At 46.3% G+C, this 72,089-nt stretch overlaps 1 protein-coding gene across 1 annotated transcript; it reads right to left on the reverse strand.

Moving 5' to 3' along the window:
- Positions 1 to 34,828: 34,828 nt before the first annotated feature.
- LOC147105081 (fibroblast growth factor 4A-like) lies at positions 34,829 to 59,324 on the reverse strand. The gene is made up of 3 exons (XM_086011149.1): positions 58,972 to 59,324; positions 45,528 to 45,631; positions 34,829 to 43,496 (listed from the first exon to the last, which is right to left on the reverse strand). The coding sequence occupies exons 1-3, from the start codon at positions 59,273 to 59,275 to the stop codon at positions 43,320 to 43,322; spliced, it is 585 nt and encodes a 194-aa protein (XP_085867275.1). The 5' UTR covers positions 59,276 to 59,324; the 3' UTR covers positions 34,829 to 43,319.
- Positions 59,325 to 72,089: the final 12,765 nt, after the last annotated feature.

Here is a 72,089-nt window from a genome sequence, read left to right on the forward strand (position 1 = left end):
TTTTTTTCGTTCAATTCCCTTTTGAAAGCCATGATTGAATCTGCCTCCACCACCCACTCAGGCAGTGCATTCCCAATCCTAACCACTCACTGCGTAAAAAAGTTTTACCTCAAGTCGCCTTTGGTTCTTCTGCCAATCACCTTAAATCTGGGTCCTCTGGTTCTCGACACTTCCGCCAATGGGAACAGTTTCTCTCTATCTACTCTGTCTAGACCCCTCATGATTTTGAACACCTCGATCCAATCTCCTCTCAACCTTGTCTGCTCTAAGGAGAACAACCCCAGCTTTTCCAGTCTGTCCACTTAACAAGTCTCTCATCTCATCATGACCACTAGTTTTTTTTTAATGAGTACAGCACCCTCTCCAAGTATTCTCAATTTTTTTTTGCATTCAAATCAAAGTAAAAAGCAAACAAGGGAGATTTGGCACTGTTTGCTATATTTTAAGAACATCTGCTGTTTTTGCAAAATGAGAGCAGTTAGGTGAGCCTTCCGCCCTTTTTTGTCACAGTTGCATCCTGTTCAAACAGTGCCAAAACCCTGTTCCAAATAGAAATGGCACAATTGTAATCATGGGTTGATTGTAAGGCAAAATAAATAACTGCAAATGTTATTGAGGTCATCAATGTCAATCGAAATTGTAGTTGACTTCAGGCCAGAATTAAATAACAGACGTGCACTTTCTGTGGCAGCACTGCAGCGATTGCAGGGTCTAGTCTGCAACCCTCGTCTCAATCTTTGTGGAGCAATATTTAGTTTCAGATTGGCAGATAAGCAGGTTTAGACAGAGACAGGTGCCTTAGTTCACAGAAATTCATAAAGAGTACAACATTTTCAGTTTCTTTTCAGTTCCAGCCATGTTACAGCTTTGGGCACCCAGAATTCATAATTTAGACTTGGCCCCGATTTTAACTCCAGGTAGATTCCCCGCTCAGGCCTGAGTTAAAATTACAGTCGGGTCTCAATTATGTCATTGGGCAGCAACATGCATAGATAAAGAAGGGCCCTGTTGGCTCTGGGCGCGCGTCCTTGCTGCCTGCTCATGAGGTTAAAATTGCAGATGTTGCAATCGTGGGGGCTTTCGGACAGGTAAGAGCCAGGGCGATTTTAACTGCCCGCCAATGTTTCCTGTAATTTTTTTTTTTGGTGCCGCACGGCCCCTTTAAGGGGCTGCACAGCCCATTCAAAATATCGTGCGTGCGCAGTTTTTGCATTGAAAAGCTGGCAAGCCAGTTGCGCAGGATCCCTGGAGCGCTGCACGCCAGCTTAAAGGGAACATTGCTGCCCACCCGCCAGGTTTCTGCTGAGCGAGTAGGGTTAAAATCGCCCCCAATTCTGTTCGGTATTTTTACAACAATGAGATCTCACTGTGGTTTCTCACCAGTTTTCTCCCTCCCGAAGCCCAGAATTCGCTGGGAAAGTAACAGCGAGTTTAATGCGTATGTCATTAATAGTGTGTAAAGAACCCAACAAATGGTGGCGAGGAAGAGATACCCTGCAACTTGCGAATTGCTACAAATTGCTGGACGATTTGCGCCGTCTCTGCAGTCAGCCTCACAAAAACCTCCCAATGTGTCTCAAGAAATTGCTGAATTTGTGTGGTTAAAACAAATTAAACTTGTCGCTGAAAGTTAGGGCTGGTACTTAACGACGTGAGGACCTTTTTAATGGTGAGATTTATGTTCCTGCAATGCCACTCAAACTCGGAGGCCCAGAAAGAGAACATTTGAAACTGTGAAGTCTCACTCCTGCAGGTGGTAAATTGTTCCTAGAGGTTTAGAGAAAATTTTTTTTTTTAAATTCTCACCTGTCCTTTCTGTCTCTTTCTCTCTCTCTCTCAATCCAATCTTTCATTCCCTGTCTTTATTTCTCTTTCTGTATCTAATTTGACTCTAATTCACCCAATTTCATTCTCCGTCCTTTCTCTATTGCTTTATCCTTAAATCCCATTGGGTAAGGAGGGAGACTGTTCGTCACGTTGTTTGCTAAGGTCCCAGTGTCAGCTGTGGCTCAGTTAGTAGCACCCTCGCCTCCGAGTCATTGAAGGTTGAGGGTTCTTAGACTCCAGAGACTTGAGCACAAAAACATCAAGGCTATCACTCCAAGGGAGTGCTGCACTGTCGGAGGTGCCGTCCTTTGGATGAGACGTTAAACCGAGGCCCTGTCTGCCCTCTCAGGTGGATGTAAAAGATCCTATGGCACTATTTTGAAGAAGAGCAGGTGTCTGGCCAATATTTAACCCTCAATCAACCTCACAAAAACAGATTATTTGGTCATTGTTACATTGCTGTTTGTGGGAGTTTGCTGTGCGCAAATTGGCTGCCATATTTCCTACATTACAACAGTGACTGCACTTCAAAAAGTACTTCATTGTTTATAAATTGCTTTGGGACGTCCGGTGGTCGTGAAAGGTGCTACAGAAATGCGAGTCTTTCTTTTCAGATTGCCTGTTGACCTCGCTGCACCGTTATCAGCTCAAACTTCCAGCAATATGTGACGCATAAAGTTGTCAAGCTGAAGAGTGAGGGGGAAAAAATCAAACTTTGTCGGGCTAAAATTCCACAAGCGTTCCTCGCTCGCCAATATTTCGTCGTTTGAGGCTTGAAAATCATCGTTGGCAGCCAATCTGGCCACAGAGGGTGTCACTTCCAAAACAAATTCTGTCTTCATCTGACAATCATACATGTGCAGTTCCAGCAGGGGTGAGGAGCAGGATACCTACCGATTTCTCCTCCCTCCCTCCCTCCCCCAGGGCTGCACAACAACAACTTGCATTTATATAGCACCTTTAACCTAGTAAAACATCCCAAGCCACTTCACAGGAGCATCATCAAACAAAATTTTACACCGAGCCACAAGTCAAAGGCTCTACTGTCAGCTCAGCTCAGCTGTTATTTGTGCAGAGCGCAGGGATTACATCTTGTGCCTTCTTGGTCTCAGCTCCTCACTAGAATTTTTTTATTTGTTCACAGGGTGTCAGCGACACTGGCAAGGTTACTTTTTTACCCCATCAATTATTGCCCTCCTGTGCATCCCCCATCCACTCGCCCCCACCATTGGTAGCTGTGCCTCAAACACGTAGGTCCCACTCTCTGGAATTTTTTCCCTAAGCCCCTCTATCACCCCAGCTCCCTCTTTTCCTTTAAGATCCTCCTTAAAACCCAATTCTTCCGTTCTAATCTCTCCTTTGACTCATTGTCCATTTTCCATACGCCTATATGAAGCGCCTTGGGACATTTTTCTATATTAAAGGTGCTATATAAATATAAGTTCTTGCTTTTCTTTTATTCGTTCATGGGATGTGGACCTCGCTGGCAGGGCCAGCATTTATTGCCCATCCCTAGTTGCCCTTGAGAAAGTGGTGGGGAGCCGCCTTCTTGAACCGCTGCAGTCCGTGTGGTGAAGGTACTCCCACAGTGCTGTTAGGGAGGGAGTTCCAGGATTTTGACCCAGCGACAATGAAGGATCGGCGATATACTTCCAAGTCAGGATGGTGTGTGACTTGGAGGGGAACTTGGAGGTGGTGGTGTTCCCATGCGCCTGCTGCCCTTGTCCTTCTAGGTGGAAGAGGTCGCGGGTTTGGGAGGTGCTGCTAAAGAAGCCTTGGTGAGTTGCTGCAGTGCATCTTGCATATGGTTCACACTGCAGCCGCGGTACGCCGGTGGTGGAGGGAGTGAATGTTCTTGCTGTTATCCCTAGTTGCAGTGAGAAAGTGACGATGAGTCTTCTTCTTGAATTGTTGCAATCCTTGTGGAGATGTTGCTGCCATGATAGTGTTAGGTAGGCAATTCCAAGGTTTTTACCAAGTAACAATGAAGAAGTGGTGATAAGTAACTTGGAGGGGAATTTGGAGGTGATGGTCCTCCTATGATATTGCTGCTCTTGTCCTTTTCAGTGGTGGAGGTCATGGGGTTGAGAGGTGCTGTTGAAGTAAACTCACTGAGCCTTAGGGAAGCCTGTTCTTGCTACGGGAGTGAAATTGCTCTTGGGTGGTAGCTCAGAATGGGTGATAACCAATTGGCAGCCCAATTTATACCCCGCCAAAATCAATGGGAAAGGGAATCGGGTGGACTGTAAAATGGGCTGGCGATTAATTAAAGCCCGTTTTGCGCTACTGCGAAGACCAATTTCACCCACTATTTTTAAAAACTGTTTCTAAAAACTTTTATGATGGTGGGTGATATTGAGGCTTTGGAGAGGGTGCAGCGGAGGGCCACTAGACTAATTCCCAGTTTAAAGCATCTTAGTTATCAAGATAGGCTAAAGAGTTGGGCCTCTACACTTTAGAGAAGCGTAGACTTTGAGGTGATCTGATTGAGGTTTATAAGATAATGAAAGAATAGATTGTGTTCCAGTTGATAGTTTGTTTGAATTAAATAGGTTAGGGAGAACCAGGGGTCACAAATTTAAGTTGTATAAGGCCAGATCTAGGTTAGAGAATAGGGGACCTCTGGAACAGGCTGCCGTCTCGTGCGGTGGATGCTGATTCGCTGAATTCCTTCAAGCGAGAGTTGGACTTGTTTCTGGCTGGGGCGGAGATCACCTCTTACAGAAGGCAGGTACTGCAGGGAATTCAGGCCCGGAATGATCTCCTGGACTAGTTTTGATCGCCTAGATGGGTCGGCGAGGAATTTCCCAGATTTTTTTTTCTCCAAATTGGCCTGGGTTTTTAAAACTTTTTTTGCCTCTCCCAAGAGATCACATGGTTTCAGGTGAGGTGGAGAGTATATATTGTGATATACACAAGATATCGCAATTGTGTGGGGCAGGCTCGATGGACCAGAGGGTCTTTACCTGTTCGCCATTGTTCGTGTGTTCGTAAATCAACAGAAGTGAACAATCTTGAAATCTGAAGAAAATAACAGGCAAACATCAACAGCTAACAATTAGCAGCCATTGGACAATTGGTGTAAGTCCAGATACAGAAATTCAACATCAATCAGTGCAACATACACAAGGCAGCATGGAGCCCCAAAAATACTCCAAGAAGGTACAAGGGGTGGAGAGAAGGACACAGAGGAGAAAGGGGAACAAATGAGGGGCGGTAAAAGATTTAACAGCACAGGGCCTTCAAAAGAGAGTGAATAAGCAAAAGCTTATTGGGGGAGGGGTATGTGAGGTTTGGAGCCACAAGGCAAGACCACCTGATAAATAGAGAAATTGAAAAAATGGGGACACTGCGGCCAGCAATCAAGCGCAAAAGTGGGAAACAGAATATGGAAAAGGGGACTTTTAATATCCTTTCATTTCTAACTTCTCAAAAATGGTATGTTTGAAGTTGTAGGCAGTCATCGCCGAAAAGGACATTAATGTGAACACTACTATATGTCAGCCAGTGGCTCAGTGGGCAGCACCCTCGCCTCTGAGTCAGAAGGTTGTGGGTTCAAGTCCCACTCCAGAGACTTGAGCACAAAGTTCTAGAACTGACATTCCAATGCAGTACTGAGGGAGTGCCGCACTGTCGGAGGTGCCGTCTTTTGGATGAGATGTCTGCTCTCTCAGGTGGCCGTAAAAGATCCCGTGGCACTATTTCAAAGAAGAGCAGGGGAATTATCCCCGGTGTCCTGGCCAATATTTATCCCTCAATCAAACTCACAAAAACAGATTATCTGGTCATTATCACGTTGCTGTTTGTGGGAGCTTGCTGTGCGCAAATTGGTTGCCACGTTACAACAGTGACTACACTTCAAAAGTACTTAATTGGCTGTAAAGTGCTTTGGGACGTTTGGTGGTCATGAAAGGCGCTACAGAAAAGCAAGTCTTTCTTTCTTATATTTGGCATGGAGAGACTGAAGTCATTCTTAAACGGGGTGGACACACGATAGGTGCACTGACAGCAAACCTGGTAACAATCTAAACAGAGAAGATTTCACTGAGCATGTCCTGAGGTTTAATCTGAGGTATACATCTGTTTTTAATATTGTTTCAAACGTGTGTAGTCATACAGCAACTAACCGTCTCCTGAAAGCAGACCGAAAGATTGCTTCTAAAAATAGTAATCAATGCAAAATTGCACTTTGATCTGTTTTACATCGTCCTGCTTCTAATTCTCAGCTTTCACATTTCATCTCAGGTTCAGGCGCTATACCTCAAAATTAAAGTGGAAACATGGTTTGTAATATGCTGCAAAAAAAAATCAAAACCTGCTGTTGGAAAATGGATGGGGGAAGCCTTTCAGCAATTCTAGCAAACAGGCCTCAGTAACGTTGTGTTTAAGGTACAGATCATCTTGAAATTGTAAGCTTAATACACGGTTAGACTGGAAATGTTTGACTTACAGAGATGTACAGCACCAGGCAAGTACATAAACATGGTCTGGTATTACAGGAAATGTACCAAACAGAGAAACATAGAAGATAGGAGCAGGAGTAGGCCATTCGGCCCCTCGAGCCTGTTCCGCCACTTAAGGAGATCATGGCTGATCATCCAAATTCAGTACCCTGTCCCTGCTTTCTCCTCATATCCCTTGATCCCTTTAGCCTTAAGAAATATATCTAACTCCTTCTCGAATATATTTAATAAGTTGGCCTCAACTGCCTTCTGTGGTAAAGAATTCCACGGGTTCACCACTCTCTGGGTGAAGAAATTCCTCCTCATCTCAGTCCTAAATGGCTTACCCCTTATCCTTAGACTGTGACCCCTGGTTCTGGACTCCCCCGCCATTGGGAACATCCTTCCTGCATCTAGTCTGTCTAGTCCTGTTAGAATTTTATAAGTTTCAAACACTAGCACCTTTGCTACAATTTATAACACCGACAACAGAAATATCAAAACTGCACTTAAAAGGAAGCAATCGTGATTCCTAGTTGGAATGTTCCATCAAATTAATGTAGTTTGTATCCTACTAAGAGGAAAAACCAATAAATAACCAAAGAAATACACAAATGCTTCATTGCGTTCCATCGTAGCCAAGAGACTTTTGGCGTGTATGTGGAGCGGCTAGGAATGTTTTCACCGCGAATAGTATCGTCGAAGTCCCCCGATGATGTAAACCGTAACTGGGCAGTTTTAGAAATGAAATGGGCGATTAATTTGACTGAAGCAGGACCCGAGGTGTATGAAATCCTGAAAATTTGGCTTGTTCCCGCCAAGCTGAAGGACACGCCACCGAAGGAGATCCTAACCAAGTTAGAACAGCACTACAGTCCTGAGCCCCTGGAAATTGCTGAAAGTTATCGTTTTGGAACATGTGATCAATTAAATGACAAGGGTATCAGTGAGTACATTGTAGCTTTACAAAAGCTAGCTATTCACTGTCATTTTGGAAACTTTCAGGACCGAGCTTTGCGTGACTGCTTTGTTTGTGGGTTGAAAAATGAACGTATCAGAAGTAAATTGTTGACAACCCCTAACTTGACTTTTAACTTAGGTTGTCAGACAGCTATGTCGATGGATATGGCCGACCGATACTCCCAAGAGTTCCGCGCCATTTCCAGCATCAGACAACCGAGGTGAATCGGCTGCAGGCTAAAAGTAAAAGGCAGTGGGCCCCAAGGCCTTAGCAACTGGCCAAGGTAACAGTGCATTGAAGTCATGCTATTGGTGCCTGGGACAACACATCACTCAAAGCTGTGCATATGTGAAGGACAGCTGGTAAATTCGAAGAAAGTGGGGGCGGATGGCAAATCCGCCCCCATCCCACCTCCTTGCCCTTTTGCCAGGAGGCGGGAAGATGTGCAGCTTCGGGTCCCATCTCCTGGAGATGGGAAAGGCATTTAATCCTTTTAACTGCCAGAAAAAAGGCTTAGTGCCATTTTACCTTCACAGGTGAAGGCTTCACGACCTCGGAGAACCCCGCCGGGTTGGAGGAGACGTGGAGGAGGTCTGCGGCGGTCGGAGGCACCTGGAAGTAAGGTGTAGAGGTGAGTGATGGGTGCAAGTATGGAGTGGTAAGTATGCAAGGTGGATCGGGAGAGCCGACATCCTCCTTGTCAATTTCACAGACTGGCTGTTGGAACCTCCGTACCAAGAGCCATGTGAAATTTACAAATCTGAAAGGTTTGATGAGTCCTGAACACAAGGACTCATCAAACTAAAGAGAATGTCAGTGTTTGACAGTTTCACAGAGCAGTCAAATGCTGACATTTCTTCTTTCAAGAAGTCTTGACAGATAGCATGTCTGATGTTGACATGCTGTCAGTGACTTCCTCCCTAATTGGCCTGCTGAGCCTGCAGGGCGGGCTTAACAAGGTCAATCAGGGGAAAATCCCTCTGGTTGGTCAGGCGAGGATGGAGGCAGGACATTGACACGACAAGCAGCTGTCCCGCCTCCAACTCACCTCCATTCACAAAATCCAGCCCAGAGTGTTTCTACTACAAGAACACTGGGCATCTTGCGCAAGCATGCCGACAGAAGAGTAAACCGACTGGCAATGCTAGAAGTAGAAATTGCCAGACATTAAATACCGTTGAAGAGAAGCAGCAGAATGAGGAGTTTTTGGAGATTCACGTCATTCGGAGCACGAAGGTATCTAATAGCGATTCGTGAGGTATCGTCATCCAAGTAGATGTCGCAGGAACCAGGATACCCATGGAAATCGACACTGGTGCATCCGTGAGCATAATACCGGAATCACTATATCTCTATATAAGTTGCGTGCTTATCGACTAGAGAAATCGAAGGTAGAGCTGCGAGGCTACTCAGGAGAGCAAATCCCTGTAGTAGGAACTGTCACCATACCAGTGAAATACAAGGATCAGTGTCAGAGCTTGCCTCTCATGGTAGTGACAGGAGACAAGCCTGCCTTGATAGGTAGAAATTGGTTGGGATCACGGAAGCTGGATTGGAATGAGATTTTTCGTGTGGAAGCGAAATTTGCATCTAAAGATGATGTCATCAAGCAGTATCCGAAGGTCTTCAGTGAAACGGGCAGTCCGATCCAAGACTTCAAGGTGAGTGTCAGAGTGCAGAAGGACGCAAGACCAGTTTACTGTAAGCCACGTTCCGTGCCATATGCACTCAAGGAGAAAGTTGAGCAAGAACTCAAAAGAAAGTGAGAACATTATCTCTAAGGTAGATCTGAGTAATTGGGCTACACCCATTGTTGTTGTACCTAAGTCAGATGGAAAGGTAAGGTTGTATGGTGATTATAAGGTAACCATAAACCAGGTTCTAGAGTGTAATCCACCCAATACGTTGCTAAATGTGGAAGATTTGTTCACAACGCTGACAGGTGGCCAGATCTTTTTGAAGTTAATCTAACAAACGCCTACCTACAACTTGAGTTAGTTGAAGAGTCCAAGTCATGCTTGACTATAATACTCACCTAGGCCTATATCAGTTCAATAGGCTACCATTTGGAGTGTCTTCCGCCCCTGACATATTCCAGGGGGTGATGAACCAAATTTTGCAAGGGATTGAAGGAGTAGTGTGTTATTTGGATGATATACTCATTTCAGCACCAAACAGGCAAATCCATGATGAGGTGTTGAATGAAGTGCTCAAATGGCTAGAGAAGCATGGAGTATAAGTGATAGTTCACAAGTGTGAGTTGTTTCAAAACTCAGTGGAGTACTTAGGGCACAGAGTAGACAAAGATGGTTTACATCCAACCAAGGGAAAGCTGGATGCAATCAGAAATGCACCCAATCCCAAGAATGTTTCTGAACTTCAATCATTTTTGGGTCTTTTAAATTATTACGGAAAGTTCCTCCCAAACTTGGCGACATTGTTATATCCACTGAATGAGCTGTTGAGAAAACAGATCCCTTGGAAGTGGTCGAAAGAATGCGACACAGCATTCAAAGAGTGTAAAAGCCAGTTAGTAGAAAGTACCATGTTAGTTCACTATGATGTATCTAAGCAGATCAAGTTAGTGTGTGATGCCTCTCCGTACAGAGTTGGGGCAGTGATCTCTCATGTACCAGATAGTGGGGAGGAGAGATCAATTGCTTTTGCTTCACCCACTCTTAGTGCCAGTGATCGGAATTATGTGCAGATTGAAAGGGAAGCTTTGTCATTGTTTTTTGGGGTCAGGAAGTTTCACAAATACTTGTTTGGTTGTAAGCTTACCATAGTTACTGACCATAAGCCCCTGACAGCAATCCTCCATCCAAAGTCCCCAGTTCCAACCTTAGCTGCAGCCCAAATGCAGAGATGGGCTTTGATTTTGTCAGCATATACAAATGACCTTGAGTACAGACGATCAGCTGATCACAGTAATGCTGATGCTATGTCCAGGTTCCCATCCCCATCACAAGTTACACCCAATAAGGAAGAAGTGTTCTATTTCTCATACATTGATGAGCTGCCAATCACAGCTGAAGAGATTAATAGGGCAACCAAATGTGACCCAATTATGTCAAAGGTGTATGATTACATAGCAAATGGATGGCCAAACCAGGTATCAGAGGAAGATATCCATTCATACTTTGTTCATAGGAATGAATTGTCAGTGGATAAAGATTGTATCATGTGGGGAGCAAGAGTGGTTATCCCAAATAGGTTCAGGTCTAAATTGTTAGGAGATCTTCATGACCAGCACCTGGGAATGTGCTTAGCCAAGAGCTTTGCACCCAGTTACTTATGGTGGCCAGGTTTAGATAAAGAAATAGAGTACATAGTCAGTCAGTGTACAACATGTCAATTGGTGAGCAAGAAACTACCATCAGTACCATTACAGCCATGGAAATGGCCTCCCAGAGTGTGGCAAAGGTTACATGTAGATTTTGCTGAGCTTGAAGGACAGCAATTGTTCATAGTGATAGATAGTCAATCGAAGTGGGTAGAGGTGTTTCTGATGCAGATAATAACAAGCAAAATACTAGTGTAGCTCTGTTAATAAAGGATGAGATCAGTGCAGTAATGAGAAATGATAGTGGCCTAGAAGATCAAGACATAGGGCTGGATTTTGATACTGGAGGCGTGTAGGAGGCCGGACTACAACTTTTGGGGTTGTAGTCCCGCCTCCATCGAGTTGTAGCCAACCTACGCGATTTTCACTTGATTGACCTTGTTGAGTCCGCCCAACAGGCTCAGCAGGCCAATTAAGGGCCACTGGCAACAGGTGACATCACAGATTGACGTTTCATCTGTCAAGAGCTTTTGATAGATGAAATATCAGCGTTTGACAGCTCTTTGAAGCTGTCAAACATTACAATCTGTACTCCAAGTTAACTCCTTCCTCTCAGGCTGATTTAGAGATCTCTCCAGAACAGAAAGCTGAATGCTGCAACTTTTGACAGCTCACGGCCATTCTGTTTTCTGTGCCGGTGAGATGAGGGACTCCCGAGACCTGAAGGAAGGCTGTAAAGGTAAGTAAAACTTCTTTAAACACTTTACACACACCAAACACACTTACCTTTGCACTCATGCACCCATCACTCACCTGAACATCAGACATCTCGAACCCTCCAAGCCCTTCAGCCCGACAGTCCGCCTCGCTAACTTGGTGTGGTTTGGAGCCATCGGGAATCCCACACTTCAGGAATAAAAAAAGGGATTAGGCTAAAAACTGCCTGTTAATTACCTCGGGGAGGTGGGTCCCAGCACAGGTCGGGTATCCGCCTCTTTTGAAACTGGCATGGAGGCGGGTTGGGGCGGGATGGGTTCGTGCCCCCCGATTTCGAGATTTTAACCCCCACATGCCTCCAATCCCGCCTCCACGGCCCAATGAAAATCCTGCCCATAGAATCAGTTTGGGTGGAGATAAGAAATAATACGGGTAAAAAGTCACTGGTGGGAGTGGTCTACAGGCCCCCAAACAGTAGCCACACTGCAGGACAGAGAATAAATCAAGAAATAATAGAGGCTTGTAAGAAAGGTACGGCTATAATCATGGGAGATTTTAATCTTCATATTGATTGGACAAAGCAAATTGGCAAAGGTAGACTTGAGGAAGAGTTCTTAGAGTGTATACGGGATGGTTTCTTGGAACAATATGTTGTGGAACCAACCAGGGAGAGGACTATTTTAGATTTGGTAATGTGTAACGAGGCTGGATTAATTAATTAATGATCTCAAAGTGAAGGATCCTCTTGAGAAGAGTGATCATAGCATGGTAGAATTTCAAATTCAGTTTGAAGGTGAGAAAGCTAGGTCTCAAACTAGTGTCCTGAACTTAAACAAAGGTACTTGGTTAAAGTGGATTGGGAAAATATATTACAGGGTAAGACTGTAGAAAAGCAGTGGCAAACATTTAAGGAGATATTTCATAATTCTCAGCAAAGATATATTCCAGTGAGAAAGAAAAACTCTAAGAGAAGGATGAACCATCCCTAACTAAGGAAGTAAAGGATGGTATCAAAATGAAAACAAAAGCATACAATGTTGCAAAGAATAGTGAAAGGCCAGAGGATTGGGACATTTTCTAAAAGCAGCAAAGGACGACTAAAAGAATGATAAAGAGAGAGAAGATAGCTTATGAGAGTAAGCTAGCAAGAAATATAAAACAGACAGTAAGAGCTTCTACAGGTATATAAAAAGGAAGAGAGTAGATAAAGTAAACGTTGGTCCCCTAGAGGATGAGTCTGGGGAATTAATAATGGGAAACAGGGAAATGGCAGAGACCTTGAACAAATATTTCATGGTAGAAGACACTAAAAGCATCCCAATAATGGATAATCAAGGGGCTGTTGGGGTGGGGGAACTTAAAACAATCACTATCACTAGAGAGGAAGTACCAGGCAAACTAATGGGACTAAAGGTGGACAAGTCCCCTGGACCCGATGGCCTGCATTCTAGGGTCTTAAAAGAGGTGGCTGCAGAAATAATGGATGCATTCGTTGTAATCTACCAAAATTCCCTGGATTCTGGAGAGGTCCCAGTGGACTGGAATACCGCAAATGTAACGCCCCTATTTAAGAAAGGAGGGAGACAGAAAGCAGGCAACTATCAACCAGTTAGCCTAACATCTGTCATTGGGAAAATGCTGGAGTCCATCATTAAGGAAGTGATAGCAGGACATTTAGAAAATCATAATATAGCCAAGCATGGCTTTATGAAAGGGAAATCATGTTTGACAAATTTGCTGGAGTTCTTTGAGGATGTAACGAGTAAGGTGGATAAAGGTGAACCAGTAGATGTCGTGTATTTGGATTTCCAGAAGGCATTCGATAAGGTGCCACATAAAAGGTTACTACACAAGATAAGAGCTCACGGGGTTGGGGGTAATATATTAGCATGGATAGAGCATTGGCTAACTAACAGAAAACAGAGAGTCGGGATAAATGGGTCATTTTCAGGTTGGCAAACTGTAACTAGTGGGGTGCCGCAGGGATCAGTGCTGGGGCCTCAACTATTTACAATCTATATTAATGACTTGGATGAAGAGACTGAGTGTAATGTAACCAAATTTGCTGATGATACAACGCTAGGTGGGAAAGCAAATTGTGTGGAGGATGCAAAGAATCTCCAAAGGGATATAGACAGGCTAAGTGAGTGGGCAAAAATCTGGCAGATGGAGTATAATGTGGGAAAATGCGATGTTATCCACTTTGGTTATGCACCTGCCTCTGCTCATGGCTGTGAAACCCCTCCTCACCTCCCAGCTCCCTGTGGGCATGAGGGAATTCCAAAAGGAACAACCATCCCATCCTGTGCAGAGAGGGAAGCTGCAGCTCTCAATTAAATTCCCTTCAACGGGAGGTGTGACAAAGAGCAAAAGTGAAAAGAAAATGCTGATTCAAACTTAAATTTCCAAAAATAAGCAATGCACCAAAAGTATTAAAAGTAAAGGAACCCCCCAAACAATTACAATTCATGTGCACGATAGTGGAGCATCAAACCTTAACAAAGATGGGCATCTCCTCTCCTGGCCGGGTGCTGTTGTGTGCCTCTTTGGTGCACAGTGATAGCATCACACAATCAGCATGTAAGAATGGCAAACACAAAGCAGGGAGGACCCTCTTTAATGGGCGTTGGTTTTTAGCAAACCATCTGCCTTCCCAACGCTGCCCAATCAGAAAATCCCTGGAAACATGGTGCCGGCACATTTCAGGCACTCAGCCCCTGATTTTCCCCAACATTTTCCATGTCTTGCATCTCTGCCAACCTGCGCATGGGGGCGGAATGCATGCAGCCGGGGGCCTAATGGGGACTGCCTTCAGTAGGTAACCTCTCTCTCAGCAGTCCTCTACTACTCTGCCATTCTTCATGTGTGAGCCCAGGCTCTTAATGCTGGAGGGCCATTTGACTGTGACTCAAAAAGAAATACAACAAGATTAGTCAAGAATCACAGAAAAGCCTGATCCTGTCCTCAACCATTGCTCACACATGCACACTTTGTGCCAGGGGTCACTAGATTGCAATTGGGCTTGGAGTGCTGACTGATGTTTCTTGTCATGGGAAGCAATTGTAATATCCCCAACAGGTGTGCCAGGAGAGATCTACAAACGCAGGCCAGGGATCATAGAATAGAATGGTACTTCTTCTTAGGCAGTCCCTCGGAGCCGAGGATGACTTGCTTCCACATTAAAAATGAGTTCTCAGGTGACTGATGAGTCCAATGCGGGACCTACAGTCTCTGTCACAGGTGGGGCAGACGGTGGTTGAAGGGGTGGGTGGGTGGGGTGCTTGGGTTGGCGTGCGCTCCTTCCGCTGTTTGCGCTTGGCTTCCGCTTGCTCCCAGTGAAGAGACTCGAGGTGAGAATAGTACAGCACAGAAGGAGGCTATTTGGCCCATCGAGTCTGCGCCAGCTCTTTCGAAGAGAAATCCAGTTAGTGCCACTCTCCCGCTCTTTCCCCATATCCCTGCAATTTTTTCTCCTTCAAGTATTTATCCAATTCCCTTTTGAAGGCTACTATTGAATCTGTCTCCACCACCCTATCAGGCAGTGCATTCCCAATCCTAACCACTCGTTGTGTAAAAATGTTTTTCCTCATGTCGCCTCTGGTTCTTTTGCCAATCACCTTAAATCTGTGCCCTCTGGTTATCGACCCTTCAGCCACTGGAAACAGTTTCTCTTTATTTACTCTATCTAAACCCTTCATGATTTTAAACACCTCTATCAAATCTCCTCTTAGCCTTCTCTGTTCTAAGGAGAACCACCCCAGCTTCTCCGGTCTATCCATGTAACTGTATTTCCTCACGCCGGAACTGTTGTGTATGTAATATGTGTGCTACTTTGAACCTATGGACAGGACTGCACTACTTGTTGGGCGTAGTGATACGCAGTACCACTCCTGGCCATAGGGGTATAAATAGCACTGTGGGTACTGATCTCCCCTCAGTTCCCGCCTGTGGGCATGAAGTAAAGACCTACGTATAGTCCCTACCTCCAACCAGTAAAGACCTGTTTTATTGTTACTGATTAAGTCTGAGTATTAATTACTTGAACAACTCACAGATTTAACACTGGCGACGAGTCTGATTCGGACCCTGCGGCAGTCACTCCACGGCAGCTTCGTCCACAGCCAGGACGTTGCAGAGAGGTTTCCACCCTCTCCACCCCACTGGAAGACATCCTGACCTCGGAGCCTCCATCGGCGACCGTCAGCTTCTTCTCCAGCTTGGTGGTGGGTAAGCCGTTGTCTGAGCCGGGCAGCGACGCGACAGGCAGTCGACCGCGTTGGCCGCATGAACGGGGCTGGGGGAGCTGGAGGAATAGGGCGCGAGAGCCGCTTCGAGCGGGAGGCGTTTCAACGGAGCGATCGCATCTCCTGATAAGAGCCGAGAGCCGCTTCGCGATCCAGCGATCGCATCCGCTGATAAGGGCCGCACTCGGGCGATCGCGGCGAAGATAAGGGCCGCACTCGGGGGCTGAAGGGAGACGGCGTCGGGAACTGGGTGAAGACCGCCAAGCGCGGGAAAACCGCCATTTTGTGGGCGGAGGACGACGGCAAGAGCGGGAAGCTGCCATCTTGGATAGCAGTAAAAAAATAAAAAAAAATCTGAGAAATTGCAAATCTACAATGCCTAAACACGGGAATATTAGCACCTTTGATAGTGACCTCAAAGATTGGGCCATATATGTTGAAAGAGTAAAAAATTATTGTAAGGCCAATAAAATTCGTGACCAAGATAAAGCTCTAACATTATTAAATTTAATGGGTGCGAAGACATACGGGCAATTGAAACACCTGTTATCACCAGATGAACCGGCGGATAAGACGTTCGATGAGATTGTTACTGTCCTGAAAGATCATCTAAACCCCACGCCGCTGATGCTAGCGGAACGATTTAAATTTTACGACAGAAGGCAGCTACAGCATGAAAGCAATGCTGATTATTTGCTGGAATTGCGTAAATTAGCGAAATATTGCCAGTTTGGAACGGGACTGACAGAGGCACTTCGAGACAAATTTGTGTGTGGTTTATTTAAACAGGATACACAAAAGCGACTGCTCGAGGAGAATGAGCTGACGCTTGAGAAGGCGGTCACTATGGCAGCAGCATACGAAGCCGCAGCGAGAGGCACGGCAGTAATGCAGCTACGGTCACCGGAGCTCAGTGCACACAAATTGGGTGTGAGTTCTGGCAAATGTTATCGTTGTGGAAAGACAACGCATGATCAGAACCAGTGTTGGTTTAAAAACCAAGAATGTAGAACTTGTGGTAGGCTTGGACATATAGCTAGAGTATGCAGGTCAGGGAAGAAGACCAGCAACAAGAAGTCACCGCAAGGAAAATACGCAAAGGTACACAAGGTGACCGAACAGGAGTCCGATTCAGACGCTAGCAGTAATGAACTGGCTAGCTTAAGCTGTAATGAACTGGCTAGCTTAAGAGTACTCAACGCTGGTAAGGGTGCAGACCTCCAGACAATTTGGGTCACTCTTCAGATAGAAGGAGTCCAAATAAAACTGGAATTGGACACTGGATCGGCATTGACGGTCATAAATAAGAAAGATTACAGAAAGTTATTCCAACATATTCCCCTACAGGATACGGGGATTATATTGAAAACATACACGGGGCAAAGAGTGTACCCCATCGGGAAAATAGAGGTTGCAGTGGTCCACAAGGGCGAAGACAGTCAAATAATGGACTTATATGTGATATCTGAAGGAGGTTCTCCACTACTAGGACGGGAGTGGATTAGGAAAATGAATATGGACTGGCATTTCCTACAAACAATAACGAGTGAGAACTCGGTGAAGATAGTCGGCCCAGACTCTGGAACGGATGATGGTAAGCCCAACTCAGGTGCAAAAGACAAAGTTTCAGCACAGAATTCCACTGAACAACAACAACATAGTTTAACTGTGGATTCTGAGTCTGGCAAGTCTACTGATGTGCCCATTTCTGAGGGACACCGGGCTCGAACTCAACTCCATTTCAAACTACAACAGCAATTAGAACAAATGCTTCGCCGTTGTGAGCAAGAGTTGAATGCAACGAAAGAGTTCTTTGATATAGAGTTGGAGAATCTGGAAAGACAACAGAAGCAGCTGATGGAGAAAATGGAGCAGGAGCACACAAAACGTCTGATGTCAGAGGAGTTAACGGTCAGCCAACTCCTGCATATGCTGAAGGACAGGACTCTGAAATGGGAAAAACTTGAACACGAACTTCAATATTCAAACGAAAGGGGTTCGGAGCTCTCAAAGGTTATTGGAAGAGCTGAGGTGGCAACACAGACTGAGATGACTGCAACAGAGCAGCCCTTGGATGCCAAAAGTACGCTGACTCACGTCAACGTAGAACAACAGACCGCTGAAACAGCTGCTCCGGTAGAGGGATTGAATAGTCCGATCAATCAATCTCCAAAAGAAGTTGAAGTAGTAAAATCTCAAATGAGGTCATTAGTAAACGACTTGCTGAAAGCCCAGAAAAAGCTGGATGAAGAGGTACGCATGAAGAAGTCTCTTCAGGAAAGATGTCTGGACTTGGAACAAAAGCTGGCTAACGCCCAGCTGGGTATGGAGGAAATAGAAGACCCTCTCGCTGGCCTAGATCAGAATGACACCGAATATTACTATGTCCTGTCCTGCCCAACTTGTAACTTCGACTCCCACCATACAGAAATCATGGAGGAGCACCGAAAGTCTACGGAACATCGGGAGAAGGTGGCTCTACTACGGAAAAAGGAGGGAGAGAAGGAGGAACTGCGCATGCAGCTGGCAGCTGACAGTGGAGCCCAGAGAGTCTCCAAGAAGCAGAAAAGGAAAAGTCGAAACAGAAGATGACCCATCTGAACCATTATTACCTCTACCAGATCACACACGTGGTCCCTCTGAACGGAGCCAATTCAGTTCGGAAGTTCAAACTGTTAAATCCATGGAAGGACTATTGAATGAGTCACTCCAGCAACGTGAACCGACTCCACCACAGAGATTGAATCTGTGAACTGTTTTCCGCAGAGACTGAATCTGTGATCTGTTTTGACATGAAGTTATCTATGTATCTATGTTATTCTGTTATGTAAACCTGAAGTTATATATGTATATATGTTATTACGTTATGTTAAATGGGGAGATGACTGTAAAGCTAGGAAGGGAGGAATGTTGTGTATGTAATATGTGTGCTACTTTGAACCTATGGACAGGACTGCACTACTTGTTGGGCGTAGTGATACGCAGTACCACTCCTGGCCATAGGGGTATAAATAGTACTGTGGGTACTGATCTCCCCTCAGTTCCCGCCTGTGGGCATGAAGTAAAGACCTACGTATAGTCCCTACCTCCAACCAGTAAAGACCTGTTTTATTGTTACTGATTAAGTCTGAGTATTAATTACTTGAACAACTCACAGATTTAACAGGAACCATTCTCGGAAATCTCCTCTGCAGCCTCTCCAAAGCCTTCATTGGTGGAACTGAAATGGAATATGTTAGAAAGCAGAATACCAATACTAGAAAAATTGCCGCAAAATGTCATTCATAGCTGCGCAAAATCTCTGCTGAAACTCTGGCTCACAAACTCCTCACTTCCACCGGTCTCGGATGGTTCTCTGGTTGGATGTATTCTTGGAGATTTCACCACCAGCAGCGGCCCAATCTTCAATTACGCTTCGCCGACGAGCTGCCTCGTACTCTCCGCAACTCGCTGGCTTGATGGAAATTCGGGGCCCCCTCGGGCATCACCATTCAGGCGAACTTGCTCTTCTGTCTGATGGCAGTACACAGAAAAGCCCATCTCCATTCACTCTCACAATCTCTTGGCGCCCTCTGTTGGAAAAAAGACCGATTATCATGACATAGGGCAAAGTAAATCTTTCAAAAAGCAAAGGACAGTGCTTAATTTTTTTTAAATTATATTAGATTATTTGTAAAATAAACAATTTACTTAATACTTGTTCCTAAAATGCATTGGTGTTGCCATAAATAATTGACCATATATATCTATAAATATATAGATGGATTGAAGTCGACCAACCTATGCTATATCAAATTCATCAGTTAGTGGGCAAATGAGCTTCTTTGCTACCATATTAATTACAAAATAAATTAGTATTTATTCAGAGTTGTGTTCAGTGTTGGAAAAAGCAACATAGTGGAGAAAGACACATAGACGTGGATGAGAAGACCCAAAGGACCCAGCATCTCATCTCACTTTTGAATTATTCTCCCCCCCTCCTCTGCTAAAGGTTGCACCCCCTTCTGGTTCCACAGGCATCAGCAGCCCTGCAGTATCTTACCCAGCGGCCAGTGTTCATACGTGAGCCTGGACAATGATTGTGGGAGGGGGTAACTATGGGTTTCATCTCAGCAGGCCTCGTCTTCACTCGCACACTGTCAGTAGAAGGTCACTGGACGAGGAGTGTAAGAATATCGGTATGTTTTAACATTACTTTCGTTTCTAAAAAAGACAAAAACAGCAACGTAGGTGGAACTGGTTTAAATTGTGTTCTCGAAAAGCCTGTCTTTTCCCCTCAATGATGCTGATAACATTATAACAGGATGAATTTCAGGACGAAGGATATTGTACTGGAAAGATAGGCAGATATAAATAAATAAACCAGGTGGAGAAATATTGAGCTTAAAGAAATATTAAGATTTTGTTTTATTCGTTCACTGGATGTGGGCATCACTGGCAAGGCTGGCATTTATTGCCGATCCCTAATTGCTCTCGAGAAGGTGAGCGACCTTCTTGAACCACTGCAGTCTGTGTATACTTCTTTGTAACAGTTTGGTGGCTTGCTGGGTCATTCAGAGGGCAGTTAAGTGTCAACCACATTGCTGTGCATTTGGAGTCACATGTAGACTAGACCAGGTCAAGACAGCAGATTTCCTTCCCTAAAGGACACTAGTGAACCAGATGGGTCTGCACAAAAATCCAGTAGTTTCATGGTCATCATTACTGACACTAGCTTTTTATTCCAGATTTATTTATTTGACTGAATTTAAACTCCCCAAGCTGCCAGTCGTGGGATTATGAACTCATGTCTCCAGATTATCAGTCCAGTAATATAACCACTATGCTACCGTACCCTGAAACATATAAAGCTTTTAAATCACAACCTTTTCATCACAACAGGGGGTAGTGTAAGAGCATTAAAAGTTGTTTTTAACAAATCTATGGCTCGGGGAAAAGCAATGATTAGAAGTAACAGTGTGGTGTGAAAAGGCATGGGGCCTCTCATCTCGGTTTGGCAATCGGTTTGAACAACTGGGTGGTCACAAAGCATCAGATAGGGTTGCATCCAACAGGAAGAAGACCACAAAAGAAAATGGCATAAAAGAGATGCCATGTTTTTACTTAGTTAGCAAGAAAGAAAGACCATTGCTGCCTTCAAGACCCTTCAATACATTAACAGGCTTAGAAAAGCCACCTTCACGGGTCCTCATTAAATCCACACACATGGTCAAGGATGGCAAAGGAGCTCCCTAGGGAGCTGCCAGCACAGGACCCATCTTGAAAGAAAAGAGTGGCAATGCGGATTCCGCCCACTAAGGGGCACAATGGACATGATCTTCACCGCACGTCAATTACAAGAGAAATGCAGGGAACAGCACCAACCGCTGTACATGGCCTTCTTTGATCTCACAAAGGCCTTCGACACTGTCAACCGTGAGGGATTATGGAGTGTTCTCCTCAAATTCGGCTGCCCTCAAAAGTTTGTCACCATCCTCCACCTGCTTCACGACGACATGCAAGCCATGATCCTGACCAACGGTTCCACCACAGACCCAATTCACGTACGAACCGGGGTCAAGTAAGGCTGTGTCATCGCACCAACGCTCTTCTCGATCTTCCTTGCTGCAATGCTCCATCTCACCCTCAGTAAGCTCCCCACTTGAGTGGAGCTAATTTACAGAACAAACGGGAAACTGTTCAACCTCTGTCGCCTCCAGTCCAGATCCAAGGTCATCCCATCCTCTGTCGTCGAATTACAGTATGCAGATGACACTTGCGTCTACGCTCACTCGGAGATCGAACTCCAAACCATCGTCAACACCTTCACTGAAGTGTACGAGAGCATGGGCCTTACACTAAACATCCGTAAGACAAAGGCCCTCTACCAACCTGCCCCCGCCACACAGTACTGCCCCCCGATTATCAAAATTCACGACAAGGCCTTGGATAACGTGGACCACTTTCCATACCTCGGGAGCCTACTGTCAACAAGGGCAGACGTCAACGACGAAGGCCAACACCGCCTTCAGTGTGCCAGTGCAGCCTTCGGTCGCCTGAGGAAGAGAGTGTTTGAAGACCAGGACCTCAAACCCGGCACTAAGCTCATGGTCTACAGAGCAGCAGTGATACCCACCCTGCTGTATGCCTCAGAGACATGGACCATGTACAGCAGGCACCTCAAAGCACTGGAGAGGTACCACCAACGCTGCCTCCGCAAGATCCTGCAAATCCATTGGCAGGATAGGCACACCAACATCAGTGTTCTTGCTCAGGCCAACATCTCCAGCATCGAAGCTTTGACCACGCTCGATCAGCTGCGATGGACGGGTCACATTGTCCACATGCCCGATACGAGACTCCCAAAACAAGCCCTCTACTCGGAGCTCCGGCATGGCAAGAGAGCCCCAGGTTGGCAGAGGAAATGCTTCAAGGACACCCTCAAAGCCTCCTTGAAAAAGTGTAACATCCCCACCGACACCTGGGAATCCCTGGCCCAAGACCGCACAAAGTGGAGGAGAAGCATCCGGGAAGGCGCCGAACACCTCGAGTCTCTTCGCCGGGAGCAAGCGGAAGCCAAGCGCAGGCAGCGCAAGGAGCGCACGTCAACCCAAGCACCCCACCCACCCGCCCCTTCAACCACTGTCTGCCCCACCTGTGACAGAGACTGTAGGTCCCGCATTGGACTCATCAGTCACCTGCGAACTCATTTTTAATGTGGAAGCAAGTCATCCTCGGTTCCGAGGGACTGCCTAAGAAGAAGAGAAGCCACCTTCACGGGTCCTCATTAAATCCACACACAGTAAGTTTTGGATGTGGGGTTAACGTGCATTACTCTGTATGTGTGTTTAAGATTAATATTTTATCAATAATAAAAGAAGTGAATTATCAAATATATTACTGTCATCGTTCCCTCTAATTTTTATTTTAGGTGCTCGGTCCCTTTTGCACGGTCTCATTTCCAACGGAACAGCTGGTGAGTGGCTTATGAGTCCTCGTAGTCCACGCAGCTTAGGGAGAACGTTGATTACTGTCTCTAGCTTGATGAATCTGTTTAATGGATAAAGGACTTGAACAACAGGGAGCAGTCTGCACTGACTTTCCTCCTTTGTAACTTGAGGATGCTGAGGCCAAGCCCTCATTGCAATCCCAGCTGAAGTCAGTGAACTCAGCACCTGCCATTGATCAAACGAGGGGCCTTCCTGTGGCTGTCTGGCTCAGTTACACCTCATGTTGTGCATTCACCCCCCTGAGAAAATAGGGGTGATCAGTACCATTGGCTTAACACGAAAGGGGACGAACTTTTCTCACCCATGTTGACCGCCACTACTGGCCGTTATACAGAATCTGAACTTTATTAATCCACTGTCAAATGCAAACTGATTCAAAAGTCGACAATAGAAAGTTCTGCTCTAACCAATCAAATATCTTATTGTTGAAAACTTCAATCACCAGGCTCACAATGATTAAAAACTCTCAACGCATTTACTACAAACCTTCGGTTTAATACACTCTGCTTTGTTCTGGCCAGTCAGCAAGGGGAGGATAGGTTCCAACCTTTGAAGGGTGAAATTTGTGAAGTGCTAACCATCATCACAAAAGAGTCAATGAATGTTTGGGGAGGTACCACTATTTAAGAAAGGGGACAACTCTAAACCGGGCAACCAGAGACCCATCAGTCTAACATCAATTCTGACGGTCTGACGAAGGGTCATCGACCTGAAACATTGACTCTGTTTCTCTCTCCACAGATGCTGCCTGACCTGCTGAGTATTTCCAGCATTTTCTGTTTTTATTTCTGATTTCCAGCATCTGCAGTATTTTGCTTTTATATTAGAGTCTAACATCAATGCCTGGTAACGGAATTGATGAACAGGAGCAAACACAAGAAATATGAGATTAATCTAATAAATGCATGTCTGCATGACTTTAGACGGTGAAGATCCAGCCTGATGAACCTTCGTGACTTTTATGAGGAAATTACATCCCAAGTGGACAGTGGAAAACCACATGAGGAAAATGCCCCATAAAGTTCTCATGAAAGGCTGCTACCAAAGCTAGAAGCAGTGTAAATGACACCACTCCCTGATAATGTTCTTCATGAAAGACTGCATCTGAAGTCGAAAACAGTGGGAATTAATTTGAATACCTCTTAATGTCTCTTCACTTCTTTTGTTCTCTCCCAGCCCTGCCTTTCGATCTATTTCATTTCCTTACCAGTTTTGAAAAAGGGTTTGACCCGAAACGTCAACATTATTTTCTCTCCACGGATGTTGCCTGGCCTGCTGAGTTTTTCCAGCATTTTCTGTTGTTATTTGGGAATTAAAAGACCCTGGGTATTGATGAGGAACTGGCTGAAGGGAAGAAAACAGCAGGTACTTGTCAGGGAGTGCTGCCAGGGTAGGGGAGAATTGGGGCCCTGGTGTTACTGATCTACATTCATGAGTTGGATGTGAACCGGTCAAGTTCACAGACAATACCAAACTGGGCCTCAGGGAGGCATTTTTAAAAATTTGTTTATGGGATGTGGCATCGCTGAGAAGGCCAGCATTTATTGCCCATCCCTAATTGCCCTTGAGAAGGTGGTGGTGAGCCGCCTTCTTGAACCGCTGCAGTCCGTGAGATGAAGGCACTCTCACAGTGCTGTTAGGGAGGGAGTTCCAGTATTTTGACCCAGCGACGATGAAGGAATGGTGATATATTTCCAAGTCAGGATAGTGTGTGAAGTGGAGGGGAACTTGGAGGTGATGGTGTTCCCATGCGCCTGCTGGCCTTGTCCTTCTAGATGGTAGAGGTTGCAGATTTGGGAGGTGCTGTCAAACTTGAGATAGTGAACCAGCTGGGGACCTACAAAAAATCTACAATTGGGCAAATTAGTGGCAGAAGAAATTCAATAGAGATAAATGCAAGATAGAACACTTTGGCAGGAAAAATGGATGTCCAAAGTTCTCCTTCTTCTTAGGCAGTCCCTCGTAACTGAGGATGACTTGCTTCCACATTAAAAATGAGTTTGCAGGTGACTGGTGAGTCCAATGCAGGATCTACAGTCTCGGTCACAGGTGGGGCAGACGGTGGTTGAAGGGGCGGGTGGGTGGGGTGCTTGGGTTGACGTGCGCTCCTTGCGCTGCCTGCGCTTGGCTTCCGCTTGCCCCCGGCGAAGAGACTTGAGGTGTTCGGCGCCTTCCCGGATGCTTCTCCTCCACTTTGTGGGGTCTTGGGCCAGGGATTCCCAGGTGTCGATGGGGATGTTACACTTTTTCAAGGAGGCTTTGAGGGTGTCCTTGAAGCATTTCCTCTGCCCACCTGGGGCTCTCTTGCCGTGCTGGAGCTCCGAGTAGAGCGCTTGTTTTGGGAGTCTCGTATCGGGCATGGGGACAATGTGACCCGTCCATCGGAGCTGATCGAGCGTGGTCAAAGCTTCGATGCTGGGGATGTTGGCCTGAGCAAGAACACTGACGTTGGTGCGCCTATCCTGCCAATGGATTTGCAGGATCTTGCGGAGGCAGCGTTGGTGGTACCTCTCCAGTGCTTTGAGGTGCCTGCTGTACATGGTCCATGTCTCTGAGGCATACAGCAGGGTGGGAATCACTGCAGCTCTGTAGACCATGAGCTTGGTGTCGGGTCCAAAGTAAACTATGGATGCTGTAGCAATAGTGAAGGTGAAACAGGAAGGGTCTTGTGCAAGATAATAGATTCTACACTCAACATGCCAAATTACTGTAGAGCAGCAATAAACAAAGCAAATAAATGCTCAATTAAATTGTTGGGTCAGTTGAGTGTAAATTGTAAAATATGCTAAAACAAAACGATGCCTTGGTCAGACTAGACCTGGAGTAATGTGTATAGTTTGGGGTCACCAACACAGAAGGGAAACATTTGAGTCATGGAAACAGTGCAGACAAGAGTCACAAGGCCGATCTCTACAAGGAAAGACTGGAACAATTGGAGCTTTTTAGATTGGATAGTAGGCAACCAAGAGGCCATCTATACAAGTATGCAAGATGTTAAATGGCACAGATAAGATCAAATCTTATCACCAATTCAAGGTTGGCCAGTGCACTAGAACAAAGAACATAGGATAAAACTACTGACATAGGGAAGGCTTAAGACAGATGTCAGGATGAATTTCTTCATGAAAAGAGAGATCAAAAAGAGAGATCAAAAACAGCACGGTGGCATAGTGGTTAGCACTGTTGCCTCACAGCGCCAGGGACCCGGGTTCAAATCTGGCCTCGGGTGACTGTCTGTGTGGAGTTTGCACATTCTCCCCGTGTTTGCGTGGGTTTTCTCCAGGTGCTCCGGTTTCCTCCCACAGTCCAAAGATGTGCGGGTTAGGTTGATTGGCCATGATAAAAATTGGCCCTTAGTGTTAGGGGGGATTAAATACGTGGGGTTACGGGGTTACGGGGATAGGGCTTGGGTGGGATGGCTGTCGGTGTAGGGACCGGGTGCTAGGGTTTGAATGATCAGCCATGATCTCGTTGAATGGCGGAGCAGGCTCGAAGGGCCGAATGGCCTACTGCTGCTCCTATCTTCTATGTTTCTATGTTTAACATTTGGAATGGTGTTCCAGTTAGAGCAATGCAGACAGAAACTTGGATTCATTCAAAAGTCAGTTAGACGGCGTGAATGGGGGGAATGTAGGCACATTGTCTGGATGGGTGATCTAAGATGGGCCGAATGGCCTCCCTCATCGGTACATATCTTGTGCTAACTTTGATGAAAGGTTTGTAGATAATGTTATTGTGGGCAATGGGTCACTTGCTTCTGATGCTCCAGAGTGTCTTCTCATCTTTTTGGAGAGAAAATAAATTTATTACAACAAAGCAAAGAGCACAATTAGGGTAGTTTTCCGATTTTGTGTGCCCAGCAGGGAGTTTCGCCCATTGGTAGTACACATCGGAAATGCGGGCAGGCGCTGTACATGATTTTCCGACCATGTATAATTAATGGCTGGAGCATGCCCCATGGCCCTTCGCAAAGGCGAGACAAGGGTCTTAGCATGACAGAAGGCGACAGTAATTCAAAAATCGAGTTAAGAAATTTGCGTATGCAGGAATATTTTTCAAAGCTGTCACATCTTAAGTGGTTCAAATGATGTTTATTAACCTGTGTCTTCTACTTCATGATGCATCCAATACCCTTTATAAAAATTTGTTTATGGGATGTGGACGTTGCTGGCAAGGCCGGCATTTATTGCCCATCCCTAGTTGCCCTCGAGAAGGTGGTGGTGAGCCGCCTTCTTGAACCGCTGCAGTCCGTGTGGTGAAGGTGCTCCCACAGTGCTGTTAGGGAGGGAGTTCCAGGATTTTGACGATGAAGGATCGGCCGATATACTTCTAAGTCAGGATGGTGTGTGACTTGAAGGGCAACTTGGGGGTGGTGGTGTTCCCATGTGCCTGCTGCCCTTGTCCTTCTAGGTGGTAGAGGTCGCAGGTTTGGGAGGTGCTGCCAAAGAAGCCTTGGTGAGTTGCTGCAGTGCTACTGACTTTGGGAGCGAGCATAACCAGTCCTGTTCTCGCCCCTCTCTCTGGTGGCCAGCTTGCAGGCTTTGCTCTCTTTTACATCAATGAGATGCTTCTGCTTTTTGCTCTGTACCATTGGGTCACTGTGTTCTAATTAGAAGAGAAACTTGTAGATGGTACACACTGCAGCCACGGTACGCTGGTGGTGGAGGGAGTGAATGTTTAAGGTGGTGGATGGGGTGCCAATCAAGCGGGCTGCTTTGTCCTGGATGGTGTCGAGCTTCTTGAGTGTTGTTGGAGCTGCACTTATCCAGGCAAGTGGAGAGTATTCCATTACGCTCCTTACTTGCCAGCGACGCCCAGATCCCATAAGCGAATTTAAAAAAAATCATAGTCATTATTAAGGATTGGTGTCCCTGCCACTGGATACAATATCCATGACCAGGTGGTTGCAGTATGTTTGATCTACAGTATGCACTGCAGCAACTCACCAAGGTTACTGCCACAGCACCTCCCTTCCTTGCGACCACTACCACCAATATTGTGAAAACACCACCACCTCCAATTTACCCTCCAAGTCACACACCATCCTGACTTGGACATTCATCACTGTTCCTTCATCCTCACCGGGCGATGATCCTGGATTCCTTCCCTAACACTACCGTGGGAGCATCGTCACCACAAGGACGGCTGCAGTTCCAAGGAGAAGGCCCACCACCACCATCTCTGGGCAATTAGAGCTGGACGATAAAGGCCAGCCTTGCTGGCATTGCCCACATTCCAACATCAGATTTAAAAAAAACTTGTGCATTTCCAGCATGTTTTGTTTTAATACCAGTCATTTTTCTTTTATTCTATACAATACTAGAATCAAATTTAATTCTTGTAAGTTCTTCAAGTTCTTTATGCATTGCAAACTAGTAGATAAACTCAGTACTCGGGCCATTTTTGGGCTAATGGTGTAATGAATAAAGTGATGTAATGATTCTGGAATAACAGTGGGTTACGTAGTGGTTCTGGAATGTTGCTGGTATGTCTCCCTGCTACATTATTGGCTTAGAATGTCCACATGCTAGGAGTGTATATATACAGTATATATATACACACACATGTCTACGTAAATGTGGCCTCTATGTGTTCAATTACAAGACCTTTGAATGCAGAATTGCAAAGAAACCTTGAGTCTCTTGAGTGCAAACCTTGAGTTTATGATTACCTGTTCTTTATGGGGACTGGTGAGATTATTATTGCCCAAGAGAAATGTGTTTTACACATGTAAGGAAATCAAACCTGATGACTTGCACATGTAAAATAATATTTAACAGCAGCACCATGTGTTCTTCCAGAGTCCATTAAAAGAAACGCTTAATAGAGTTTAGTTCTACTAATAGAGTAAACAGAATATCTCATAGAGAGTTCCAGGCATTCTTTTACTCATTAAAGAGCTTCACCCTGGGACTGAGTGGCGCAGTGGTAAGGATATTGCCCCTTTACCCCAAACGTGGGCTTCAGTCCAGCCCAGGCAGATGGGATGAAAGTTGTCCCGTCTCTATCGGTTTTAGGGGTCATATTAAAAAAAAAAAATTTCAAAGCAGTTTCTTGTGGACGCACATCCATAGCACCTACAATAACTCAGTTCGACTAGGTGTTATATTGGTAGTCTCAATCAAAAAGGCCACAAAAGTGTCTCCTGTGGAAAATGGGAGTGTAACACTGGAGCAATGGCAGCCTTCTTCTGAGTTTGGGGTTAAAACACAATTGTTAAGGCACAGTTTAAGGAGTTTTACATTACAGCAGGCTTGTGCGTAACCTATACTGGGAATTTTTGATGCTGTCACTGTGTGCCGAAAGAGAGGAAATGCTCCCATACCCCAGTATTAATATTCCATAGCTTGATCATTTGTGTGCTAAACTAAAGAATTATTTTTGAAAGAAAGATTTGCATTTATATAGCGCCTTTCACAACCTTAGGATGTCCAAAAGCGCTTTACAGCCAATAGAAGTGTAGTCATTGTTATAATGTAGGATTTTTTTAAAAGGGTATGGGCATTATAATTCATCTGTGCAAGGTCTCGCCATCGTTGCTGATATATCTTGTAAATCATCAAAGTTCTACCATATTTTCATCAAATATATTATTGGATGCATTCCAAAATGCACTTGACATGTACAAATCATCTTAGCTATGAGTTATGAGGTTGAAATTGGCACTTCTGTGAACCTGGGCCATCCTCAGTAGCAGGCTTTTGCTTGTTGACTTGGACGTGTGTAAACCCTTTGCCAGGATGACCTGAATCTCACCTGACTGTTCAACGTATGCCACCGCCTCCTGTTCACTGCTGTGTATTCCAGGCTGACTCTGATTGCTGCAATGGAATGAAAAAGGTTAACATGCACGCATGCAAAATGTGGTGCGTGCGTGTGCACATAGTAACAGCTTCCCATTAAAGAAGGAATGCAAGTAATGTGTGGGGCTGGCTGCCTGTATGAGCAGACCAGCTTTACCAATCAGTCTGGATGTGATGCGTCCTATTACTGAGCCTCAATTACAGAATAAGACATCAGTACACAGTGTCAGCTGTGGCTCAGTGGGTAGCACTCTCGCCTCTGAGTCAGAAGGATGTGGGTTCAAGTTCCACTCCAGAGACTTGAGCACAAATATCTAGGCTGACACTCCAGTGCAGTGCTGAGGGAGCCTCCGCTGCACTGTCGGAGGTGCCGTCTTTCAGATGAGACGTTAAACCGAGGCCCCGTCCGCTCTCTCTCAGGTGGACGTAAAAGATCCTATGGCACTATTTTGAAGAAGAGCAGGAAAGTTATCCCTGGCATCCTGGTCAATATTTATCATTCAATCCACATCACAAAAAATGATTATCTAGTGCATTATCACATTGCTGTTTGTGGGAGCTTGCTGTGTGCAAATTGGCTGCTGTGTTTCCCACATTGCAAGAGTGACTACACTTCAAAACGCACTCCATTGGCTGTTAAGTGCTTTGGGCTGCCCTGAGGTGGTGAGAGGTGCTATATAAATGCAAGTCTTTCTATTTACATACAAGCCAAGGGGTGTGGAAGATTCCATAAACTCACACAAAAGATTAATGTAACAGAAAGGCTAAACGTCTTTAAGCCTACTCACAATTGAAATTTACCTAGTGCCTTCATCTATCTGGACAAGCATATGAGGGAGAAGGGAATAGAGGGTTATGCTGATAGATGCTTTTACCAAGTGTAAGGGTTTCGTGGGCATTGGCTGGGCAGTAATTCCTCATTTTTAATGTGGAAGCAAGTCATCCTCGGTTCCGAGGGACTGCCTAAGAAGAAGAATTGGGCAAATAGCTCGACTCTGCACCAGCGGAAGTGTTTGTGGGGCGCATGCAGACGATCTGTCCTTGACAGATCGCAAGTTCCGGGTTTTCGCGCCTGCGCACTGCGTGCAGAAACCCAGAACTGGCGGGGCCATTCTGAGGGCTTACGACAGCATCAGCCCCGCAAAATCCAGGCCATTAAATTCATTACATGGGGGCATGTGTTTCATTGAAACTGTTCTAAGTTTCTGTTACTCCTGTAGGTGGCACCGTGATAGGTATTTAGGTGCTCGGTGTCCTGCAGATCAGTGGACATGGCGAGAGAATGCCAAGCAGCAGGGACATAGCATGGATGAGTCTGCTGCCTGTTGGGGCAATGCGTTCCTCTCCTTTAAATGACAGAAGATGTGCCAGAAAGCAGCCGGACCAGTCATACACTGGATATAGCAGCTCCCAAAACAAGCGCTCTACATGGAGCTCCGGCACGGCAAGAGAGCCCCAGGTGGGCAGAGGAAACGCTTCAAGGACACCCTTCAAAGCCTCCTTGAAAAAGTGTAACATCCCCACCGACACCTGGGAATCCCTGGCCCCAGACCGCACAAAGTGGAGGAGAAGCATCCGGGAAGGCGCCGAACACCCTCAAGTCTCTTCGCCGGGAGCAAGCGGAAGCCAAGCGCAGGCAGCGCAAGGAGCGCACGTCAACCCAAGCACCCCACCCACCCGCCCCCTTCAACCACCGTCTGCCCCACCTGTGACAGAGACTGTAGGTCCCGCGTTGGACTCATCAGTCACCTGCAAATTCATTTTTAATGTGGAAGCAAGTCATCCTCGGTTCCGAGGGACTGCCTAAGAAGAAGATAGCAGCACCAATTCCAGAGCCATCCCACAAAGCGCAAGGAGATACGGGGACGAAGAGTGCTCAGAGGCACCTGCTCACATTCAGCAGCTCCCTAATTTACTTGGAAAGCACCTAAAAGGAGCTCAAGGTGTAGAAAGGACACACATCACACAGTGTCAGCAAGGGGAAGCACCAGGGTAAACATGCTAAAAAATTCACGTCACTTTTCCAGCATTAAATTTGGTTGCTCTTTATTTCAACCTTACTGTGAGAGTCGCAGATCAAAGGATGGGCATCCATGGTAGCTGAGGTAGTGCAGCGGACAATGTGGGCGAAGGCACATTGGACCACTGTGTGATGCCCAGAGCATCGGTCAGCTCGGGCACTTAGGATGAAGGTCTGGTCTATGAGGGACTGGTGCTTGACATTTGTTGCCTTCAAAATGTGTTTCAGTGGGGATCTCTTCAGGGTCAGTCAGTGTCCTCCTCTTGCTGCTCCAAGGTCACGACTCACCCGTTGGCCAAGTTGTGTCACTGCAACAGACCACTATGATTTTGAAAACTCTAGTAGGGCTGTACCTGTAATACAACCCCTGATTATTCCAGGCTTTACAAGTGCTGCTTCAAATTCCTATACAACAAGTTGCATTTATCTAACGCCTTTCACATAGAAAAATGTCCTCAGCCCACTTTACAAAGGCATAATCAGACAAAAATACTCACTGAACAAGAAGGAGATATTAGGGATGACCAACGGTTTTGGACAAAGAGGTGGGTTTTAAGGAGGGTCTTAAAGGAAGAGAGGGAGGCGGAGAGGTTGAGGGGATTCTAGAGCGTGGAGCCTTTGGCTAAAGGCATGCCATCAATGATGGGGTGAAGGGAGGAGTACACAAGATGCCAGAGTTGGAGGAACAGAGAGGTTGGGGTGGGTGTTGTAGGGCTGGTGGAGCTTACGGTGATAGGGAGGGACAAGGCCATGAAGGACTTTAAACTGGAGGATGAGAATTTTAAATTTGAGGTGTTTGGAGTCCAGGAGCCAATGCAGTTCAGCAAGGATAGGAGTGATAGGTGAGTGGGATGTATACTCAATAACAATCTTGGTGGCTACATCTGCCTATTTACACCTGCATGTGCCTGGTGTTGCGGGCTGTCATGAGCTAGAGCCGAAGAGGAGGGTTTATATCTGTTAGAAGCTGCCCTTCCAGCCTGGTTTCTCCATCAGCTAAGCCAGGCATAGAGGATTGTCTTAAAGTGAAGAGATCACGAGTGCTGCCTGGGAAGTGGGCATTGACCTGCATGATTCTCTGTTCCTGGTCAGTGAACACCTGGATATTAATGGGATCCAACTCCTTATGGTTCAGGAAGACAATGGGGATTGCATGTAAGGGCTCAGATTGCCACAGGGATGCCATCAGTAACACTCTGGACTTTGGAGAACCGTGAAATGGGAAGAAACAGTGCGCTCTCATTCTGCTGCTGGTTTGCACAGGGAAAGTGATGACTGCATCAGTCCTGGTGAGCAATATATCCATGACCTTCTTGATACACTGCGGATTACATAGAATGTACAGCACAGAAACAGGCCATTCGGCCCAACTGGTGGTGTTTATGCTCCACATGAGCCTCCTCCCACCCCTCTTCATCTAACCTCATCAGCATAACCTCCTATTCCTTTCTCCCTCATGTACTTATCTAGCTCCCTCTTAAATGCATCTATGCTATTCGTCTCAATTACTTTTTGTAGTAGCGAGTTCCATGTTCTAACCACGCTCCAGGTAAATGGATTTATTAGTGACTATCTTATATTTATGGCCCCTAGTTTTGGTCTCCTCGACAAGTGGAAACATCTCGACTGATTGACTGATGTTCCCTGAGGTAGCATGAAATGAGCTAAGGGTATAAAAGCTCAGGGCTGCAGTGACCTTGACAGCCACTGACAGTGCGGAATCTGTGATGGAAATAGTCTGGAGTAAAGGCTCCAAGCAGACTGCACAATCCCATCACTGACTCCCTGGTGAAGCAGAGCCTGTAACTGCAGATTTCCATGATGGGTGTGTCTGGGTCAGTAGACATGCATACGCGGGCCAGGGCAAGTGCAGTCAATCCACCTCTGGTGCTAGAGAATCAGCCTCACATCCCTCTTTTTATTTTCTTCTTCCACCTGCAAAACAATTCAGAGGGGAGTACTCAATCCAATATCCATTTTAAGAAATTAGGTTACAGCAAGTAAAGATCAAATGATACAGCTTTAAATACTCACTCCCTGGATTCATTGCCTAGTTCATACAGGCGAGTTGAGATACAACACATCCCTGGGGGGAGACAGATTGTGATGAAATATGCCATTCATCACTCATCTGTATTTTCTGTGTGATTGTGCCTGTGACTGTGGTTTAGTTTCAGTTTCATTTCCCTTACCTCAGTTCCGTTTCCTCACCTTGTATTGTATTGTGTGTAGGGCTCCGCCCATACCTGGCCCCTATGTAAGCAGGCTCAGCGTGCCTCACATCCAGTACTGCAGACCTCTGGATGGAAGACACCTCTCCACTGTGTGTTACCTTCTAAGTTAATAAAAGCCTTGTTTTGTTCCGCTAACATTGAGTCTCAGATTTATTGAGGCACATCACAGATGGTGGGTGACAGAGAGAGAGACAGATGGGGGGAGGGAGACGGGAAGAGGAACATGGGAGAGACAGACGGAAGGGAGACAGAGAGAGACAGACAGGGGAGGCAGACGGAGTGAAACAGAGAGAGATGGATGGGGGGAAACAGACGGGTGGAGACAGACGGGGGAGACAGACGTGGGGAGACACAGAGAGACAGACGGGGTGGAGAAAGAGAGTGAGACAGACATGGGGAGAGAGAGAGAGAGAGAGAGAGAGACAGGCGGGATGGATACAGAGAGTGAGACAGACGGTGGGGAGACAGATGGGGGAGAGAAAACACATTGTGGAATTGAGCCTAAATTCATTTTAATATAATTTTCACATATTAGAATATTTAAATAAATCTCTCACACAAGATTCAGTGCTTGTGATTCAAGCAGTGGTCCGGTAATATTGATCGCCTCCTGATTTCTTGGCCCTCACTTGCAACAACCTGCGCCTCTCTCTCTCCTCCTTTAAGAGACCTCTTAAAATCTACCTCTTTGACCAAGCTTTTGGTCACCTGTCATAATATCTCCTTATGTGGTTCGGTGACAACGCTCCTGTGAAGTGCCTTGGGACATTTTATTACGTTAAATATGCTATATCAAAGCAAGTTGTTGTTGTTGTTGAAGGTGCTGACTCTTGTGGAGGTGCACTCTCTCATACCTCAGGCAAATGGCCGTCTAGACAGTGAATGCCAACATATTTCCAGCTACAAGGATACAACCAAGCTTCAATCCTTTCCTCAAATCACATCCACACATGTACACTTTCCAGTGGGGGCGGGGGAGGGGAAGGGGGGTGGTGGCGGTGGGGGGGGTGGGGGAATTATTGGCTCGTGACAGGAAGTGGAAATTCTGGCTGATTTTTCTCCACCCAAACCCTAGGCCGCTATTGGCTCTTTGTCGCACCTCTGCTGCCAATGTGGAATCAGTTGAGTGCACACAAAAGATTGACTCTGGGATCGTCCTGGTCTGTATGCCTCAGTACCACACAGGTGTATTTACATACCGAACCAATTGAGGTGAGCTCACAGGACAACGTAACAAAAAGCAATGGAATATTGTCATGAAATAAAGCGAAAAACATCGTAGCTCAAAGAAACGCTCATGAAACATAATTGACTTCTTGATAAAATAATTTTTAATAAATAACTTCATATATAGGTTTAAATGGTCTTGTGCATGGCACATACACAACGGTACAAAAGAAAATAAAGGCTAAAGAGGTTTCTACATTTTTTTTGCTGCACAAAGTATAATTTATGCAACTGTACAGTACAGTTTCCTAGTTGTTCATGCAGTAGTTGAGGTATCTTGGATTGTCACACCATACCAACATGATTCTGAGATTACAGTCCCCAATTAAAATGGGGGGAGCAGCATTAATATATCTTTAGAAGTCTTTGTCCGGCTCTTCGAAGAGAGACCTACAGAAAGCATTGGAGTTACCAAAATGAAAATCTTCATTCTATATTGCCTGCATCATACTTGCAATGCGTGCTGACACCATACGTATCATATACATAAATACAGACACTGTACAATGAAGCATTTCAATCACAGCAAGTATTACAAGGGGGATAAAAAGTGATCCCAGTGCAGATTCTCATTTTTTTTTTAAAAAGTATTACTTTCTTTCTTTGTAACAGCTAGCAGCTTTGATGGACGAATTTCTGGGATGTTTCATTTCGGTCCCAAGGCGTGCAGGATTGGGAGCCATTTTCTGTGGCTTCCTTGGACACAGAGATTTGAAAAAGCATAATATTAACCCTTTCACCCATGTGGAATAGCTTCCTGGGATTCAATTCACAACATCCCAAGACAGGTTTGCATGATTAAGGCCCGCACAAACCCGACTGCTTTCCCGCCACAGCACATCCCTGTTTCTTCAATGAGTCCAATGTCCTCATCCCGAATCACCTCTTCCTGGCAGCCCATGCCAGCATAGGCTGGGGATCGAACCTTAGACCTCCTAGTCTGTATTGTCATTCAATAAAACACTTGCTAAGTCACTGGGGCGGGGGGGCCAAGTGCTATCTCGCCTCGCTTGCTTCCATCACAATTCATCTCTCCTGCCATCTGCTTCCATTATAACTCGCACCATTCTCCATGTGAGCATATCCTAAGGGTTCTGCACACCAGAAACTATCACTTCAGTATGCTTAAAAATATTGGGTTCAACGCAAAATTAAACCTGTGAAAACCCTCAGAATAAAGGTTGCATGCAACAATACTTTGGACAGACAGTTATTTTATAACTTATATATACCAAGAGTAAAAGGTGCACAGTGATGGTTTATGGGTCTCGTGTGCTTTTGTAGGAATTCTTCTATTTAATCTCTTCCACTCACCTGCCAGCTAACAATTACTCACATTCTCCCTCTTCATACTGTCTTTTCCCTGCTCATTCTCCTCCTACGTGTCTCTATTTTTTCTTCTGGTCTGTCACTTTCTGTATGCTTTTCCTGCTTTTATCTTACTTTCATTGTATTGAGCTCTCAAGTGTGAATCTGTTACCATAGCTGATTGTGATCACTTTTCTACAACATAGGACACCACAAAAGCCATCAAAAGGGCAAGAAAATGCAACTAACATTACAATATATAAGTAAAAGGTACCAAGACATGTAAATAACCATTTGTGATTCAGATCATTCACTTGAAATTGTAACATTTGCAAGTTGTATTTGGCTTGGCTGCACTCTGATTTATCTTTCACAAGCCACACTACCCACATGCGCCCTCCATATATTATATCGCCCCACAGAATTTTGCAGCTTCCTTTGTCCTTTAGATAGAACAGTAAACAGAGACCCTACCAGGCCTGTACAGATTCACTTTAAAGATCCCATGGCATTAATTTGAAGAAGGGCAGGAAGTTCCCCAAGTATCCCAGCCAAACATTTCTCCCTCAACCAAATGCCACTAAAGAAATAGACTATCTAGCCATTTATCTCATTGCTGTTTGTGGGGTGTTGCTGACACACAGGGCAGGATTTTCATTGGGCCGTGGAGGCGGGATTGGAGGCGTGTGGGGGGTTAAAATCCCAAAATCGGGGGGCACGAACCCATCCCGCCTCCATGCCAATTTCAAAGGAGGCGGGTACCTGACCCGCACTGGGGCCCGCCTCCCCAAGGCGGGAAGGGAATTAGTGCCAATTAACTGCCCGTTAACAGGTAGTTTTTAGCCTAATCCCTATTTTCATTCTTGAAGTGTGGGATTCCCGACGGTTCCAAACCATGCCAAGTTAGCGAGGCGGGCCGTCGGGCTAAAGGGCTTGGAGGGTTGGAGATGTCCGGTGTTCAGGTGAGTGATGGGTGCATGAGTGCAGAGTTAAGTGTGTTTGGTGTGTTTAAAGAAGTTTTACTTATCTTTACAGCCTTCCTTCCTTCAGGTCTCGGGAGTCCCTCATCTCACCGGCACAGAAAGCAGAATGGCCGCGAGCTGTCAAAAATTGCAGCATTCAGCTTTCTGTTCCGGAGAGATCTTCAAATCATCCTGAGAGGAAGGAATTAACTTGGAGTACAGATCGTCAGTGTTTGACAGCTTCGAACAGCTGTCAAACACTGATATTTCATCTGTCAAAAGGTCTTGACAGATGAAATATCAATCTGTGACGTCACCTGTTGCCGGGTGGCCCTTAATTGGCTTGCTGAGCCCGCTGGGCGGGCTAAACAAGGTCAATCAAGTGAAAATCGCGTGGGTTGGCTACAACTCAATGGAGGCGGGACTACAGCTCCGAAAGTTATAGTCCCGCCTCCTACCCGCCTCCTCAATGAAAATCCAGCCCACAATGTCTGCTCTATTTGTACTTCAGACATATATCACTGCGTGAAGCACTTCAAGGTGTTGTGACATGTAAATCCAAGTATTTTACGTAATTAACTGCTATTTCTCACAGAGAGGGTCTGCACTGACAACCACTAGCAGATGAAAGATAGTCTCCTAAGTGAACAGATCTGTTCTACTAAATTAACAGTATATGCTAGTACCATAACACATAGAGTAAGTGAGTTGGAGTGAACACAAGGCAGTAGTCTAATTGAAGGGATCATAAGAACATAAGAAATAGGAGCAGGAGTAGGCCATTCGGCCCTTCGATCCTGCACTGCCATTCAATAAGATCATGGTTGATCTTCTACCTCAACTCCACCTTCCCGCACTATCCCCCTGTCCCTTGGTTCCCTTAGTATCCAAAAATCTATCGCTCCCTGTCTTGAATATACTCAACGACTGAGCATCCACAACCCTCTGAGTGAAGACATTTCTCTTCATCTCAGTCCTAAATTGCTGATCCTTCAATTCATTGATTTGTAAATTTAAGCTTTCCCCTTGCAATCCAGGGGGGCAATCTGAATTCTTTGATTGATTCAAACAATTTATTGCCTTGTATTCACTCTCAGGCATCCATCATTTTCAATAATATTCCACTGTGTTTAGCATCGTACATGAGAAAGGAAAGTCCATTAATTCTGGAAAGCAAAACATGCCGCTGCCCATTACCACCCTTCCCTCTGTAACACCTAAATTAATCCAGTTCACTATTAAGCCCAGTGCCAACATTCTGTCCCAAGGTAGCTGTAGAAGTAGCAAAAGCAGGTGAAAGGATTAAAAGTTTCATTTAAAAACAGAAGCACCATTTCAAAAGATATACTTTTACAAGTACAGGTAATAGATTTTAAATACAGTTCACAGAAAGTTACATAAATTTTATAACTATATTTGTGTTGCATTGTTTCAACTTCAAAGCAATATAATTTCCAGCAGTTTACACTGCTCAGTAAGGTTTTGTTGATAAATTGCATTTAATCCCAAAATTACAGTAGTAATTATTGTATGCATTTTCAAACATGGTTAATATTTAAGTAATACATGGTAATACTACATTAGTAAATGTCAACCCCTATTTATCAGCTTACTTAGGGTGACACTCAAAACTACTTAATATCAAATCCACATGAAAATATGTTGCAGCAATGCTAATTTATACAGGCCTCGGTTTGTTTTTCATAGTTCTGATTAATTGTTACAAGGTATTCCATCACGATTCAGTAAGATGGTTGATGGTTTCAGGGTTCAATGCATCTCTTCAGTAGTTTGGTTACTAGCTAGGGTTTTTATTTGGAGGGGGAATAATTGAAAATAAGACTAATGACTAGTCACACAGTGAGATAAAACTAGAAATCAGTATCCAGTAATATTCCACTGGGCATTCTAAAATGTCTGGAGCGCCTTTTTGAGTCTTCATCAAGAAATATTTGGCAAATTTTTCTTTTTCTTTTCTTCCAATTTACCCCCCTCCTCTCTTGAAAGCACCGACTCTCCCTGGGGTGGAGGTCCACAAGTGCCAGGTCCCCTCCAGCACCTCACGCAAGTGGCCATTCGTCACGTTTCAGCCTAAGCAGTCAGGCCGAGGTTATCCGTGTCTGCATGCGCCAAGCTCACGATCTCCCTGCCCATTAAAGCAAATGGAAGGAAAATCCCGGGCTGAGCGTCAGCAAGGATATTTGACCGTGGAGGGCATGGCAATGGAAACTAACCCCCTTTCCTCACCCAACATTCACACGCACACAGGGACATTTCAGAAAAAAGCCAGTGTGTGGTGGCTCAGCATATCCAAACCGTGTGAGGCAGCAACGGACAAAGCAAGTTTAATCCTCCAACATTTAATCAGTTAGCAATTAAGGAATACTGGCAGTGGTCTATCGCTAAAGCACAATTAAGTTTTTAAGTTATATTAAGAAATTGCAACAGGTGAGTTTTAGTAGGAAGATCTGCTCTGTTTGCAAAATTGTTAATGTGTTCTTTTACACCCATATTTATGATCTAACTACAAATAACAGAGCAAATCATAGAATCATACAGCACAGGAGGCGGCCATTCGGCCCATTTGCCTGTGCTAGCTCTTTGAAAGAGCGATCCGATTAATCCCACTCCCCTGCTCTTTCCCCATAGCCTTGGAAATTTCTCCTTTTCAAGTATTTATCCAATTCCCTTTTGAAGTTCCTATTGAATCTGCTTCCACCACCTTTTCGGGCAGTGCATTCCAGATCATAACAACTCGCTGTGGAAAACTCCCCCTTAATGCAATTGCCCAAAATGCACAGATTTACTATGTTTAATCTAGTGGTTTAATACCCCACTGTGTCTTATAATTGCAAAGTGCATTGCCATTTGCTGATAAGCTTTCCAGTATACTCATAGGCCTTCTCTCCATTATCCACCTTACTGTAGGTACTATTGTCTAGATATGGTGCTTATTCCTTTCGCACCTTTATATTGGTTTACTGGTTTCAGATCCTCCCATTCCCAGGGCAGCAAACCCCAGTAAACCAGCACTGGAGCTGTCCAATCAGCACCACCACGTCAAATTCAATATTTATATATGCATATATAGTATAAAAATCATTTAATATTTAAATTTTATCTTGAAAACGAATTCCTAAACACAAGAACGTCCTATAGCCATCTTCTGCTCTAGTCCTTAAACATATTCCCCTCTTTCCATCTTTGAAAGTTCCTTAGGCCCATCTATTGGGAGTAGCCTGGCCAGTGTTCTAACTGTAAAAAAAAGGGGAAAAAATGATGAAAGGTCCATTATTTATAGCTCAGGAATTTCCCCTGCTTTTCAAAGACAGGAGTAGCATTATAAGGAGTGGCATTAAAAGGACACTGAGGGGAAACCTATGGCATAACCAATGGCACCGGCTCAACTGTTTGGACACTCTAAGGCCCCAAAGGGCAGCCACGCCTTAAAACCTCACTAAAGGTGCTGGTAATCTACAAAATCACTTACCATTATTGTCAGTTTGTGTCCAGCTCTGGAAAGAGCCATTGACAACATGCAAACTACCCCATTTTTCTCTCACCTGAAGATGTTGACACTTTGCTGGCCTTGGTGTCATATTTGACTCTGAAATGAGTTTCCGACCACATATAACTAAGACTGCCTATTTCTACCTCCATAACATCGCCTGTCTCCGCCCCTGCCTCAGCTCATCTGCTGCTGAAACCCTCCTCCATGCCTTTTTTAACTCTAGGCTTGACTATTCCAACGCACTCCTGGCCAGCCTCCCACATTCTACCCTACGTAAACTTGAAGTTATCCAAAACTCGGCTGCCCGTGTTCGAACTCGCACCAAGTCCCATTCTCCCATCACCCCTGTGCTCACTGACCAACACTGGCTCCCAGTTAAGCAATCTCGATTTTAAAATTCTCATCCTGGTTTTCAAATCCCTCCATGGTCTTGCCCCTCCCTATCTCTGTACTCTCCTCCAGCCCCACAACCCTCCGAGATCTCTGCGCTCCTCCAATTCTGGCCTCTTGAACATCCCTGACTTTATCGCTCAACCATTGGCGGCCGTGCCTTCAGCTGCCTAGGCCCCAAGCTCTGGAATTCCCTCCTTAAACCTCTCTGCCTCTCTTTCCTCCTTTAAGACACTCCATAAAGCCTACCTCTTTGACCAAGCTTTTGGTCATCTGCCCTAACATCTCCTTATGTGGCTCAGTGTCAAATTTTGTTTTACAACGCTCTTGTGGAGCACCTTGGGACATTTTACTATGTTGAAGGTGCTGTATAAATACAAGATGTTGTTGTTGCGTACAGTTCCACCGGGCATCTTCCAATGCCTAGCCAGAGGGTCCACAACGCAGCTGTGAGCCTGTGTGCACTGGCAGGCTATCCAGCCGCTGGGGGGCCATCGGGGCTGAGCCTGATTCCATCATTGCCTAATGCACATTTCCAGGGAGTGCTGGCTAGACATTGGTGGGGGGGGGGGGGGGGGGGGGGGAAGATGTTGGTCCTTGGTGTACCGCTTTTCCAGACAGAAAATGGTGACAAAAATGACTAATTTCTCAGGCCTTTGCCCTGCACTCCAAAGATGCCTGAAATCCAGGTTGGCTGCCTAAAGCAGGCATGAGGACCCTTGCATATGCTAATGTGGGGCTGAATGCCTGCTTTAGGAACCCTCTGAGAAACTGGGCTGCCCTGAGTGGAGCAGGTACTGGGCCGGCTCCGCTCAGTCTTTCCTGGTGTGGATGCGGCCTAGCAAGTGGCGGCCACCAGAAAGACAAGTTCATTTATTTTAAACTTTGACGTGAAGCCAGGGGAGCAGAGATGACTAAGGCCTCCCGGGGGGGAGGGGGGTTGGGCACCCCGCATTCTCTATCTCCCGCTGTCTCCCCCCCACCTCGGGACTTACCTGAGCGCCATTCCTGGCTGGACAAGTGGGCCAAAATTTATCATCAGTCAAGGAGCGAGTTTCCTCTGGAGACACATCAGGCGTCGGCTGTTTGCTCAAATCATTGAAATAAGGCCTAATTTTTGGATCTGCCTCGGCCCTCCCGTTTGGGGCACGCACTGTCTGCGCGCTGTCGGTTGTGCACTCAAAACCGGGCCATAACCAATTTCTACCCCACGGAGACAGAAACCCTCGAGGTACTGAGGAACCCATAGAACCACAGACCAGAAAGATGTCAAAACCTTCAGCAGATGAAGAGTAGATGGGAGAAAACTGGCTAATAAAAGAGGGAAAAAGAACTACACCACACTCCCAATATCCCCGGTAGACCTAAGGGTGACCTCAATGTACTACACCTGTCTTTACTCTCAACGTCATTTAGAATCATAGAATCTTGCAGCACAGGAGGCCGCCATTCGGCCCATCGAGTCTGCGCCGGCTCTTTCATAGAAACATAGAAAAATAGCAGGAGTAGGCCATTTGGCCCTTCGAGCCTGCTCTGCCATTCAATATCATGGCTGATCCTCTATCTCAATATCATATTCCTGCTCTCTCCCCCTACCCCTTGATGCCTTTTGTGTCTAGAAATCTATCTATCTCCTTCTTAAATACATTCAGTGACCTGGCCTCCACAGCCTTCTGTGGTAGAGAATTCCATAGGTTCACCACCCTCTGAGTGAAGAAATTTCTCCTCAGCTCAGTCTAAATGTCCGACCCCATATCCTGAGACTGTGGCCCCTCATTCTAGACCTCCCCCCCAGCCAGGGGAACATCCTCCCTGCATCCAGTCTGTCTAGCCCTGTCAGAATTTTATACGTTTCAAGGAGATCCCCTCTCATTCTTCTAAACTCTAGTGAACAGAGCAATCCAGTTAGTCCCACTCCCTCCGCTCTTTCCCCCATATCCCTGCCATTTTTTCTCATGAGCTGGTTCAAGGTCAGAGATCAGAAGGTTAGAGGTTAGCAGTAAGCACTCCTTTAATTTATTTCACAAATGATCCCCTCACATGGCTCTCCTTGATGTAGGGAATTAGATGATATAGCCACACCATTTCCTTTCGCAACTGATAACTGGTCTCTTAATTAAAGGGGTTGTGTGCATTAAAGTTCTGGGGGCTGACAAAACAATCTGACTTTTTGTATGCCCACGATCATACATTTCTTTTAAAAAGCAGCATTAATGAAGTAACTCACTTAGGTGAAAATAACTATAAAAAGTAATACATATTTACACGTTATGCTGTTTCCATATAAGTTAATAAGTTAACATTAATCTATGAATGTCCTGTACATATATACTCTTCTGCAATCCTATTTCCATGAAAATTATGTCTTATGAAACTTCAAGTCTTCATTCGCCCCTTTTCTTTACAATCTAGGCAAAAAATGAGTAACTTTCAAGATAGGTGAAACTTTGCTTCCTCTCTTTGCTCTTCCATGTTTGCTTAATGCTATGTACATCCCTGGGTACGTCTTTGATTCGTACACGTTGTAGCGGTTTGGCAAGAGTCTTTCTTTGAATTCGCATTCATTATTGAAGACCGCCTGAAAGAGAGGGAATTTTTTTCCCCAAAGAACAAAATCGTCAGTTGATAATCATTCATATTTGTTATTTCTGCAATTCTTTTAAAGATTCCATCTCTCTCATCCCACCCAACCTCCCCAAACAGGACCTTTCTTACTCTGTGGAGTGGAGAACAAACACACAGAAGCAACGTGTCCCCCTAAGGCGCGCGGCCGTGCATCAACCGGGAGGTCCCACGCAGGCCGCTCACAAGCTGGAAGAGAGACCGCGCAGCACATTTAAAGGGGAACGCGCGCAAAAAAATAAAGAGAGAGGGAACATTGCCAGCCAATACGAGATGCTGAGCAGCGTTCCTCCTCGCTTGCCACACCGCTCCCACACAGTGCTGAGCTTGACAACCATTTTGACGTCAGCCCACATTTGCTGTACGCAATTGAAGAAAATACTGAGCGAATAGTACAGCAATGCCCACTGTACAGTGGCGTTTTGGAACGAGTGCTCGTGGCGCGCACACGGAGTTCTCAATCTCACCTGTGCCATGCATCAATGGGAGATGCTGAAGAGAAGTGAGGTACTTCCCCTTGAGAAAGTCACCTGGACTGTTGTTGCCTACCAGCCAGGAGCTAGTTGCACAGTATCCTGTGCTAAGTTGGGAATTCCTCTCCCCTTGTTTCCTGCTCCACTTGACCGCTTTCTAGCGTGGTGATATTGCCTCCAGATTTGAAGAGGCCAACACCATTGGGGCCTTGATTTTTTGAGTTACCAAACAGCTCATGTACTGAAATAAGATTGGTGTTTCAAGACTTTTATAATAAGATTCGTGCTTCATAGAAACATGGAAAAATAGAAGCAGGAGTAGGCCATTCGGCCCTTCGACCCTGCTCCGCCATTCAATACAATCATGGCTGATCCTCTATCTCAATACCATATTCCCGCTCTCTCCCCATACCCCTTGATGCCTTTTGTGTCTAGAAATCTATCTATCTCCTTCTTAAATATATTTAATGAATTGGCCTCCACAGCCTTCTGTGGTAGAGAATTCCACAGGTTCACCACCCTCTGAGTGAAGAAACTTCTCCTCATCTCAGTCCTAAGTGTCCTACCCCGTATCCTGAGACTGTGACTTCTCGTTCTAGACCCCCCCAGCCAGGGGAAACATCCTCCCTGCATCCAGTCTGTCTAGCCCTGTCAGAATTTTATACGTTTCAATGAGACCCCTCTCATTCTTCTAAACGTTAGTGAATACAGGCCTAGTCCTTTCTAGATCTTTATAATCGTTAGATGTCATTTACTCTTGTGTTTTTAAAAATTCATTTATGGGATGTGAGTGTCGCTGGCAAGGCCAGCATTTATTGCCCATCCCTAATTGCCCTTCAGAAGGTGGTGGTGAGCCACCTTCTTGAACTGCTGCAGTCCGTGTGGTGAAGGTACTCCCACAGTGCTGTTAGGGAGGGAGTTCCAGGATTTTGACCCAGCGACGATGAAGGATCGACGATATATTTCCAAGTCAGGATCGTGTGTGACTTGGAGGGGAACTTGGAGATGGTAGTGTTCCAATGCACCTGCTGCCCTTGTCCTTCTAGGTAGAAGAGGTCGCGGGTTTGGGAGGTGCTGCCGAAAAAGCCTTGGTGAGCTGCTGCAGGGCATCTTGTAGATGGTACACACTGCAGCCACGATACACCGGTGGTGGAGGGAAAGGTGGTGGAGGGGGTGCCAATCAAGCGGGCTGCTTTGTCCTGGATTGTGTTATTGATTACTTATCATTTTGTCAGCAATTTTTATATTACTTATTGCAAACATGCCTTTTCACACTTGTCTGTGTGCGTTTTTGACACCAGAGTAAAAGTTGGTCGTATTTAAAATCATTGTCTAGTAAAATGTAGGGGCCCCAAACCAAACCAATGCCCTGGGACAAATAAAGGTACAGGGCGAACCCAGGCAGCAACTTACAAAATGAGCAAGGGAGTGGAAATAAGTTATTAAGACTTATAATACTGATCCAAACTTTTATAATTCCATACATTACAACAGGTCGTGCGTGACTCACTCACCGTTGCATACAGTCGGCCTTTGCTGTTCATTGCAATGAAGGCGTGAGTTTTCACTCCATACAGACTGACAACTCCCAACTCTACTGTAGAAATCATTAAGAGACCTAAATTAAAAACAAAAGAAATATCACTGATAGATGTTATTCTCACTAACACAATGAACACTTTCTCTTTTTATTTGCTATGATGGGAAAGGCAATGGAATTAAATATCTCATTCCAACAGAGACAATGCTGAGCACTCCAGCGTCCAGTACGAATGACTGAGTGGCGTTGCTGGGTTCCTTCTTCGTGGTGTGCAGAGTAAAGCTCATCTCAAACTGGTGATTGGGGCAGAACTGTTAGAATTCAGATAATTTATGATTTCGATGTAATGCATAAACTTGCATTTATTATAGTGCCTGATCAGGTCCTCGGGATTTACCAAGACAATTTGCAACTAATGGATTACTCTGAAGTGCAGTCGCTGTTACATTAGCTGCCAGTTTGTACACAGCAAGGTCCAAAAAGCAGCGAACGAATGAAAGACCAGTTAATCTGTTTTAATGTGATCTGGGTGATTGGAGGTGAAAGAGAATGAATTAAGAAAACTAAAGCGTTAGCCAGTTGGAAGCTCTAACTGAATGTTTTATATGGATCAGAAATCTGATTGAGATTAAAAAAAAATTCAATCAACATTAGAAAAATGTGTTTAATTCTCCAGGCTCAACTGAGAGGCTTAGGGGGAAAAATTGGGATGCTGGGGCGCTAACGGGTCACAAAGCAGCTAGCGCCCAGGCACGGCGCCGCTAGCGCCTCCCGTGAAATTTGGCGGGAGGTTAGTGCCGACGGTAGCCAGTAGCACACTGCGGTGCTGCGCCTCCGGCGATGACATCATCACCGCGCGCAGCACCCCGACCACAAACTTGGCTCGCGGCCCCTGACCTACCGCCGCACGCTATGTCCGACAGGGTCAGGGTGCTGTGTTTGTGACCGGGACGGCGCAAATTAAAGGGCAAGTGCCGGGTGGCCATTTTTTGGGGGGCCGCCTGCCAACACCTGCCCCCTTTTGCCTCCTCCTGCAAGTGCCGGGCTCTATTGCCGGCACCCCGCTCCCTGGTGGTCCAGCAGGGTCCCGGTGCGCGCTACGCAAGGACTCCCCTTTAATCAGTAGCACCGCGATATTGAATGGGAGCGCCCCAAGAGGGAGGGGGAGCGCTTCCAGTAGCGCCCCGCCTCCTGCTTGGGGTGTTACTATTCAATTTCTGGCACGGGGGCACTATCATTTTCAGGATGAAGTTACCGCCCCAAAGGGGGCGCGACCCAATTTTTCCTCCTTAGTCTGTCCGAGTGAGGAACAACAACAACTTATATTTATATAGCGCCTTTAACGTAATAAAAGGTCCCAAGGCGCTTCACAGGAGTGTTATCAAAAAAAACACCGAGCCACATGAGGAGATATTAGGGCAGATGACCAAAAGCTTGGCTGAAGAAGTAGGTTTTAAGAAGTGTCTTAAAGGAGAAAAGAGAAGTGGAGAGGTGGAGGTTTAGGGAGGGAATTCCAGAGCTTAGGGTCTCGGCAGCTGAGCATTTAAAATCAGAACTGTCACACTTTGAATAAAGTTATTTTAATTATTTTTGTCTCCGATGCATTTTTTTTTGTCATTGTGCAGAAGTGGTTAAAAACTAGGTACACTCAGAAAATATCCAACTTGTTTTGATGCACAATCAGACTTGATTGTCTCATCTGAGAGAGGGTTTATTTACATCTATGTTTGATTGGTAACTCTTTGGGCGTGATCTTGCCAGCCCTGGGGAGGCGGGTATGGAGGTGGGACTGCTGGGAAAATGGCAGAATCTGGGGGCGGGTGCCCAACCCACCTCCGTGCCATCTTGCCAGGAGGGGGGTAGCCGACCCACGCCGGGTCCCGTCTCCTTGGAGGCGGGAAGGGGATTAGTGCCACTTATATACCTGTTAACAGGTAGTTAGCAGGCAGATAAGAGGATTATCCCCATTTTGCCCACACAAGTGCGGGCTTCCCGAAGGCTCCGAAGCCCGCCAGGGTCACCGAGGCGAGTAGTGGGTCTGCGGGGGATCGGGGGGGGGGGTGGTGCAAAAGTGCGCTGTGATGGGTGCAAGTGTGGAGAGGTGAGTATGTGAGGTAAGTGGAAAGTGATAGAAAAAGTTTACTTACCTTTGTTTCTTCCTGCAGGCTTCAAGAGTTGGGGATGCGGAGAGTCTCGCACCTCTGCGGCAGAGATGACAGATGGCTGTTGCATTCTCCAATGCAACAACCATCTAATTTCTGCAAAAGAAAGAGGTTTGATGAGTCTTGAATTCAAGAACTCATCAAACTACAGAGAATGTCAGTGTTTGACAGCTTCACAGAGCTGTCAAATGATGACAATTCATCGTTAAAAGTTTTTGACAGTTGAAACGTCATACGCTGACATTCTCTGTAACTGGCTTCCCCTTAATTGGCCTGCTAAACCCGCTGGGCAGGCTTAACAAGGTCAATCAAGGGAAAATAGTGTGGGTTGGTCAGAAGTTGATGGAGGTGGGACTGAAACCCGACAAGTGGGAGTCCCGCCTCCAAAAGCTCCCCATTGGCAAAATCACCCCCCTTTGAGTTTAAGGGGTGCGTATTTAAATTCGCTTTTTCCCAGTCAATTTCTGAACAATGTTTCTCAGGTGCTCTTTGTCAAATTGAATAGTTCACCTGAAGTTGTGAGAGTGAGAGGCTATCTATGGATGATCAAGAACAGACTCCTATGTAAAGGTTAATACTTAAGTATTTACAGACCCCAGGTGTGATTTACAAGTGCCACCCAAAACAGAGCAGCTGTGCCACCCACCTGAAGAGGTTGCTGGGAGGCCGAGACCATTTTCAAGTTCGAGCCTCATTTGAATGCAAGCAGCCGGCACCAAACGAGCAATTAAATATTGGCCCAGAAATTCGGGTCCCCACGGGTGAGTACGCGCTGGGTACTCACGCGTAGGCCCAACGAAAGTGCCGGTTTCGTGCATGCACTGCGCATGCGCGGGAAACCGGAACTTCCGTTCCCCTAAAGGAAGGGTTTCACAGGTCGAACGCGTGCGCAGGAGAGGCAGCGCGTACGCCTGGAACTTACGTTTTTTTTGCAGCTTTCTCCAGGAGGGTAAGTCTCCAGGAGGGAGGGGCGGAAAATTTGCTGGTTCTAATGCTGAGCTCACCGGCAGGTTAGACGGGCAGGGAAATGAACCCGGCGGGGGGGAGCGATGGGCTGGCAGCAGTATTTTTGTAGAGCCAGAGGGAGCACTCCTATTTACATATTGAAACAGCCTCCCGCCTGCCTTAATATTGCAGCCGGGCAGCCATTGGTGGACAAAGTCCCTCCCCTCTTCCGATTATCGACTGCTGGCCAGCTAGTTTTTAACGTGATAAATGGGTGGGTACAAGTTGAAAATCGGCCCCTCTGTGTCAAATCCAGTTTAACCCTGCAATTTAGTGTCATTGATGCAATGATTTGTTACTTTCTATCTTAAGAGGAGGAATAGTTTAACTGTATCTATTTTAACTCTACAGTGTGTCATTGTTTCTGTTCACTTATCCGTTTATTCCATACAAATCAGTTTGACATTTTATAGCTTAAGACTACTGCCTTCTGAAGTCGTGCAAGGTCATGTGAGGGTACCCGATATACCTGCTAAGTTGAAATACAGTAATAATGGTTTTCCTGTACTTGCTATTGGACAGGTCATAGAAAAGAAAGACTTGCATTTATATAGCGCTTTTCAGGATGTCCCAAAGTGCTTTACAGCCAATGAAATATTATTTTAAAGTGTCGTCACTGTAATAATGTAGGAAACGCGGCAGCCAAATTGCGCACATGAAGATGACCAGATGAACTGTTTTTAGGTGTTAGTTGAGGGATAAATATTGGCCAGGACGCCCCTGTTCTTCTTCGAATAGTGTCATTGGATCCCTTACGTCCACCCGAGAGGGCAGATGGGGCCTCGGTTTAATGTCTCATTTGAAAGACGGCACCTCCGACAGTGCGGCACTCCCTCAGCACTGCAGTGGGCGTGTCAGCCTAAATTTTGTGCTCAAGTCCCTGAAGTGGGGGAGTGAGGGTTTGCCCATAGGACTGATCTGGGATGCTGAGCCTGAGAAAAAAACATTTGGAGTAAGGACTTCAAAACGTAACAATGGCATTGTTCATAACTACTGGTGTCAGGATTACAAACCTCATCCAAAGTTTCTGAACATTAAGACGGTGCCATCTTCACTTTCTCCATCCAGACTGTGCCCAGGAATAAATGTTGTATTATTTCCTGTGACACACAAATTCTATTGCTACAATTTCTTCCATCTTAGGTCTGTAATTGTTTTTGAAAGAGATAAGCTTAAGTTTAGAGGGGTTTGATTTCAACAAAATCAAACCAACCCAAGCCGAACATACTGAATGTCAAAACATATAATTTCAAATAAATCCCAACACCCACTAATGCTACTTTCTGAAAAGAAGTCCTCAACTGCTAATTTTAGGGCTAGATTCTTAAGCATGTGGACTTCACTCTTCCAACCCAGCAACAATCCTGAACCTACAGCGGACTCCCATTGTGAAAATAGGCATATTTCTTACCTTATCCAGGGCTTCCTCAAAAAGAACTTCCTAATGCAGGCTCCTCAGAAGATTTTTTTTCTTGGTCTGGGCTTTTTATTTTGCATGTTGGCTTTCCTGAGATGGTCTCGTCACCCTCAAGCACAATGCTCTGGTTTCCCTGTACAGACAACGGTTTCATCCTTTGATCAACTCTTATGGGGTACCCCAAAGAAGCTGTAGGCTCCCATGATGGATGGTCAAGGCTTCACCCATGGGTAATTTATCAAGGCTTTCCAGGCAGACACATCCAGCTTTCTGGGTCAACAGATACTCAGCACTTCTACATGCATTAGTTGAGCTGCCATTTTGTTCTGTTGGAATTAGAGTAGCAATATAATGGTGCCTTGACCACAAGTCTCAAGGGGCAATGAAAAATCCTTGCAGGATTTTAATATGGGGATTGGGCGGGAAAGTGGAGTTGAGGTCGAAGATCAGCCATGATCTTATTGAATGGTGGAGCAGGCTCGAGGGGTTGGATGGCCTACTCTTGCTCTTAATTCTTATGTCTCGAAGAAAATAGGACAATCTTAGGAGAGTTTCTGCTAAAAAAAAATTTAAATTAAGGGTTTTTACAGAAAATTTGAATTTAGGCCAAGTGAAGCAAATTTATGATTTGCTTAAAACTCATCTCAAGAGTTTTCTTCATGCTTTATTTTTTGAGTCAAAAACTTTCTATCAATGTCACTCAGAAACCATCTGCTAGGAGGTGCAGGAGTTCACCCCAAACGTTCATTTCTACCAGTTTTCCCTCCCTCATTTTCGGAAAGTACCTGGGATTCACTTCATAGCTTGCCACAATGGCACTGCACGGAGCAGAAACTCCTTGTGTGGAAGGTTGGGGATAGGTCATGGCACGCTGACTTGAGACTGCAGTGCACGGTACCATATTTCTCCCCTACCCCTCTTCACTGCCAAAACAAAATGTGATGCAAAGCGCAGCTTTGGAGAAGGCAAAGATGGCACTGCCCTTGTATCAATTAGGCAATAGGAGTTACGTGACCCCAGTATTATTCAAATATACACAAATAAAAGCTAACCATGATTTCAGGAAAGATAATTTTTTTTAAATCAGAAAGTGTTTCCCTAGCACGGCAGCAAAGTGATATGATTCATACTGCTGGTGCCATTCATTGCAAAAACCTTAACATGTCACTGGTGCATGACATTACTGAGATGACAAATTACATTCAGATTTTCTAGCTTTTCTCAAACTCCATTAATCAAGACATGGGCACCTTTTTAGGACTGTATCATCCTGTGGGAGAGCTTCATTAGATTCTGGATAGCAGCTCATACAGCAGTGATTATATCTGATAGAAATATACATTATTTTCCCACGTTAATTTCAGGTTACTAACTGGTTTAAAGATACTTTTTGCTCCCCAAACCAGTGCTTGAAGTAATACATGACTAAATTTTCATCCTGCAAAAAAAGCGATACAATCCTTTAAGCTTAGTTAAAATTGGACAGACGTTGTCCTTGAGGAACGCCCATAGAAACCCAGGGGGTGATTTTGCCAATGGGGAGCTTTTGGAGGCGGGACTCCCACTTGTCGGGTTTTAGTCCCACCTCCAACAACTTCTGGCCAACCCACGCTATTTTCCCTTGATTGACCTCGTTAAGCCCGCCCAGCGGGCTTCACAGGCCAATTAAGGGGAAGCCAGTTGCAGAGAACGTCAACGTATGTAGTTTCATCTGTCAAAACTTTTGGACAGATGAATTGTCATCGTTTGACAGCTCGGTGAAGCTGTCAAACACTGACATTCTCTGTAGTTTGATGAGGTCTTGAATTCAAGACCCCATCAAACCTCTTTCTTTTACAGAAATGAGATAGTTCTTGCATTGGAGAATGCAGCGGCCATCTGTCATCTCCAACGTGGAGGTGCGAGACTCTCCGCATACACACCGACTGAAGCCTGCAGGAAGAAACAAAGGTAAGTACACTTTTAATAACACTTTGCACTTACCTCAGATACTCACCTCTACACACTTGCACCCATCACTTACCTTCACACCACACTTTTGCAGCCCCCCCCGCAGACCCAGTACTCGCCTCGCCGGCGGGTTTCAGAACCTTTGGGAAGCCCGCACTTGAGGGCAAAAAGGGGATAATCCTATTTTCTGCTTGTTAACTACCTGTCAACAGGCAGTTAATAGGCTTTAATCCCTTCCCGCCTCCAACGAGACGGGACCCAGCGCGGGACGGCTACCAGCCTCCTGGGAAGATGGCATGGAGGTGGGTTGGGCACCCGCCCCCAAATTCTGCCATTTTTCTGGCAGTCCCGCCTCACCAGGGCTGGCAAGGTAAAGAGAACACTGCTGGTATATTGTAGGTCTCCTCTCTGGGGTAAAGTTCTGCGTACAGCACCTGGGTGGTAATCTGGTGGAATGGATCACCTGCCTGTTGTAGAACCCGCCCGCCCCAGTATCAGGAATTGCAAAGCCACACCCTTGGATTGGAGGACCTGTAAAAAGGCAGCTAGCAACTTTCAGTTAGTGTAGGTAGGTCCGTCTGCACCATGTCTGCAATATGTGGGTGGAGGCGATTTGCTCGATGTCTCTGACAATAGGCACTAGGGTAAAGTTATGCTTGGATAGTATTATGCCACTAGTCCTTTAGGGGCACACATTTTCCCGCACCTATTTGGAGCGAGCGCCAAATCCGAGGCAGTAATACCACCTACAACTCGCGCAACAAACTGAAATCAGCTGCACCCAGTCAAATAGCCAACCTCCATGGAGGTCAAATCACTGCAGCAACTCGCCAAAGCTCCTTCAACAGCACCTTCCAAACCCGCGACCTCTACCACTTAGAAGGACAAGGGCAGCAGACGCATGGGAACATCACCACCTACAAGTTCCCCTCCAAGCCACACACCATCCTGACTTGGACCTGTATCGCCGTTCCTTCACTGTCGCTGGGCCAAAATCCTGGAACTCCCTTCCTAACAGCATTGTGGGTGTACCTACACCATATGGACTGCAGCGGTTCAAGGCGGCGGCTCACCACCATCTTCTCAAGGGCAATTAGGGATGGGCACTAAATGCAGGCCTAGCCAGCGACACCCACATCCCATCAATGAATTAAAAAAAAAGGTGCCCGCAAAATCCGTACTGTCCAATTTCCGCTGTGGTGATGGTGGCGGCGAGGGGGGGGAGGGAGAAGAGAGGGAGGGAGGGGGGAGGGAGGGAGAAGAGAAAGAGGAGAAAATCAAGCCCAGCATGTCCGTCACACTTATGGAATGACCTCTGCATTCCCTAATCTCCTATTGAACATCCTAGTTTTCATTTTCTACCAGGGCTATCCCCAAATCTGCCTAAAGGGCAAAACAGGCTTCCTACATTTGGAATTCTGCCTGTGCTACTCCCTAACTGAACGGGAGAGCTCCCCTACTCTTCTTCGAAATAATGTTATGGGATATTTCAGCTTATGGGAGAAAAGAATTACATAGCATTGTTTAGCTCAGAAACAGGCCATTCGGTGCAGCAGTTCTATGCTGGTGTTTATGCTCCACACGAGCCTCCTCCCTCCTTACTTCATGTCACCTTATCCTTCTATACCTTTCTCCCTCATGTACTTATCAATCTTCCCCTAAAATGCATCTATGCCATTTACCACAACCATTCCTTGTGGTAGCAAGTTCCATATTCTAATCACCCTTCGGGTAAAGAAGTTTCTCCTGAATTCCTTATTGGATTTATTAGTGACTTACATTAGTATCTCCTACTTTTGGACTCCCCCCACAAGTGGAAGCAACTTTTCTACGTCCACCTTATTGAACCCCTTCATAATTTTAAAGACCTGTGTCAGGTCACCTCTCAGCCTTCTCTTTTCTAGAGAAAAGTGCCCCCAGCCTGACATGGCAACAGAGACAGAAAGCAACAGAACTTAAAACAGAGAAAGACATAAATCAAACCATCAGAAAGGGAATTTTGAAGAGAGACAGATAAAGAGAGCGAGCAAGAGAGAATATCACTGCAGGAAAAAAAATGAGCAAGAGTATTTGATGTATGTGTGCGATAGGAAGAGAGCGATAAAGAAAGATTTTCATCTTCACCGGCTGGGTGACAATCTGGCAGAGCAGATCACTGGCCCTTTAGCGAACATGCCCGATTTTCATTCCATTGATTTCAATAAAGATCGGGCGGGTTCTACAACGGGCAGGTGATCCGTTCTGCCAGATTACCACCCAGGTGCTGTAGGCAGAACCTTACCCCAGAGAGGAGAGCTACAATATACCAGCAGTGTTCTCTTTACCTTGAACCTTTTTATTGTTTCAGCATTTCACGCCGAGAGGCTGCTAAGCAAAAGAGTCGTTTATGAAAATAATGATGTTCCTGTAGACTAGTACTTTTGGATGAATAAATCTTTACATGATATTATTATTTGCCAAAATATCCAGGCTGTACGTTATCTCACAGCGTCGCCAATACGATGATGTGTCACCCAACACATTGGGGGTAATTCTGACTTTGGACGATATCACCAGTTTTACACTATGTTCAATGATTACATTATTATTGTTAATCCTTCCTCTATATCACCTGAGTTGAATTCTTGGCCTTCAGCGTCTGTCATAAAACCCACTGCTATAAATTCAATAAACTCGAATTCTACGTTACATATATATTGTAAAAAGAAACCCAACGTGACAGGTACATGGGAGTAATTTCAAGGCTGGTATTCACATCATGTGTCACAAGGCTGAATAAACCCATACAATTCATGATGCCATCTGAATGTCTTGATGAGATGCCTGCCTACTTTTTAATCTGCTATTCTCTGTATTTTAAAACCTGTGATACGTTACAACAGTCCAAAAGATGTGTGAAAATCAAAGAACTGAAAGTGCTGGCTGACATCCTAACCTCAATAAAGCACTAAATGGCCGAACAACTAAATAATCAGTGGTGCAATCAGTTAAATTGTGCCCTGCAGCAGGGTCTTCGCTACGTCGCTAATGCAGCGGGTATGATTTTGATCAGCGCACTTTAGAAGCGACGCGTGGGCTCTGGAGAGGATGTCGAGAAGAGCAACAAGAATTATGGCAGGTTGAGCTATGAAGGAAAATCAGAGAAGCTTAAGCTCTAGTGCATGGTTGGGGAAGGGGAACTTTATTAAGGCACATTAAGTATCGATAAGGTGAACCCAGAATATTGCTGCAGGGCAAGTCAGATCAGTAGGATATAAATTTATATTAGTGGAAAATAAAATTAAGAGAGATATATATCAGGAAAAAAGTCTTTTTATTTATACTGACAAACATTTGGAATGATCTACCAGGTAAGGTATTGAAGTCAAAGACATTAGAGCGATTCAAAATGCAACAGGATGCTGGACTGGGTGACTTGGAGTACTGGAGAGATGAGGTTCAATGGCCAAATGGTCCTTATACTTTCTTCTGCTCTAATGCAAAAAAACTGATGAATGGCATTTAAAGGAACTCTCCAGTCTGCCATCCCGAACTGCCTGCTCCCCAGATGGCTCAGTGGGTCAAAGCACTGGCCAGTGTGGAACTGAGTCATACAGGGCTGGTCTGTGCGGAGCTGGCTGCCCTTCAGCACCCTTTAGACAAGACAAGCATCAGGTTTCTCATTCCTGGTCACCACCCAGTGACTCCTGCTGGAGAGTGCGTGTATGTGGCTATCAGGGCTCAGCTGTGATGTCAAGGAGCCCTCACAAACTCACTGTTAAGGCTTGCTCATGAAAATGCCCACTTAGACTGAGCTAGCTACTGGAAAGTGACCAGTACCCTGTTAAATGAATTGTTTCTTTGGGGATGTTGGGGGGAAAATTCCGTTTGAGGTCACTTAACTGGAACCACCATATCCTTCGCACTTCCAATGGGTGAGCCATGAAACATGGCTCATTATCACCAAATCACTGCTCCCACTATTTTCCATTGCTTATCTGCTCAATCAGGGTAGTTTCTTTCATTATGTAATTGATGTCTAGTCATTTGGTTGGCCAGCTGCACTGCAATGAGCTTTTAAAAATGTAGATACAGAGCTTTATTTGGTAGACAAATGCTCAAGGGTAAGACCAATGTGGTGCTTCATTTAAAAAAAAAAATCATTCTTGGCAAGTTGGCATCGCCGGCATTTATTGCCAATCCCTAGCTTTCCTGAGGTGGTGGTACAGGAAACTCTTTATTATCCGGCACCGGCGTGGTGCCGGTTTATCAAAAAGTCCAGATTACAGAGAGGTAGAGTTAAAAGGTAGGAGAGCCCCGTACATAGCAACAAATCCAGGCTTCCCTGTTGCTTAGCAACATGTGCAGGAACTCCAGCCACAGACCAAGCGTCCCTGTTGCTTAGCAACAAGTGCACGAACCCCAGTTACACAGCCACAGATCCAGGAACTGCCACTAATCTGAAGTAAAACTTACCTGAACCTATTCCTGAATTTTGCCGGTTAACGGAGATTTCCGGTTAATTTAGGTGCCAGTTAGAAGAGAGTTTCCTGTATTGAGACTTCTCCATGACGTTTGATACAATCGAGTGGCTTGCTGGGCTACTTCAGGAGGACAGATAAGAGTCAAGCACGTTGGTGTGGGACTGGAGTCATATGTTGGCCAGACCAGGTCAGGACTCTACACTTGCTTAAAAATCTGTTCCATTTCCTGCTTTTTTCCAGTTCTGATGAAAGGTCATCGACCTGAAACGTTAACTCTGCTGTTTCTCTCTTCCCAGATGCTGCCCTGACCTGCTGAGTTTCTCCAGCATTTTCTGTTTTTACTCCAGGTCAGGACGGTCAGGTTTCCAATCCCTGAAGGACATTAGTGAACCAGTTGGGTTTTTGTGACAATCCGTCAGCTTCATGGTCACTTTTACTGATACAGGAATCCCGCCCAACCGCGGTTTTGCCATACGCTGATTTCACGTATGCACGGTTTCCACTTTGTGACTATTTTTGTCAACCGCAGTTTTTAATTTAGGAATAAGGTAAAAAAAACATGATTTTTATGCTATTTATATGCTTTTTATCTTTTTTTATTGTGTTTATACTGAATTTGCCAACCGCGGTTTTACTAACCACGGGGGTTTTCAGGGATGTATCCCCCGCGATTGGGGAGGGATCCCTGTACTAGCTTTTTCTCCAAGATTTTAAAAAATTCAAATTCTCAAAATGCCATGGTGGGATTTGAACGCACAAGGTTATTAGGTCAGAAGCCTCGTGATTACTAGTCCAGTAAAATAACCACTACACTACCGTACCCACACGAACAGTGTTTGATGTTACAATATCATCTGCTGCTGCATTTCGGACGAATATATTCTCAACCGAGATCGTAAACAAACTAATGTCAAGCATTTATGTTCAGTATTTATCAGGCGAGATGTCAGAAGCTAAATTAAATCATCACAAACTGCAATTTTTTTTCATCCTGTCTCACTGTCTGTGCATTCTTAGGAGGCCTATGAATTTTGCAAGATTGTCAAACACAAAAAGCTGAAGGAGGAGACTAGGAAGCATTCCTGGCATTTAAAATAAAAAACCCTCAATTAAAAATTGTTGAAAATGCTAACAATACCAAATTCCAACACGTTACTTCAGTACGTTGATAAGGGAATCTGCATTAACACAAGCTGCTGGTGAAACATGAACATAAAACACACAATGCCTAAGAGAAGACGATCTATTTAATCTCACTGTGCACAGAAAGGTAAGGTCCTTTGCAAACAGGCCCCTCCTCACCACACACACACACAGTGTTGCAAAGACACCAACATTGTAATTTGACTTACTGTCGTGCTATAGCACATGTAATCTAATTTTAACCAAGCGTCTTGGGGGATGGGGGTTGGAGGGTGTGAGGGGGGTGCTGTGGGGGCTGCTAGTCTAAATAAAACAGAGCCTGCAATGCAGCACAAATAAACTGACTGCTGTTCCTGATTCCTTTTAACATCAGCTGATCTGATCCTGTACTTCAGCCAAGACACAATAAGCTTTATTTGAAGGCCAGCCCAGGTCCAAAGTTTATCCAATTTCCTTTAATTAGTCGGGTCTATTGCAAGATGCACTAACAATTTAAAAATTACAGGGTGCGGAATTATTCACAGTGAATGCAAGAAAAGCAGTTCTACCCGGAAACAAGAAGGGGAGTGCCAAACTGGCATGCGTGCTCCACTCTCTATTTTTACAGCATCCTTTTTGTCCACAACATGTATTTAACCATTTGAGGTCTGTGTAGCAATTGGTATTCAAAAAATGCAAGTTAACAAGTGATCTGTTTCTGCAGGTTTCTCTCATTTTCTTTATAACATTCAATTTTAGACATTGGTTAAGCAGAATTCTTGTTTATTTTTCAAGCGTAAGGCAAATCTTATTTGCACGGACTTCAAAAGCCGCCGAAGGGGCCAGTCAGGTACTCGGATGCATTTACACCTTCAAGATGTCATCGCAAAAGATAAGCCAGCTTTTCATATTCCACCATTGCCCAAAGGTCTGTGGCATTCAAGTGACATTATCAAACAAGGGGGCAATTGTGCTGTAGTCATTGTGCCCATTTAACAGACTGTTAAAACACCCAATCGCATTCAGACTGGCATTTTTAAAAGAAATGACTGTGTGCTGAAAGACTGAGGCACTTTAATCAAGATATGCCTGCATGATTTGCAGCAACTTTCTCTTGCTTTGCAGGTAGGCCAGCAAAGAGAGATAATGCTTCTTTAAATCTTGCAGAAGGTACATTTATAAATTCCATGCAATGCAGCACTTGCCTCAGTAAATGCTCAGCTAGCAAAGTTGCAAAGAATTAAATTTGGTTAACAGTAACTGAATTAAAAACCAAATAAAAAGCCGCTGACAACCTACTGTACTGGTTTTCAGCGTGCGCTCCATTGATTTGTCCATCAGCCGTGATTTGGAGGTGAAACCCGATGCCAACATTGCAATAAAGCCTCCTCACTCTCTTGATTCCACTGAAATAGTCCCTGTCCCAGCCGAGGTCTAATTTCCTCCCAGAGATCGGATACAAGGACCTGGAGAGGAGAGTCTCCCATCTCCCTTCCAAGCTCCCCCTCGCTTTCGCTGCTATTGGAGCCGGGGAGGCTATCCCAGTCAGGAGGCCGAGGAGAACAACTGGCCAGGTCCAGTCGAGAGTCGCCTGGTGGAACATTCTAATCAACTTAAACCAACACGTGGGCGAGGAATTGATGCACTAAAAATAACTGAGCTTCTAGATTTTCAGTCTGAAGTCTGTCAGTGCTCCCTTTATTTTTGGAGCCTGGTTAAAGTACTGCTGACACAGATAAAAGCCAAAGAGAATATTAAATAAAACACCTTTAACACAGTCATTATATTGGTGCATAAACTTGGTGGCCAATAGGTTTCGCTTTTAATGCATCCAGTGATGTCATCCATGTTGGCTTTTGACATTTAGAAGCTGACTCTCGAGATTAAAATAAAAAATAGAATGCGCATTTCTGGAAAGTATAGTGTTTGTTAATTTGACGTCTATTTATTTTAGATCAATGATGTAGAGGCTCGCAATGCTGGCAATGCACTGCATCACCTCATATTACTGTACTGGACCAACCCCATGCTGCTATAACGTGTGCTCAGTGACTACAGCACCAGTGCTATATATATATACACACCGAAAACTTCTGATAATCAAGGAACTGCCGTAAACAATTTGCACAAGTTCTTTTTAAATTAAAAGAAATCTTCATCCAGCCTGTGCATAACTATGCTAAACAACATGCATCCACAGACATACTGCAAGAGGGAGTATTTTTGCACCCAGATTTGAGCAAGACCCCCACCCCTTGTTAATTGCAATGCATTACTCTCCCACCCCACCCCACCCCATCCATAATTCAATAATAGACCTCAGCATCAATGTAGGGAGAGCACCCCTAATGCAGCAGCTGAGATTTCCATTCAACACATTCTATGCCCTGTGGCCAACTTGAACAAGTCTATCAAGTAAGTAACTGTTAGTGCCACGTTTCAGGAAATGTTACACGGTGGAATTAGATGCACCAGAAGCTGGCAGGAGACTGTCGTGTCTGAATTGTGTTTGCAAGAGACATTATTCAGTCCTCGGCTCAAGCACACATCTTGGAGGATTCTACTTCAGTTTTATTAGAATTATATTTCTCTCCATTTAATAGTTTTTATCGGAAAAGTAAGTGGGTTTAAACAAGTGTGTATTTGTGACAAAAATCACAAAAATCTGCTAACGGACTATTCGCCCTGCTGCATTTTCTCCTTGTATTCCTGGCTGTTGCTTCTGGATTAGAGTGTCAGGTGTGGCTCAGTTGGGAGCACTCTCGCCTCTGAGGCACTAGGATATGGGTTCAAGCCCCAGTCTAGACACTTGAGACGCACAATCTAGGCTGGCAGTCCTGAGGGAGTGCTGCACTGTTGGAGATCCTGTCTACCCTCTCAGGTGAATGTAACATGGCACTATGTCAAAGAAGCGCAGGGGAGTTCTCTGCAATACCTTGGCCAATATTTATCTCGCAACCAACATCACTAAAACAGATTGTCTGGTCATTATCACATTGCTGTTTGTGGGAGCTTGCTGTGCGCAGATTGGCTGCTGTGTTTCCTACATTACAACAGTGACTACACTTCAAAAAGTACTTCATTGGCTGTAAAGCGCTTTGGGACGTCCGGAGGTTGTGAAAGGCGCTATATAAATGCAAGTCTTTACTTCCGTCACTAAAGTAGCATCACCGATGGGTGGCTGCAGCAGGAGGGGATATAGAAGGGCCACTACTGCTATCAGTACAAATGCAGCGCCTAGGGTCTCCTTTGCTACGGTTACCGTGGGCTCTTTCACTTTAACGATGATGCAGGAGGTATATGGTGGCACATAATTGCCACTGACATGAATGGCAACTGACTGCTTCTTGGTTCTATGCCATTACTGAAGGGCATCTCTTGAATCCCTCTGTGTGAACAATGGGAATCCAGAAGGTCTCCGAATCCCTCCTGCATGATTGCCGGTAACCATTTAAGTAAGCTAAAGCCATGACTGCTTCTTAGAGTTTGGATTGCCAAAGCCTCCACAGCAGCAACCTATAGAAAATACCTCTACTGTGTCTATCATCTATATTGCAGAGGTCACAACTGCAGAGTCCCTGCCATTGCCGTACGCGTAGTGCAAATAGCCGACCGTCCAACTTAACCATACCTCCTTCCACTGCTGTACATATGGAGGCAAATAACTGTCAATAACACAGGCTATTGCCAAGATTTGCCCTGTGCTGGATTTAATGCCAAAACTGCACTCTTGCCAGTCAGCATAACTCCTCCCAGAACTAGCCAATTTTCCTCAGCACACAAAAACTTACATACTCATGGTAGATACTTGATGCTATTGGAAATCTCTCCGGGCAGGCTGCTTCTGCAGGGGGAGGCTGGTGGGGGCTCTTTGTTCTCTGCCCCAGAGGGCTGTGAATGCTGAGTCATTGAGTATATTCAAAGCTGAGATCGATAGATTTTTGGACTCTAGGGGAATCAAGGGATATGGAGATCGGGCAGGAAAGTGGAGTTGAGGTCGACAATCGTCCATGATCTTATTGAATGACGGAGCAGGCGAGGGGCTGCATGGCCTACTCCTGCTCTTTTTCTTATGTTCTTATGTTCACCATGATGGTGGGAGGTATTTGACAGTGGTCTGGGCTCTTAGTCAGCTGAAGATCTCCCCATCCAGTGCCGCTGCAGCAGTTGAAACGGTCAGGGTGGCTGCTGCACTTGGTAAGGTCTGAAGCTGGCCTCAGGGCTCCTAACCCACATTTAAAGACTCTTCAACTAAGGTGTTGCTGTCTCATTCAGTAAAGGAAGATCCAGCTTTTCAGCCCATGGACAAAGGAGGCCTTGGCAATGAATATCACTTCATCCCACACCCCTGCCCACCCCCACTTAAGAAATGCCTTCTGAAACTTGGGCTACATTCCACATGATGTTAAGTGCCTTCACTTTCTCTACTTCAAAATCTACCATGGCAGTTGGGGAATTTAAATTCAGTTAATTAAATAAATCGGGAATAAAAAGCTAGTATGATTAATGGTGACCATGAAACTATCGGATTGTCGTAAAAAACCCATCTGGTTCACTAATGTCCTTTAGGGAAGGAAATCTGCCACCCTTACCCGGTCTGGCCTATTTGTGACTCCAGACCCACAGCAATGTGGTTGACTCTTAACTGCCCTCTGAAATAGCCAGTAGCAAGCCACACTGTCATATCGGAAAAAAATAGCTGTGATGGACTGCAGTGGTTCAAGGCGGCGGCTCACCACCACCTTCTCAAGGGCAATTAGGGGGATGGATAATAAATACTGGGCCTTGCCAGCGACGCCCACATCCCGTGAATGAATAACTAAAAAAAAAAAACTCCTGTTGCATACCACCAGGCAGCCACTTCAAAACTTCCTGCCGCTGTAGGGGGAGCAGACGGCTAGGATTGAAAGGGTACTAAATAATAGGCACCAAGGGCTGGACGGCTGTCGGATTTATTTTCAGTCAGATGTTTGTGTCACTGACAGGATGCGTGCAGAATGATTTGAGGCCAAGGTGGGGGATACTTTCACGAAGGAGTAGCAGAATGACCTCCAAATAGGAGGCTTGGTAGTTGTGGGGCTGCATTTCAGCAGGTGACCGAGTTGAGCTTAGAATCATAGAAAGGTTACAGCATAGTAGGAGGCCATTTTAGTCCGTCGAGCCCGTGCTGGCTCTCTGCAAGAGTACTTCAGCTAGTCCTACTCCCCCGCCCTTTCCCCGTAGCCCTACAAATTTTTTTTCCTTCCAACTCCCTTTTGAAATCTATGATTGAATCTGCCTCCGCCACCCTCTCAGGCAGTGCATTCCAGATCCTAACCACTCGCTGCGTAAAAAAGTTTTTCCTCATGTCGCCTTTGGTTCTTCTGCCAATCTCCTTGAATCTGTGTCCTCTGGTTCTCGACCCTTCTGCCAATGGGAACAGTTTCTCACCATCTACTCTGTCTGGACCCCTCATGATTTTGAACACCTCTATTAAATCTCCTCTCAACCTTCTCTGCTCCAAGGAGAACAACCCCAGCTTCTCTAGTCTATCCACGTAACCGAAATCCCTCATCCCTGGAATCATTCTCGTAAATCTTTTCTGCACCCTTTCGAAGGCCTTCTCATCCTTCCTAAAGTGTGGTGCCCAGAATTGGACACAATGCTCCAGTTGAGGCTGAACCAGTGTTTTATAAAGGTTCATCATAACTTCCTTGCTTTTGTACTCTATGCCTCTATTTATGAAGACCAGTATCCTGTAAGCTTTTTTAATCGCTTTCACAACCTGCCCTGCCACCTTCACCGATTTGTGCACATATACCCTCTGTTCATGCACTCCCTTTAGGATTGTATCCTTTAGTTTATATTGCCTCTCCTCGTTCTTCCTACCAAAATGTATAATTTTGCACTTTTATGCGTTAAATTTCATCTGTCACGTATCCGTCCATTCCACCAGCCTGTCTCTGTTTTCTTGAAGTCTATCACTATCCCCCTCACTGTTCACTACACTTCCAAATTTTGTGTCACCTGCAAATTTTGAAATTGTGCCCTGCACACCCAAGTTCAAGTCATTAATATATATCAAGAAAAGCAGTGGTCCTAGTACCGACCCCTGGGGAACACCACTGTATACCTTCCTCCAGTCTGAAAAACAACCGTTCACCACTACTCTCTGTTTCCTGTCTCCAAGCCAATTTCGTATCCATGCTGCCACTGCCCCTTTTATTCCATGGGCTTCAACTTTGCTGGCAAGCCTATTATGTGGCACTTTATCAAACGCCTTTTGGAAGTCCATATACACTGTAATGTATATACCTTTAAGGGGAACTATCTTTTACAGCTTGTGCTAAACCACTTTTATCGTTCACTATCGTTACACTATAGTTATCACTGTTGTATTGTTCTCACTGTTCTCACTGTTGTATCACTATACGAGGTCGCCTCTTGTCGCGCTGTTATACCTGGGCTGACCACCTCCGACTCCGCCCATGGCTCCACCTACCTGCCCAGGTATAAAGGTAGTCGACTGGCTGGTATTCCTCCTTGTTGGACCCGATCACCCACGAGGGTGGGCTCTGTTATTTAGTCAATAAAAACCTTTAGTTACGTTCCTAACTCGTCGCTTTTTATTGGACGAATTGATAGGTATATCAATTTTATTGACTAAATTTTAAAGATGTCTACTACTGGCCAGCCAGAAGCCCTCCCAGAAGCACAGCCACAGCAGCTTTCAGACACCGGGCTACAACAGCCACACCAGCCGGCTTGGCTGCAAGCCCTCAAACCACCGTACCTGGATCTAAACCCACAGGCAGCAAACTCAGCCCTCGACTTCAAACACTGGCTGGGCTGCTTCGAATCCTACCTGGAAGAATCCGGCGTCCCTCAGAGATCCAAACTAAGAGTTCTGAACGCCCAAGCGAGCCCAAGAGTATACGCACTCATCCAGGACACGACTACATACGAGGCCGCTATCAACCTACTGAAACAGCAGTACCGGAGCCCGGTAAATTACATGTACACCAGGCACCTCCTAAGATCCCGCCCGCAACAGCCAGGAGAGTCTGTAGCTGAATTTTTACGGGCGCTAAGAGCACTCGGCAGGAACTGTGACTTTAAAGCGGTGACGGCTGTTGAAAATACGGAAGATAATATCCGCGCTGCCTTTGTGAAAGGCCTACGGTCCGACCACTCACGGCAAAGACTGCTTGAAGCTAAAGACCTCGACCTGGACAAAGCTGAAGCCCTCGCTCTCTCCCTAGAGGTGGCCCATCAGGACCAGGAGGCGTTTTCCAGGTACTGCTCGCGACCCTGGGACTCGGGCCCGACCCCTACCGCAATACCCTTCGCAGCGCCGCCCCCGGGACCTACCTCAGCGTCGGCGTCCCGGACCCGACCGGGACCGCCACCGGCTCAGACATCGGGCACCCGCGATCGGGCCGCCGGCTGCTTCTTTTGCGGCCAGAAGCACCCGAGGTCGCGCTGCCCAGCCAGGAACTCTACCTGCTCAACCTGCAGGAAGAAAGGCCACTTCTCTAAGGCCTGCAGGAGCGGACCTTCAGAGGCCAGCAGTGCCTCATGCGAACTGTGGGGGCGGCCATCTTCTTTCAAGGTAACTGAGGCCAGCATCCCCACACGTGAGTCATGGGGGCGGCCATCTTTGATCAAGGCAACCAACCCCAATAGTGCCTCATGTGAGTTATGGGAGCAGCCATCTTCTCCGCCATTTTGTCCTACCTCGTGGGAGACGCCATTTTACCCACCACGCCCGACTGCCACCGAGCCTCCGGACCCGTCGACCGCCTCGCCCGCAGACGACAACGACTCGCTTACCTACACACTAGCCTCCGTCACTCTGGATCAAGCCCGCCCACACCACCTGTCCAAGTCGATGATGGACATCAAAGTAAACGGCCACGCCACGACCTGCCTGTTCGACAGCGGAAGCACGGAGAGCTTCATCCACCCAGACACGGTGAGCCACTACTCCCTCCCTGTCCTGCCAACGCGCAACCGAATCTCGATGGCATCGAGGTCCCACGCCACGGACATTAGCGGCTACTGTGTTGTGACCTTGTCGGTTAAGGGTACGGAGTATAAAAATTTTAAACTCCTCGTCCTCCCCCAGCTCTGCGCTGCCGTCCTACTAGGGCTGGACTTCCAATCCCACCTCCAAAGTGTAACCCTAGCATACGGTGGACCCCTCCCCCCACTCACAGTCGACAACCAGCGAATGTTAAACCGCCCACCGCGTAACACCTGCAGCCTATCCACCCTCAAGGTGCCGCCACCTTCCCTGTTCGCTAACCTCACCCCCGACTGCAAACCCGTCGCTACCAAGAGCAGGCGGTACAGTGCTGGGGACAGAGCCTTCATTAGCTCTGAGGTGCGGCGCCTCCTGAAAGAGGGCATTATCGAAGGGAGCAACAGCCCCTGGCGTGCCCAGGTCGTGGTCGTTAAGACCGGCGATAAAAATCGCCTGGTCATCGACTACAGCCAGACCATAAACAGATACACCCAGCTGGACGCATACCCCCTTCCCCGCATATCTGACATGGTCAATCAGATTGCACAATACCGCGTATTCTCGACCATCGACCTTAAGTCGGCCTACCACCAACTCCCTATCCACCCCGAGGACCGCCAGTACACCGCCTTCGAGGCGAATGGGCGCCTATACCACTTCCTTAGGGTCCCCTTCGGTGTCACCAACGGGGTCTCGGTCTTCCAAAGGGAGATGGACCGGATGGTTGACCAGAACGGACTGCAGGCCACATTCCCCTATCTAGATAACGTCACCATCTGCGGCCGCGACCGGCAGGACCATGACGTGAATCTGGAGAAATTCCTCCGTACGGCCCAACGGCTGAACCTCACCTACAATAAGGAGAAATGTGTGTTTAACACCTCGCGCCTTGCCATCCTTGGCTGTGTAGTAGAGAACGGACTCATCGGTCCCGACCCCGAAAGAATGCGCCCCCTCATGGAGCTACCCCTCCCCCACTGCCCTAAGGCACTGAAGAGAACCCTGGGGCTCTTCGCCTACTATGCCCAATGGGTGCCCAATTATGCGGACAAAGCCAGACCCCTCATGAAGTCCACACCCTTCCCCCTCACGGAGGAAGCGTGCGCGGCCTTCTCCCTCATCAAGGGAGACATAGCCAAGGCCACAATGCACGCAGTGGATGAGTCCATCCCCTTCCAAGTGGAGAGCGATGCATCCGACTTCGCCCTAGCCGCTACCCTTAACCAGGAGGGGAGGCCGGTGGCCTTCTTCTCAAGGACCCTACAGGGCCCCGAGATCCGACACTCGTCGGTCGAGAAGGAAGCCCAGGCAATTGTGGAGGCGGTACGGCGCTGGAGGCATTACCTGGCAGGCAAACGATTTACCCTCCTCACCGACCAACGTTCGGTTGCTTTCATGTTTAATAACAAGCTGAGGGGCAAAATCAAGAATGACAAGATCTTGAGGTGGAGAATCGAGCTATCCACCTACGATTATGATATCTTGTACCGGCCAGGTAAGCTGAACGAACCCCCTGATGCTCTTTCACGAATTACATGCGCCAGCGCGCATATCGATAGACTTCAGACCCTCCACAACGACCTCTGCCACCCCGGGGTCACCAGACTTTACCATTTCATTAAGGCCCGCAACCTGACCTACTCCATCGAGGAGGTCAGGACCATGACCAGGAACTGCCAGACCTGCGCCGAGTGCAAACCGCACTTCTATAGGCCGGACAGAGCAAGCCTGATCAAGGCCACCCGCCCCTTCGAGCGCCTGAGCATCGACTTTAAGGGGCCTCTACCGTCATCTGACCGCAATGTGTACTTCCTCAACATCGTTGATGAGTACTCCCGTTTCCCTTTTGCCTTCCCCTGCCCAGACATGACCAGTACCACGGTCATCAAGTGCCTGAACGACCTCTTCGCCTTGTTCGGGTTCCCAAACGATATACATAGTGACCGGGGCTCCTCCTTCATGCTAGTAGGAACTGACGGAGTTCCTCGCTCGAGAGGTATTGCAGCAAGTAGGACCACCAGCTACAACCCCCGAGGGAACGGCCAGGTGGAAAGAGAGAACGCGACGGTATGGAAGGCCGTCCTCTTAGCCTTAAAGTCTAAGGGCCTCCCAACCTCCCACTGGCAGGAAGTCCTCCCGACAGCGCTGCACTCCATCCGGTCACTACTTTGCACTACCGTTAACGCCACCCCCCATGAACGAATGTTCGTTTTCCCCAGGAAGTCGACTACGGGAACCACTCTACCAACCTGGCTGACCTCTCCGGGGCCCGTCTTGCTGCGAAAGCACGTGAGGGCCCATAAAACGGACCCCCTGGTCGAGAGGGTGAACCTCCTGCACGCCAACCCCCAGTACGCCTACGTGGCTTACCCAGACGGGCGGGAGGACACTGTCTCCTTACGAGACCTCGCACCCTCGGGCACTCCGGAGACACCACCTTTACCCCCCCCCACCACCCCCCCAATTCCAGCCCAGGTAGACGGCATGCCGGAACCCCACGAGTCTTCGCCAACCACGCAGACACCAGCATTAACACCGGATAATGCAGCACCGCCGCTGTGACGATCGGAGAGGCTTACGAGGCCTCCGGACAGACTGACATACCAGAACTGGTAGTACACTTCACCCCGCCGGACTCAAATCTAAACAAGGGGTGAATGTGGTAAACCACTTTTATCGTTCACTATCGTTACACTATAGTTATCACTGTTGTATTGTTCTCACTGTTGTATCACTATACGAGGTCGCCTCTTGTCGCGCTGTTATACCTGGGCTGACCACCTCCGACTCCGCCCATGGCTCCACCTACCTGCCCAGGTATAAAGGTAGTCGACTGGCTGGTATTCCTCCTTGTTGGACCCGATCACCCACGAGGGTGGGCTCTGTTATTTAGTCAATAAAAACCTTTAGTTACGTTCCTAACTCGTCGCTTTTTATTGGACGAATTGATAGGTATATCACAGCTCATGTATACTGCAGTACTGGCAGTGACCACACCTGTATATAGCACTGAGTAGTAATCTTTACAGATCAGTTCCACTGTGAGCCACGTTGAGTAAACACCTGTTGTACCGTTTCTCCTGCAGTCTGTGTCTTATTATACACGGACACAACATTGGCGACAAGGCAAGTTCGAACCTACCTGCAACTCTGCATCACCTCCCGGGGATTCATTCCTGGAGATCAGTGGATTGGAGGTCAAGGCCAGAGACTCGGGCGTCGACCATGGGCAACCACCCAGTCATCCAGCAGAGACTCGAGAATTGCGGGGGAGGCTGTCGAGAGCCAGTCTTGGCTTTCTAGTCGAGGCGGTCCAGCGAAACGGGCTGGCAACAGGTAGTGTGCAGACCCTTCCCGGACAGCGGCGGGCTAGAGCCCGACCGAGCGGCACAGCAAAGGGCTGAGCAGCGTCGACGGGAGAGAGAGAGAGAGAGAGAGGGCAGAGCACACAGGGTGCAGCCGGTGTTCAGGGGCCGAGCAGCGTCGGAGAGAGGGAGAGAGAGAGACGCACAGAAACCCGCGAGGCGCCACCATTGCCACGAGGACCGCCGAGAGCGGCGTTGGCAGCAGCGCAGGAGAAGCGCGCGAAACCTACAGGGTGCCGCCATTGCCACGAGAACGGCCGGGAGCGGCGTTGGCAGCAGCGGGGGAGGAAAGAAAGCGCGGGAGATGCCATTTTAAGTCATTGGGAGACGCCATTTTAAACCACACCCAAAATGCCGAAGAGTGGCAGTATCACCGCATTTGACAATGAAGTCGAAGATTGGACTACATATGTCAAACGAATAGAGGTGTACTGCAAGGCAAATGAGGTGTCAGATGACAAGAAAGCGTCGGTATTGTTAAATTTAATGGGTGCAAAGACGTATGGTTTATTACGAAATCTAGTAACCCCAACGAAGCCAATGGAAAAGAGTTTTGAAGACATAGTAACGACACTACAGGAACATTTAAACCCCACACCGCTGCTGATAGCAGAAAGGTTCAAGTTTCACAAATGGAACCAGCATAAGGATGAAAGCAATGCTGATTATTTAACAGAACTGCGCAAACTATCGAAACACTGCCAGTTTGGAGCGGGACTGGCAGATACCTTAAGGGACAAGTTTGTGTGTGGGCTTCAAAGTGAAGGAACCCAGAAACGGCTTTTATCTGAAAAGGACCTTACGCTGGAAAAGGCTTTCAGCATTGCGGTATCATATGAAGCAGCAGCACGGGGCACTGCAGAGATATAACAGAGACCGCAAGAATATGGCACAAACGAAATGTCATATGGAACAGAGAAGTGCTATCGCTGCGGCAGAACAACACATGACCAGAATGATTGCTGGTTCAAAGACAAAGTGTGCAGACAGTGTGGAAAAGTAGGACACATAGCACGAGTCTGCAGGTCGGGAAAGAAAACCAGCAATAAGAAACCTACCAAAGGAAAGTACAAGAAGGTACATAAGATGACGGAGAATAGTTCAGACGAACAAAAGAGTGATAACAACTCCGAAAGCAGGGAACTGAGTTGTCTGAAACTACATCATGTGATCACAACGGAGGATCACCGAACCATTTGGGTCACTCTCAAGTTAGGAGTCCAGGTAAAGATGGAATTGGACACAGGATCAGCCCTAACAGTCATAAACCAACGGGACTACGAGTGGCTATTCTCACACATACCCTTGAGAGACACAAAAATTATTTTGAAGACGTACACGGGGCAAAAAATCTACCCCAAAGGAAAAATAAGGGTGACCGTTATATATAACGGTAAGGAAACACCAAAACTAGACCTGTATGTATTGCAAGATGGAGGACCACCATTACTGGGATGTGAATGGATCCAGAAAATACAACTGGATTGGCATTCCACACAGGCACTGACTGTGGCTGACAAAAAGGATGACGACGTCACACCTGGGCGACTGTCAAAGATCCTAACTGACGCGAAAGAAGTGTTCCAGCAAGGACTTGGAACACTAAAAGGCATGACAGCGATGATTAAAATTGAAGAAAACGCAAGCCCAAAATTTTTTAAGGCCAGAGCGGTACCTTATGCGATCCGCCCAGCCGTCGAAGCAGAGCTGGAGAGTCTAGAACGTTCAGGTGTACTGTCCAAGGTAGACTGGAGCGAGTGGGCTACACCCATCGTCCCTGTGATGAAAAAGTCGTTGAGCAGCATGCCTGGGGAACCAAGGAAGGTTCGCATCTGTGGGGACTTTAAGGTAACAGTGAACCCGGTCCTTCACACCGTACAATATCCACTTCCGCGGATTGAAGATATTTTCGCCTCTCTATCTGGAGGGAAATGCTTCACTAAGATTGATCTGGCCCAGGCGTATCTGCAAATGGAGGTAGAAGTAGCATCAAAAAAATACCTCACAATCAACACCCATAAAGGTCTCTACCAATACAACCGGCTGGTATTCGGGGTAGCATCAGCTCCGGCTATTTGGCAGAGGGCAATGGAACAAGTCCTGCAAGGGATCCCAGGGACCCAGTGTTATTTGGACGACATCCTGGTCACGGCCGAAAATGACAGTGATCACCTTGCCAACCTGGAGCAGGTGCTCACTAGATTGCAGGAATATGGGCTCCGAGCTAACCGCCCCAAATGCGAGTTTTTTAGAAAACAGATCTCATATTGTGGCCATGTTATCGATAAAGAGGGGTTACATAAGTCCCCAGAGAAGATTGAGGCAGTAGTCAAGGCTCCAGCACCGGAAAATGTGTCACAACTGAGGTCGTTCCTCGGGCTGGTAAACTACTACCATAAGTTCTTGCCAAATTTGTCTACAATACTACACCCATTGAACACCCTACTGCAAACTGGGGTGCCATGGAAGTGGAGTGACGAATGTAGACGAGCTTTCCAGAAGAGCAAAACACTAATCACATCGAAAGAGGTATTGGCCCATTACAACCCGGCATTACCAATTCAGTTGGCATGTGATGCGTCACCCTACGGCATTGGAGCGGTGCTGTCGCACAAATTCTCGGACGGCTCAGAGAGGCCAATAGCCTTTGCGTCACGATCACTAACCTCAGCCGAGCGTAACTACGCCCAGATTGACAGGGAGGCCCTCAGCCTAGTGTGGGGAGTGAAAAAGTTCAATCACTATCTGCACGGGCAGAAATTCACCTTGCTGACTGATCGCCAGCCTCTTGTCTCCATTTTTAATCCGAAGGAGGGCGTTCTGGTGATGACTGCGCAACGACTACAAAGATGGTCACTTTTTCTAGGGGCGCACCACTATGAGATTGAATATAAGGGCACGAAACAGCATGGAAATGCTGATGGGCTATCACGCCTGCCACTGCCTACTGCGGAGGAAGCACCAGCAGTGGATCCTGTCGAAATATTCCATTCGACTATAGTTGAATACCTACTGGTAACTAACGCTTGTATCGAAAAGGAAACCCG

Source organism: Somniosus microcephalus, chromosome 18 (genome assembly GCF_052327205.1).
Source record: "Somniosus microcephalus isolate GS21.2 chromosome 18, FLI_Smic_1.0, whole genome shotgun sequence".
Lineage (NCBI taxonomy): Eukaryota > Metazoa > Chordata > Chondrichthyes > Squaliformes > Somniosidae > Somniosus > Somniosus microcephalus.

Excerpts from the sequence above, each read along its gene's own strand:
- LOC147105081 (XM_086011149.1), bottom strand. The coding sequence starts at position 59,275 with ATGTTCCACCAGGCGACTCTCGACTGGACCTGGCCAGTTGTTCTCCTC. Across the intron at positions 45,632-58,971 it reads GCACGCTGAAAACCAGTACA|GTCTCTTAATGATTTCTACA; the intron begins GTAGGTTGTCAG and ends TTTTTAATTTAG. Across the intron at positions 43,497-45,527 it reads AAGGCCGACTGTATGCAACG|GCGGTCTTCAATAATGAATG; the intron begins GTGAGTGAGTCA and ends CCTCTCTTTCAG.